Source organism: Lethenteron reissneri, chromosome 38 (genome assembly GCF_015708825.2).
Source record: "Lethenteron reissneri isolate LAM-NWPU_2019-01 chromosome 38, ASM1570882v1, whole genome shotgun sequence".
NCBI classification, from domain to species: Eukaryota; Metazoa; Chordata; class Hyperoartia; order Petromyzontiformes; family Petromyzontidae; genus Lethenteron; species Lethenteron reissneri.
Window position 1 is genome coordinate 6,879,544 of NC_083816.1, and position 60,276 is coordinate 6,939,819.

Here is a 60,276-nt window from a genome sequence, read left to right on the forward strand (position 1 = left end):
TGTCGAGAATCGGACCATCACGGCCGATCGGCGTGCGTGCCCGAGTCGATATCCGGCTCTCTCTCTCTAGCCTTGAACTCTGCGCGCTGATAACCGCTCACGCCTGCCGATAACCGCCCATCACGCCATACACGGACGACCGAACAGGCGGTGGGGAAATGGGGGTAAAGGTGCAAGCCCCTGCAATTGCTCGTACACGCCACTGCTGAAGGAAGGGCCTCTGCTCGGAGGAGCCCTAAATGTACGTTGGACTTCTTTCGCACCGTACTAATCGGAGGCGCGGGGGAAGAACAAGAAACTGAACACAAAAAAGCAGTTCGAAAGAAACGAGTTTTCAAATTAGATTTTAATGTGCATGGCTCCAGTGGCTTCCCAGTAAAGAGCCCATGTGGAGGGTATTTGGTCTCTTTTGCCCACGCTGGCAAGATGTCTTCGGAAGATGCAGACGACTTGGGGCAAGTTTGTTAAATTCCCAACCAGCCCACCTCGCCCTACCCATCGGCAGGCCGCCTGCAGTGCTGTAAGACGTGGGTTCTCCCACCGGATCTTTGCGCCGCGGTGGCAAGACGTTAACTCACTCGCCTGGTATGCAGTAGGTCGTGGGTTCGATCCCGACCCTGACGCCTTTTGTATATTTGGAGTGTGCGGTGTTTCTCTCCGCATTTAGAAACATGCATTTGAGAGTATTTGGCTGCTACATTATTCCACGCGATAAGCCACATCGTTGATCTACCATGTGTGGCCAGGTTGCTTCTGAAACATAGGCATATAACTCAGTGGGCCTTCACCTTCTTGGTTCTTTCGGTAAAGTCACGTAGAAGGGAAATAATAAAAATAAAACATAATAAAATTATTCTCACGACGTTTCGGCCACAACACAAGCAGCCGTCCTCAGGTGAAGAACAGGTCTGTCGGAAAGACAGCGTCTGAATGAACACCACCAGGCTTGGCAACCCAGCTTAAATATACGCTGCCAAGCCTGGTGGCGTTCATTCAGACGCATTCAGACGCTGTCTTTTCGACAGACCTGTTCTTCACCTGAGGACGGCTGCTTGCGTTGTGGCCGAAACGTCGTGAGAATTATTTTATTATGTTTTATTTTTATTATTTGCCTTCTACGTGACTTTACCGAAAGAACCAAGAAGATGAATCCCTGCAAGTCACGAAAACTTTCAATCGAAATTCAGTGGGCCTTACTTGGTGAAATAAAAAATTTACCCGTAAAAACAAAGTTTTTCACTATAAATCCTTTATATGCGTGGCGGCTAGAGTCCTCTCGTCCTCTGGCTTGAGATGGCTGCCACCTATGGGTCAGATGATTGCCTGCCACCATTAAGCAATTGGTAATTAAATATAAAAAAAAATCCTAAAAAGTGTAAAGTTATGGAAAAAAAATTCACGAAAATAAATTGTCACGCACAACGAGTCTGTGTGCAAAATGTCAGCTCGATTGGATCACGGGAAGTGGGTTAAAAAACGACCGAAAGATTTGCACGGTCCTAAGCAAGCGAGCAAGTGAACTTAATATAAAGGATTTAAAAATAGGGTTATTTTAGTCTGGCCAGCGTAGCAGAATAGGCCGAATGCCTTTTCGAAAGGCTCCTTCTGGTGGAGGCTCTGCTGCCAGCAGTAGCATGAGCAAACAATTGCAGGGATGAACCTTTACCTCCTTTTCACCCTTTCAGTTTCCAAAAAAAAACTAATCTAACACGTGCCATGTTATTTCATTGCAGTTGTTGGTGCCCGGGCTGAGAGACCGTCGACCTATAACGCTCCAGAACCCAATTGAATCATTATCCACTAAGAACCTGGTGATTCAATTGTGTTCTCGAACCCAGGTTCTCAGTAGTGCTGGGCCTCAGTGTCTCTAACGGGTCTAACCCCTGTGCCACTCGGCCACGTCACGTCTATTATTCGTGTTGAGCATTGGCTTAAGATCTCGGAGCCCAGAGCAACAATGCGTTCACTTGATATTAACTCATTGTTGCAAGCAGTATAATGCATTTCCACGCTATACCATAATGCAGTGGCTTTTCAATGGGGCAGAGAATAATACAGCGGATGCACATTTATAACATTAAACATGGCTCATTTGATAAAATACAATAAATTAATTACGCTCCAAATCTCCGGTGTGCGGCGGTGAACGATGCAAATTAATGTCGACGTACGCGCAAATGAACTAATTGGCTGTTGTGTGACTTTTGTCATTTGTTCCTGAATTTATTATTAATGAATACATTATAAATAAATTCCTGAGATGATAATAAATTAGTAATGATGATGATTACGGCGTCTTTGTAAGCTAAAATGTTCACAATCAATTAATGCATTTATAATTGCATAGTGTCGCGACACATTTTGAGTAATGGGTTATCGAAATGTGTTTCTAGAAATAAATAAAGAACATGGGCTTTAAAAAAAACATACATTGAACCTAGGGCAATTATTGAGTGTGACTGAGAGATAATAAATGTCTAGGCTCATTTCTGAGGATGCGTCGGCATTCAACTGCTTACATGAAATGTATTATTATAATAATGATCACGTATTTATACAGGAAAGCCACACTGATTCCAAGGACAATTTGTCAGGAGCGTCCTGGTTTTTTATTACGACGCGAATTAATAAAAAAGAACCTCTATTTTATAAAGCACTGTACGCAAAAATGAACTTACACTCACGTAATGTAGACACAATCGAAGCGAAATGGATAGCTGATAAAAACAATATCAATGACCACCAACAAAATGAAGAACTACGATGAAAGCGACTAATCATAATAATATTATTGCAGAGCAACGCAAATCAGACAACAACATTGTTTTTTGAATCTTAAGCTCCAGGGGAAGCCTGCAGTACAAAGAGGTGAGTTTTAAGACGTGATTTAGGAAGTGAAACAGACTCATAATCCTCTTGGTTCTTTCGGTAAAGTCACGTAGAAAGGAAATAATAAAATAATACAAATTTTACATAATAAAATACAATTCTCAGGTGAGAATTGTATTTTATCATGTTTTATTTTTATTAAACATAATAAATACAATTCTCAGGTGAGAATTGTATTTTATTATGTTTCATTTTTATTATTTTATTATTCCGTTCTACGTGACTTTACCGAAAGAACCAAGAAGATGAATCCCTGCAGTCACGAAAGCTTTAAATCGAAATTAAGGCTCATAATCCTTAATGAGACGTGGAGGGGGATTCCAAAATATCGGATTTGTTCATTATGCAAATGGTAGGAAACCGGAGCACCCGGGGCGAACCCACTCGCGCGAGAGGGGACAACGCTCAATCCCCGTTACGCATGGAAACGGGTGGCGATTCGTCCACGCTCGCCGTAGCGCCTTCTCCTGGCGAGCCACGGCGAAGGGGGTTTCACAACATCTGTGTGCACGGTGACCCACCAACCCCTTCGCCTCCACGGTGCTGTGGCTGACAGGCAGCCGCGTGAAAGCGTCGCCACCACGGCCGCCACGCGGTTACAGGAATGGGCGAACGAGAGTCAAGTGGAAGCACTTTCTTTGAAACTTATGAATGAAATCGGCTCAACCAACGTGCAGAGGAACGCTTTCAATCGGTGCTTCGCTATCTGCCGTGACAATAAGCTTTGGGAACTTTGGACGCTGACAAAAAAAATGGAAGAAAAGAAAAGAAATATCATAAGGGTGGAGTTTGACTTTTATATTTGTGGGGGAGTGGGGCGCGGTCGTATCTCATATTAGGAATCGCGAGTGCATATAATTAATTAATAGATGTTTATTCTTCATTGTAAACTATTGGTTCTTTCGGTAAAGTCACGTAAAAGAAAAATAATAAAATAATAAAATTAAAACATAATAAAATAATTCTCACGACGTTTCGGCCACAACGCAAGCAGCCGTCCTCAGGTGAAGAACAGGTCTGTCGGGAAGACAGCACCTGAGGACGGCTGCTTGCGTTGTGGTCGAAACGTCGTGAGAATTATTTTATTATGTTGCATTTTTATTATTTTATTACTTCCCTTCTACGTGACTTTACCGAAAGAACCAAGAAGATGAATCCCTGCAGTCACGAAAGCTATTTAAATCGAAATATTGAATATTAATTAATAAATGTGTTCAGTTTGGGCGGGGCATTGTCCCCCCCCCCGTGCCCCCCCCCCCCCCACCAAACTTCGCCATGAATAATTGTAAATTACATTTATCAAGTGCATTTGAACGAAGGTGCTCAAAGTGATGGACATCACAAAACAAATAAACACGTCTATGGCAAGGAGTTCATTGAGACCCGAAGGCACGGGGAACGTACGTGCGTGGAAAGTGCACATTATCAGAGACGCAGAGAGGAACGAACATTTAGTGATCGATGTTGCGATGAGCACTCTTGGCAGGGCACATTTAAGGAGTGCTCCAGAGTGGTCGGTTGAAGTGACTTCAGAAATCAGAGTATTTCTTTATTTATTCGCCTTTTGCCCGTCCAAGGACGGGTGTATTGCAGTAAATCTGAAATTTGCAAGCGAAAAGCAGACCGCGACGTGATATTAATTGCGTCCATTCGTGTGCAATTTTTAAGGGGGCGGTGACACAGACTTCTTTCATTTATAGGTTATAATCCCGTGTTCATCACGACGTCATTTTTACTTCAAATATGACGTCACAAAGCTCTGCCCCCCCCCCCCCCAAAAAAAAATAAAACATGCTTCAAATCGCTTTAAACTATTGTCATTGTAGTGCGTATTTAATGTGCCGCTGCACTCTGCTGTTGTAGGAGAAAACATTTATTTAAAAGTATATTTAATTAAGTAGAAGGTGTTGTCTATATTTATTTAAAGTTGCACAATTTGACGTGACGTCATATTTCTCACCCCCCCCCCCCCCCCCCATCGTCACAAATGTTTGACTCCCCCCCCCCCCAGGTCCTAGGTGCGTGACGTCATCTATGGACGGCCCCTTATCACGAGTGCTTAGGAATGTCATACTCATCAGATATGATCTATCCAGACCATGTCAGTCATTGGGATTGTTCAGCCACACTTCACCATGCTGCTCAGTAAATATGGGGGTGAGGGTGGGGGGGGCGCGGGGGAGGTTGGGATATGACGTGCCACTGATGTTAGCCGCGGTAGGGACTCAGGTGATCCAGGTTCATAGTGCCACCGCTGCATGTACATGTTGTGCGGGTCGTGGGCTTTTATTTCACAATAATTCACCACGTTGGTCTTGGTGTGAAGGTGGGGAAGGAATGGTGTGTGTACCTGGGAGCATGGTAGTGTACCGTACAACAATTTTGTATGTTTGGCTTTTACTGCCCTCTGCTGCCCACAATTAAGTATTTGCTGCGGCAGTACAAATACCATATCCAAGCGGTAGCCCCTAAGGGGGAGAGATTAAACCATAACCCGAAATAGGAATACCAGCTGTAGCTTAGTGCGAGGAATCTTATGCAGATATCTCTCTATAGCAAAGGAAATGCATATAGGCCAGGAATTATAGCGTCTCAGATGAGGATGAAGTTCCAGATGGCAAACGTACAATTACAATGGGGGCAAAAAACACGCGAATACATCGATGCATTCCCATTACGAATAACATGCCTTGCGGCGGTTGTGCTTTAAAATTAATATCTAAACAATTGTGGGTGAGGAGAGATCTCAACTGGAAGATCCTTTTCCACCCGTGGGGTCATTTCACCTGTGGACGTTTCAACAGCCAATCACGACGATGCCAGTAATGATGATGACAATAACAGGGCTGCAATTTTCATAACGCGCGGCGAAAAATTTCACGGAGACGAAAAATGACCGCGACCTCCGGGGCACGAAGCCAATCTCCGTTGAGCTCGAACGCCGGGCTAGAAAGTGCGGTGCGGCGGTCTTCATCGCAAGGCCCCACGGGTCACTGACAGCCCCTGGTGGTCTTTAGTGCGGCCCCTTGACGTGCGGCCCACCGACAATAGACAAAAATGTGAAAACACACCACCCCCCGTCCACCCCGTGGTGCTGTCAAACCCCCAAATGTGTGACGGCCCTCACGCCCTGATGTCTTATCGGCGAAAGTGGCCTCCATCCGAATATCCGTGAGGAGCACTCGCGCAGAGCCTTTAAGTGTCTCAAGTGCCCTCGAGAAGGGCCGTCTCTCCCAGCCCATGGATCGTGCACCCCATGGATGCTGGGTGGCCGGGTCTTCTCGAGTGCCACTTCCTCGGACCTGCAATGCATTGCCGCGAGCTCCTAGTCTCCGTGTGTTCGTTCAGAAGTGAGTGCGAGACCCACTGTATTGCTTTCTCCCTAAAGTGCATTTTATCGTTCCGTGTTTTACCTGATTATATCTGGGCATTTGTTTGTACAATATGTTTTGGATATCCCCCTTGAGTGCGGGTGATATTACGTTTCGAATAAAAAAAACCTTTCAAACCTGTTTTTTTTTTCCCAACCTTTAAAAGTACGCGTTGTAGATTGAATGCTGTCGCGAAAGTGGATCAGGGTGGAATTCCAAACGTCGGCGGGCTGCCACGCAAGACAAAAAAAACTACGATCGGCAGTGACAGGGCCATGTCCTTGGTAGCGAGATATAAGAAGAAGGTATAATCATGAGACCTTTAATTGAATACCTGCTGAGCATTAACCCCTGGGAAGTGGCCTGGAACGGCAGGAATTAAAGGTCCCCAGGATTAGTTGTTAAAATGTTCAGAGATGACATGGCCATGGTTGGAGAAGCATCTTGTGGTGAGATCTTCCCCTACCCGAAATAAAACTCAACGCATTCGCCAATAACACTGTGACCTTAAAAGTATGTTTTTATATAGACGTCGTTTCGGGCAATGACCCTTCATAGCACGTGAAAAGGACAATGGCCCCCAAACATGTATGTATTATGAAAGAGGTCCATTGCCTAAACCGTCGCCTAGTATATGTATTCTTCAGTTTAAGCCAGTGTTATTGACGAATGTGTTATTTTTCGATTTAAAGCTTTCGTGACTGCAGGGATTCATCTTCTTGGTTCTTTCGGTAAAGTCACGTAGAAGGGAAATAATAAAATAATAAAAATACACACTGTCTCCCCTGAGGACGGCTGCTTGCGTTGTGGCCGAAACGTCGTGAGAATTATTTTATTATGTTTTATTTTTATTATTGTATTACTTCCCTTCTACGTGACTTTACCGAAAGAGCCAAGAAGATGAATGTGTTATTGTTGTTGTTGTCATTATTCGTGCTTGTACAGCACTGCCAACGCAGCAGCAGCAGCGCCACCAGACAATGTTTCATTGCCCCTTAGCTATCGCCTTAAATTGCTTAGATATTAGTTATCGAACGTATACGGTACAACACTCGAATGTCTCGAGACTCAGAGGGCCACCTGACCTGGCTTGACTGTTCCCTGAGACTTCAAAAAAACGCACGTGGCACTTTACTCATGCGGAATCACTGTACTGGAATGGGACTGAGTGACCTTTTGATGGCAATGCTTTCTCACCCACTCGTGATTTCAACATCACTTTGCTCAGCGGCGGCCTCCCTCTTTCATATCCCAAATCTTTTACAGGAGCACGTGTGCAATTCTGGTAACGGGAAACTAGGCAAACCCGCAGAGTCAAGAAGCAGTGACGCAACTCCGTTTTCGTTCACGTAATCTCCAAAGACCTCATTGAGGAGAGGCGTTGACATTGGCGGTCGGGACGGTGCCATGCATCCGCAGTGATCTAATGATTATTTAATACTGTACTTCATATGTATAATAACCAATTTTCATGTTTTGTGTTATGATAATTTTCATATATTTAAAAGCTCATTTGTGTATTTACTTAAGGTCATTCATGAAAAAAAGATAGGTTTTAATAGGCCAATACCATTATCCGCGAAATGTTCTATTCACGAGCGTGCCCGGAACGTATCCCTCACGAATAACGAGGGAATCCTGTGTGCACGTTAAAATAATGGTTTACTTATTTATTCATGACAACCACACCCGGCCGTTTGACTCGTTTTCAGGAGGGCGTGTTACCTGCTACAATGGCTCTTTACGTGAAGATATTTGCAGCCAATTAATGAGTTGTTTATTAAGGTGGGAGTGAAACCGGATCAACGGGAGAAAACGCCCCGTACAGATGAACACAGATGCACTGCCTACTCCTGGCGAGCCAGAGTTATGGCAACCCCCTCGGGAAGGTAGTTTCGCAACGTTGATCCAACGTTTCGTGCCTCCTGCATACAGTTTGGTCATTTTTAACGAGCAACGCGAATGAATTTGCAGGAAACTATTGAAGAAGTGAATTGAGGAGGGCAAGGCTGCTTAGGTTGGGCTCAAGAAAAATATGAGCGAAACAAAAATCATAAGCAACAATTTTGTAAAGCGAATGAAGATACGAGTCAGAGGGACAACACGTCAAAATCAGTGCCGGATTAAGCTAGTGCGGGGCCTGTAGCTGTAGCATATGTTAAAAAGGGGCCGTCAATAAATAAACACATAATCATTAAAACACTATTTTTTTACTTGCATAGTAAAGTAATTGTATTTTTTATTTGCTATGCAGCCAGATAATACGACAAATCGCTAACTTTAAACACCCAGTCGTTCATAAAAGTTGAAGGCAGTATAGTACTATAGCAATAGAGCAGGTGCAGAATCACTGAACCGGAATTTTTCACTTGAAAGCATTTAGCGCGGGGCCCTTCAAAGTGCGGGGCCCGTAGCTACATGTGCAACTTTTGCTACGAGGATAATCCGGCACTGATCAGAGTGTGAATACCATGAGTCAACGTGGTACGTTGGGTCAATGTTGGTCCAACGGTACCAGCCAAATGCCAACTGTTGACCCAACGTGTGCATGCTTACTTAGGATGGTGTTAAATAGCGCCGCTAACTCCTCTTGTCCATTGTATCTCTCTGGCATCACTGTTACTGTGCTGTGAAGAAGGGCCATTGCCCGAAACGTCGTCTGTTTTATTATTATTTCATTTGAATGTCACGCACAGTGTCATTGACAAACGTGTCGAGTTTTGGTTTTGCTGTTTGTGCACCACTGCCAATGCTGCAGCAGCAGCAGCTGAATAAAAGACAAATAATCCCCATATAGCCTTAGACTGTTGGGGCAAGTGCTGTTAGCGAGTAGAAACATAGGAAGCCCGGCGCAGTGCACGAGGGGGGTGGGTGGCCAGCACCACGCCCGGCCGCCTTTGTCTCCCCAGCAGCGATGTTTTTTAGACATCGCACCAGGTACTGATTTGAGGCTGAGTCGACCTAGGGGGAGGCCAAGGACCGGTTCAGATAATCGTCACCGATGTTGGTGGCCGTGAGCGGGAATCGATCTCGGGTACGCCGGGTTGGTTAGCGCACGCGAGCTAACCGCTATCCTACCGCATCACGAACACCACCACCACCACCGCATTTGTTTACTGTTGACAAAATCACATTTTTTTTAAATGACAACAACAATAAATAAATAAATAACATTCAATACCCCCCTCCCTCCAGTAGGCGCTTCTCCTATTGGCCAATCCGCTCCAGCCTTAAGCCCCGCCCTCGCGACCACGTCGACCAATGAGAGGCGCGCCCAGGCCAGTCGGCGCTTTCAGTCGCCGGGAGAGATGGAGGCGAGAGGCCGGTGGGTTCCGTGAGTGTCCCCCCCCACCCTCCCCGCGTCTCCCTAGCAACAACATCCTACAGCGTATAAGCATTGTAATGACCCTTATTTAGTTTGTGTACTAAGCGACTAATTCCGATAGACCCCCCCCCCCCTTCGTCAATTGTCGTTAGCGGTGTCGTTTGTTGTTAGTAAGCTTCTCCCCTCCCTCTCATCGCCCATGTGTTGTGCGCTTGTTGATATCCTGTAGGGGTAGGCCCCTGGCTAAATTGTTTGTTAAGTTTCCCGTTGCAGTTGTTACGAATCGCATCATCCTCTCTCTCTGATGGCGAGAGGACGATAAGAAGCGAACGCGTTGGGAATTGCACATTCGTACGGCGAGCACGAATTAGTGATATACTTGTAAATTAGTACCTGCTTTATCGACCATGGGGTGATTAAGGGCCGAGTGGATGTCACGCCCGGATTTGAACTTGAATCCCTGTAAGTTGTCAGGCCGTCGTGAATGTACCGTACAGCCAGAGACACAATAATTGTCACTTTAAAGGTGTATTTTTCACTGGGCTATCTATATGCCACGTGTGTTCTCCCTGCCTCCATCTGACCGGCGTGGTGAAGTATGGTGAAAGTTACCAGGGGAGTGAAGTATGAGCCAAGGACCCCCACGTAATCCGCAGGGTGTGGGAAGCCACTGAATCCAACAGTGAATTGATTAAAAGGGCTGCTGTACATGTACTTTATTTATGAGAGGTGATAAGTTGAAGTGTTTGCTGAAATTATATCAAGGTATGTCTAAGCATATTTTATGTGTTAGAATACGCATGACAAATTCATTCACAGTCGAAGGTTATCGCATGAAATGCAGGGAAAACTACATCGTGTTTAGGTTCAGGATGTGTACATTAAGGCTGTAATTTTGCACAGCTGTGAGGTTTGAATTGTATTATGAGCAACTCAGTCATGTCAGGACATGGGTCCATCGCTGTTCGTTTTAAAAGTATATTACTTGATTGTTGTTTCAAAGCAGATTTTTTTTTAAAGTAGAAAACTCTTGATAACTTTCTGCGTCACGTCAACACTAAAACAACTGATGTGTGATTTGGACAGCGCAGGCTACATACAGAACGTTACATATTGTGTGTATTTTTTTTAAAATAATTCTTCAAATTTCGCAATCGAGTGGAGTGGTGGCGCAGTGGTTGGAGCACTGCTCTATGAACTCAGCGACTCATGTGAGTTTCATTCCTTGCCATGGCAATCGGCAGCGGTGAATGAGATTCCACAGTGACCATCCTGGTGAAGTATGGTTAGATCTCTCGTGACCCTTCATTCAGCAGGGGATTGACAAAGCGGCTGTGCGAATATCTGTAGTTGAATTTTAAGCGGTAATAGTATTGTTGGTACTGAATGTTTCAAATTATTTAACAAACCCTCATGGTAAGCTCTTGCCGAACTTGGTGAGCAGGTTTAGGCGGATGGTTGAGTGGTTTTGCAGCAAGCTTATATAACAAGATTGGCGTTTAAAGCGATTGTGAGTACATTGTGTTCAAGTACATTGTGTGTACATGATGTGTAGATGTTACAGTCTCTTTTGACATTCCACTGCTGGATGATTCCCCTCCCCCCAAGTCGTGGAGGTTATTATTCTGATTCTCTGCCAAAGGAACCGGTTGAATGTAAACATCTCCCTCCCAAGAATTCCAACCTTACCTATAAACTCACTCGTGTCTCGCCATTTATTTTTATCAAATCCGTCCCATCAATGATGGAATGTGAATCCCTGCAGTCACGAAAGCTTTAAGTCAAGATTTAATGCTCTGTGTGTTTGTATCAAATGTGAGCGCCTATTCTCGCATTTAATTCGTGTTTGTGAGCACTTGTTTTCGCATTTAATTCGTGTTTGCGTCGGCTTAAAAGCCTCGCCGCTTGAATGCCACTCGAATGCCACTCGAGAGGCAAACGACGACGATGTTGATGAAGTACGGAACCCGGACAAATCGCTGGGCATAAAATTACACTCGAAAACAAGTACAGTGGTACTTTGCGTAGGTTAAAAGCCACCACACATACCTAGTGGGGGTGGCTTCAGTTTCACAAGCGCCGGCATGGGACGGCAGCTATTTATAACGAGACTTCAGGAGCCCACTCACTGTGTCTGTCATCGGCACCAGTGTGTTTATTCGTGGCGAATGTTTTTCATTGGTGAAGTTGAATGTTACTAATAGAGGGGGGAGTTATTACCAGCAGCAACTATGATCTAACCACTCCTGGATGAAGGCCGCCTCAAGCCATCACCATCCATCATGGTCATGTGATGCAACCATCCACCCAGATTTATGGTCACGGCTAACGTCAGTGACAAGTGCTGTCTGAACTGATTTGTTTGTTCACCTTCATGCTCGCACTGACCAGCGTGGCGAAGTATGGACAAAACACTCCCATGGGCCCACATCCGTGGGGCTGTGATTGGGGAGAATCGTGATGAAAAGAGACATTTCCAAGTTTCGAATTAATTGTTTCTTTGCAGCGTGGAATTACGATAGTGAATGTTGTTGAACTGAAACAGTTCAACATTTGTCATCACAACACTCTTGAAATGTTTTTCTCATGACCGTCATGTTCTGTGATATTTAAAAAAAACGTTTACCCTTTGACCCAATTCTTTGCATGTACTGCCCAAGGTGAAGCAATTGTATATACTGCAGATTTCCTTATAGCCCAATGGAAAGCCTATTTCTCTTCGTTTGTACCAGACAGCCTTTCATTGTTATGCAATATATACTCTTAGATCTACATCAAACATCGTTATTTTCGGTTCGCTCGAACGACAGTGCTATTGTCCACTGTGATTTGGTGATTGACGCAAACTGGAAATTTGAGAAATGAAGGGGTTGTGACAATACATTTTTGTACACGTCACACTCGTTCAAATGGCTTTTGCCCCCATTTATCTCGGCCTCCAATTAAATTGCTTGTCACGAGTGACGCTTATTGCAAGGACCTTCCCATAAGCGTTGATTTTTTCTCAGAAGTTAATTTTAGTGTGTGGGTGCTATGCTGCTTGCATGTCCACGTAAGTGTTCAATTCTACTGCGTTCACGTTTCACTCTTTGTGTGTGAGTGTAAAGACAGCAGCTTTAGAATGTTGCCAAATAAAAACAGAAACCGCAGTTTTATTTCGTCTTGCGTTCTATTCGCAAACATGTTTTGTTGAGTGGAATTCAAGCCTGATTGTTTATGTGAAGTTAAAAAAAATGTCAGAGATTCTGCTAAAAGAAATACGATCTTTTGCTAAGTGTTCTTACATCTTCGTAAATTGTTGTGATTTTTTAAGTAATAGATTATATTTGTTTGTTGAACTTATGTTGCACCGTACGTACGTAGCCAACCGTGCTTATTGGAGGGGCGAACACAGCGTTAGTTGAGTGAAGCCTCGTTATGTTGTTTCCATTGTGCATTTATATCCCAATTATATTGCAATTAAATGCTCCCATGGGAAATACTCCTCGATAAAATGTAATATTGTGCTGGATAATTCGACATTTTAGTAAATTGTTAATTTTCGGGATTGAACAAAAAGTACATTGGAGGTAAACGTGTTGTTCTGTTGCATCTTTTCTGCATCCTAACGAACCATTTTCATGTCCCTGATATACTGTAATGCATGCAATGTTCTCCGATCCAAGCTTCACCCACACCTAACATCAAGTTTCTCCGATCCCCTTAAAATCCTTTTTGCCCAGGTTTCACTGTCCAAATAAGCCTTGTATAACCAGCAGAGTCCTATCAAACGTATGCGTTATGTTTGTCAGGGTAGACCGGATTGAACATAATCACATAAATTTATTAACTTTATTGTGAGTAGTTTTCTATTATTTGGGGAATTGCGCTATTAAAGCCAAACGTATTGATCTCATGCATGTAATCTCACAGGGTCTTAAAACATCTGCTGTGCTGAAGATGGCATGCTTAAACACACCAGAGTTGAAGCTCCGACTCTCGAATCACCACTTCAGCTTTGAAAAGAGCTTGAATTTGAATATGATTTCTGAATTTGTTCCCAAAGTGCCAGGGGGGAGGAGGGTTGTGTAACATTAGCCTATCTGGCACTTTATTAAATCACACGTGCAGAGCACAGGCCCATGGTCAGCAGAGACAAAAAATACTACTAAAGTCATCATAGATAACAAGTTGATAGATTTCTTAAATTGAGCAAGGTTATGACGGTGACCTGGGAACAGAGACGATGGGAGGGGATTCAAACGTTAAAGGGTGCCAGGGAAGAATTAGTGTGGTGGTTGTGACAAATGACCAGAAACATTCCAGCTGGTAGACCGAGTCCTCAAAATAGCTATAGTAATCAATGAGTAAAGTTCATGGAAATGGCAACCATGGTAGAAGCGATTAAGGAGTGATAACCATTCGCAGCACTCGGCAATAATTACTTTACAGGTTCCCCTCGCTTTATGCGGGTTCGGTTTGTGCGATTTGGTGTATATGTGGCTAACCTATTTCGACCAAAAATACGCTATATGCGGTTTCAATTCACTCATGTGTAGAGCCCCTCCAAAAGGTATTTGGCCTACTCTTCTTTTGTTGGCCAGACGTCTTGGAAAACGTGGGAGTACCCACACTCGATCACAACACACGTGACCTTCCGATCAACTCGCTGTGGGGAATTAAAGAGCTTGGCCATTGCTTCAACTGCCAAGCTGGGATATCCGATCAAACCGGGCCACCTCTGGATTTCAAATCGTGTGCCAACTATTACACCGTGGTGTCGTTCTCTGGGAAATTGGCAAAAAAAATGTTTGAAATGTGTGTGTGCGCGCATGTTGCTGACTATGCGTGTGTAGGGGAGCAGAGGACTTGAGGCCCCAGTGCCAAATGGATGCCGCGCAAGTGAACGGAGTGCGGAGGAGATTGCCGCCATCGGCTGGGACCGATGGCCTGCAGGGAGACGCGTCGACCCAGGTGTCGGAGAGGAGGAGGTTGGAACATGACTTGCCAACTTCATCGTCCGCAGCCTCTCCAGACCCTGTAAATATCACGCGTCGTAAATGGTGGCGGGTTTTAACTTCTCACAAAAAAGCTGTTTTGAAACGTTTCATTTTTAACTGTACGCTTCACGTGGTTTAATGAATTGATTTAAAAAAAAAATTGCGTTTATTGCCCTTGGCAATTACAAAGAAATGAAGATGTACGTGTGTGTGTGTTTTTTCAAAGCTGTTGCGTAGCGGTTTGCACATTACGCTACGAATCTGGCAACCTGAGGTCCATTCTCGGCCACAGCAAACGGTCGTGGTGATTTTCTGAACTGGTCCTGTGCCTCCCCTAGGTCGACTCAGCCTTCAAATGAGTACCTGGTGCAGTGTGTAAACATCAGCACTTGGGAGACAAATTCGGCCAGGTGTGGTCCCACCCATGAAGGCCTGCCATGCCATGCAGGCCTTCATGGGTGCTCGCAAATAACACCTGCCCCAACAGCCTGTGTAAGACTACCCGGGGGATCTTTGTCTTTTTTCGAAGCAACAGTAATGTTTTACAGTGCTGCGGTCCCCCGTTTTGGCAGCCAAATTGCACCATGAACGATCATCTTAACAGGACACAGTCTAACAACTCATCGTCAGCCGCACGTTATTTTCACAGTAAAATAAGCATTTCAACACAAACAATCACGTGAATAACATGGTTCATCACCGTGGACTGCTGACACTGACGAAAGCTTTTTTTACTGCCTAATTTTTTTATTGTCTTTCATTTTGTCTTTTTTTATCCATCTGATAACACGCACGCTTTCAAAGGGGTTATTTAAAGTTGACTGCTCTCTTATCATTTTACTGCTTTGTTATGTAAATTGTGTTGGTTTCAAAGGGCACTGGAGCCTACCACGAATCTCTCAAGATGAGGTGACGTTTATGCTGGAAATGTTCTTTTACAACCACGTTTTATGTTTAGAGAAGGGTGCGTTTTAGGAATATTCATGCCTGTGCACAAGGTAAACATGCAGCCCTGCAGTTGCTTGCTCTCATTACTGCTGATTGAAGGGCCACCACTAGATGGAGCTCTAGATAGCCTCTGGCAGGTAGTTTCAGACATACGCTTGTCAGACATCGGTACAATTTGCGCCATCGCACGCGACCTGCCAAACCGCTAACTTTGGTGTACCCGTTCATATTTCGGGGTGCAAGAGTGTAAATGTCCACCCCAACTGAAAAACCTTGGGGGTGGGGGGGGGGGTGGCGGGGAAACCCAAGAAATTGAGGCAGCCATTCAAGAAACCGAGAAACCTAAAAAGCTTGATGTACAGAACCATTTAACCCTGTCCTGTTTCGAGACGTCTGCAAGTTTGCAGGTTTGGTACCATTCACCGCTGAATTTCGGAATGTGCAAGCGGTTAGAGTTAATTTTATTTAGAGAAGCATAGCGCCGTTGTTTTCAAAGACGTTGTACTCAAGGCAGGTAGCGACACGACCACACTCTGATAGCTGGCGCCAAACTGTGCCACGCTGCCCCGCATGGCCTTGTGGGAGCCTCGGTAACGTCTTCCGACCTGAGGCCGTACCGATAAAGTAATTTTATTTTACTTTTCTTCCAATTCCATACGTCATCAGAATGGGAAACGGTCAATTGTCACGTACGCATTGGGCGAGTCTACTTTAGGAGAAAATATGGGCGGGGGTCAGTTATGAAATGAGTTTTCATAGCAGCAATGGACTTAATGTCCACCACTTAGTGAACCACCCCCATAGGAAATTAAATAATACAAACACCTGCCAGGCATTCGCAGCTGTCGGTGCACTAAATAGAGCTGAATATTTTTTTTTTTGGTCAAACCAGAAATGTGGGAAATCATTTGCACAGCTGTGAGAGTCTCAAAATTCGGTTTAAAAAGACAACTCATGGGTCCCAAGGGGTAATCCTTGAGGCTTGATCTGCGCGAGTCAAGGGTGGATGGATTTAAGACACGTGCCCCCCATTATTTTAACTTTCGCACTGGGAGACCGAACCCAGCAACCTCTGTATTGCAATTCCAAAATGCTAGCCATCACACCACGGCAGCATCCCCATGCGTGCATGTATATTTAATTCATCTTAGTTGTTCTGACCGGTTAATTTGTGTTTGTTAAAGATAATTACTTCCTTGGTAAGGTAGCACCTTAAAAAAGCTGGCTATAATTCAGTTGGCTACGTACGGTGCGATGAAGTTCAACAGACATGCATGCAAACGTCTCAACAAATGGGTAACTTGGGAACAAAATGCTATCCAAAATTAGAATGTTGCTCAGCAACTGGAACTGCGTTGTCTCATGCGATGGGACGACTTTGGAAACGCACATAAAAATTAATGTGACGGCAGCCATGCTGTTGAAGAGTAAATTGGCGTTTAAAAATAAGAAATAAAAAACACATTTGTAATGTTTGCGTCGAACACAGATTTTAAAGGAGACCACGGTATAACAGTACACTGGACTTGCAATCCAGAGGTCACCGGTTTGATTTGATCTCTCGGCGTGGCAGCTGAAACTATTGGCGATAGCCCAGCAATAGATATATGGCTACACTGCCACAGTGCGTCATTTGGCAGGTTGCATGTGGTGGGGGTAGTGTGGGTTACTCTCCCACCTCTTCCAAAATTCCTGGTCAGTGTGGCAGAGTAGGCCACACTATCCTACAGATGGGGCTATGCAGAGCTACTGCCAAGGGGGGGGAGACCCTTTCAACCAGAAGTGGCCTGAACAAGAAGCTACAGGGCTTCACCTTTCCCTACCAAGTGACAGAAACCTGAATTGGTAACTGTTATTCACCATTGCGACGAATTGTTCTAACCATTCATAATTAAAAATTGTGGGGGCTGGTGTGTGTTTTTTATAATCCTGCGAGGTTAAGAGCTCCAATTTGCATCGATAATCTTGACAGATGCTCCGTTTCCTTGCCACGTGAAGTTTAGATGCCTTTTGTTGGATCTGCCCTCCTCCATAGCCACCCCCTTCCACCATCAACATGGCCAGCTTGACATTTGAGATTACCCATTCGGTGCATTTGTGTTACATTTCACAAAGTCACACAGGGATGCTGCATTGTCTGGTGTCTTGGTTAGCGCACTGGACTTGCAATCCAGAGGTAGATATGAAAATGTTAGCTCCTGGCGTGGCAGCTTAAACAATGCGCAAGTTTCTTAAATCCCCCCCTACCGCCCCTTGCCTCTGTCCAGCTAGCATTATATAAACGGCTACGTTGAAGTTGGTTGATCAGCAGGTCGCTCGTGGCAGGGTAAAGTGTGGGTGACTCCCCACCTCTGATAAGACGTCTAGCCAGCGTAGAAGAGTAGGCCAAACATACTCCCCAAGAGACACATTGGAGAGCTCCCTCTAGTGGTGATCCTGCCGCCAGCAGTGGATGAAGTTTACCCAACAAAGCCATGCAGTGGAGTGTTATACCTGCAGTGGTTATTGATATTCGTAGGCTGTGATCTCATCTGTGCCAGACTCGGATTGTGTTGTAACTGTATGTTAGTATGGTTGTGTGGCCATGTGCTTTGAGTCGTGTCTCGCACGATGATAGTTACGATACACCTTAAGTAGATTGCCAGTTGTCACAGACAGGTTATTGTCTGCCCCTGGGCGACCTTCACGGGCAACATCAAGCCAGCTGTCCCGTCTTCTCGCGAGTGTGAAATATGTCGTAGGCACTATCCCTCGCAAACACAGGGTTACTGGGTGACCGTAAAAGATAAAGGAACAGCCCTGAAGTTACTAGTTAATGCCACTGCGTGTAGAAAAGGCCTCCACTCTCTATAGAAGAGAGCCCCTGCTATAGGAGGGTCTTTGGCCTACTCTTCCAGCCTGGTCAAATGCCCTGGAAGAGGTAGGAGTGCCCACACTTTAATCAACCACATGCACCCCCGCCAATTGACTATCTGTGGTGCACCCATTTATTTCCCGCTGAGTGGACACATGCGGGATGGATTTAAGAACCTTGCCCATTGATTCAACTGCCGCGCCTGGAAACTGAATAGAACTGGTGTCCTCTAGATTCCAGTGTGCTAACCATTCCACCATGGTAGCTTCGCTTGAACAATCGTACATACCAAAGTGAAACTTACCCTATCTGCAGCGCTTATGTTATTTGTAAAATGTGAAAGTATATACTCGGTCATGGTGGTATTGAGCAATCGTAAAAAAAGAATAAATATGCAATATCGCAGAGCTTGTGCGTAACGTCCTACACTGCAGCTGACCGTAGCATGGCCTTGGCTAAACCAGCTGCCATTTGTGCTATCTAAAAATATATAACCAGAACAATTCATTTTCCTCGCTACACAGCGAATCCTGAACATAAACTACTTCTTATATTTTCAGCCCGTTTTCTCACAGTTAATGATTAAATACATCGAACTGGTGTGCCGAAGAAAGAAAGTCTTGATTCGGTATATTGAATGTGTCTTGTATAAACTACTATAACAAGGGGCGGAAATATAAACACCTGGCAAGGAAAATAATAGGAGCTGAAAAGTGTGCAAAGAAGCAGGTCGAGGTGTATTTGGGTAACCAAAGAGGCACGTGTGGGTCACACAAGTTACAGACATGTTGACTTTTCAGTAAAGTAAGTGGGCTTGGAAAGGACACGTCACTGGACGGGATTGACAGCAGGTGATAGAGTGGCTGGAGCGGCTGCCAAAGGAGGAGACGCGATCCGGGAATACTTCTATATGGAAATTCACGGAAGCTACGTGGATAGTTGCATGGCGTGAAAACCGTGACGGATGGCGTACGACTTTGGGAGGCAATGGTTGATTGTAATTTGGCGGTCACATTTCCACGCTCAAGTAGACGGAGTTGAACGGTGCAATTTAATTTTCGCGTAACTTTGTTGCATTCTTCAAATGTTATGCAACATCCGCTCCGTTACAGACCGCAGCAACTTTTGTCGGCTATGTTGTTCAACTCGGTTTGCCCACCTCTGAGCCCATTAAACTCGATCACACCGGCCATGTCTATGTAATAAATCAAAAGTTAGGAGTCCAGAGTCTCTCATCCTCCCTAGTTGCCTGTGGATTTGTAAATGGAGGGGAAAGAGGCGTTTGGAGTGAGGGTGTGACCCAGGACTTATTTAGTTGTCACTCGCCAACGACGTTAGCCTTGGCCGGGAATCATATTTGGGTCCGCGGGTTCATACCACGTTGCACTTAACGCCGCGCCGTGGCTCCGCATGCAATATAAGTATAGCTTGCCACTTTCTTGTTTTGTGCTTGCGAAGATTAAAATGAAATAAAAATGCTTGTGTGTGTGCTCATAGGCTATTGCACCCAAGGGTAGACTGGTTTAACTGGATGATACATTGCACACTACAGTATTGTTGCGTGGCATGATATACAATTCAAGCATTTCATCCTTAACAGCGTTGCGTATTGCGAAGCAGAATGCAGTTTTGAGTATTAAAAGTACAAACCGTTTATTTTTATAACACACGGTTAATATTTTCGAGTTACCGAATGCTTTTAAGATTGAGGCAAAGGGATGCTTTATTTAAATCTCTTTTTTTAAACCATTATTTTAGTGTTGTGATGGAGCTCCGTTTAATGTCCTAAGTAATGGAACAGTTGGGCTTCTCTTCAAATGAATAGTGAAAATGGAAAATGCCGCTGTTAAATTTTTTATGAAGGGACGGTGTGTTGTCTTGGTGTGATTCGGGACTGTTTTTGCTGTTGTTTTACTGCCTTTCCGAAGCTTGGGAATTGATGATGCAATTTGAACTTGTATGCTTTTCTTAAGGGGCACCGCGGTGGTGTGATGTTCTTTTCCTTCGCCTGGTATGCAGGAGGTCGGGGGTTCCATCCCGACCCTGATGCCAGTTTATTTGAAGTATCAAGTGATACAGTACACAGCTAGATTTACTGTATCAAGTGATACAGTAAATGTAGCTGTGACGGTCCCACCTGATGACGGAGACTTGTGTTGCCTCCGAAACGTCGTGATTTATTATTTTATTTTCATTATTACTTTTATCAATTTTAATTTTATTATTTTTTTACCTACGTGACTTTATCGAAAAAACATAAGAGTATGAATCCTTGCAGTCACGAAAGCTTCAAATCTAGAATTTCCATGTTCTCCCCGTGATCGCGTGGATTTTTTTCTCCGGGTCCTCCGGTTTTCCTCTCCAAATTTTAGAAACATTCATTGAGACTTCATGGTACCTCCTTTGCCAGTACCAAAATATGAGAATAGGTTTTCCCCTTTTTTCTGGCAACAAAACAGGTGTTGAGATGTTAAAACACCAAACTGAAACCTTTTCTGACCAATCAGTACGCCTTTGGCGTCCTCTGGTCTAACACCGTTTGAGACTAGGCTCGAAAGAAAGCTGTCTCTGGTGTGGACCAATCAGTTTCAAAGACAATGCATATATTATCAGAGTGTTTTTTTGTTTGCATTCTGACCACAAGTGTTGTGGCTAATGCAGACATGATTCCTTGTAAAAGGTTCCAGTTTGGTGTTTTAACAGCTTAACACCCGTTTTGTTGCCAGAAAAACGGGGATAACCTATTCTCATGCGTTGAGACTATTTAGATGATTTTGCTGCTCTCAATGTCAAAATGATGAGTCACTTTGTTGAGTTTTAATTTGTGGCCAGGTCGTTTTTGAAAAATAAGTTAATACCTCGGTGGACTTTGTCTGGTAGGATGGGGATGGTTTCGTTTCATTTGTATGTGTTTGGGTCATTTGTTTACCTTTCTTGTACTTTAGACTCCTATCTTATTTCTGTATTGTTTGTTGTTTGTTTAACATTATTTCCAGCTCCTCTCAGACGTTTCTGACAAATAGCTTTGTAGCTCATCGGATTTTCCAGTATAAATACATTTTCTTAATCTGCTCGTAGCCTGCGGCATGAGAAAAAGGCAACTCAAGAAGGAGGACCGCCCTTCTCTCGTTCACTGTACTCAGCCTGAAAGGGTTTAAATCGCTGCCTTTTTAATAGGCTTACATAACAAGGGCACTAATTACCATTTCACTTAAAAAACCTACATGCTTGTATTGTGAACATTGCATCTGGATGAAGGCGGATATATAAGGAGGTTGTTGTTGGTTTTTTTGTGTCTAGGTTATTCATTTATTTTCAGTGTCACGTGGTTTTTTTTTGTCGTGCACTGGAGACTGCACACTGGGGACAGTTTCACGCGAGCGCCCAAATTGCCGCTGGTGTGACATCGCAGGGTCGGCGGCGTGATCATCATCTTGTCTCCTTGCGAATTTCGCCCTTGTAGCACTCGTAGCACTCGCGTGCGGTGGATTTAACAGCACGGGAAGGCGCGCGCCGGTTCCCAAACGGCAGAGAGGTGCCGGCTCCTGTGATGCCTTGTGTGCACGTCATGTGATCGCCCACATTGCACGTGCAACGCTGTCAGTCTTGTGTCGGCACACCAGCTCGATAGAGCTGAACGTGTGGCCGTGTTATTGTTTGGGGCCACCAACTCAAGCACGCTTTTGTGTGTTGTGTGTGTTTTTTATATGTTTTTTTATTGAACAAGACCCCGGGAGGGAAGGGCAATTTTGCTGCGGTATTTTTCAGGGGGGGAGAGGGAGGGGGACAGAATATACTCAAACATAACTGTAAAAAAAATAACATACATGCACGGAGTGCACTTGTCATTATTATGGGAACACTTTTTGTGTGTTGTTAAATCACCTTGATTCCATCCTGCAAGCATATTCCCGTCGTGATGGGTTTTCTCATCATTTTTGGAAAGTGTTGGATTTTAACTCCTTGTTTTTACTAGTTGAAAAAAGAAAAAAGCGACAACATCCACTTGCTTACCAAGGAAATCCTCGCTGAGTCTCAAGAGTAAAATTTTTTTCATTAATCCTGCGACAGATCTCCGACATTTTTTGCGTGTTGTACCGCATCTTTCTTGGCATGGCCGACATTTCGCTCCACGTTCTGGGAGCTGCTTCCGAGATCTATTCCAACGCAACCGCGAAAACGGGCGCAGTACCAGGGTCCTGCTACATTGGGATGGTTTGTCCATTTCCATTATCAAGAGGTTTGGCTTCACTTGGGAGGAAACTGGAGAACCAGGATTAAGCTCACCATTCACACGCGAGGGGGGGAGGCTGAGACCTCGTTCTTTAATTTCCACTCCACATCTCGCGGCCCCAAACCTCCAGCACCTGGAAAGTGCTGCACAATCCCAAGCGCTCCACAATCCCAAGTGCTGAACCAAGCTCAAACTTTGCTTGGCCTTCAAGATGTGATCACACTGGGTGCATTCCGGGTTGTCTGTGGTAACAGCCATGCCAGGTTACCGCTCAATTACAAGTTTGGTTTCTAGGCTCTCAGGATTGCAAACGTATATATCTAGTGAAAGCAAGACACCCGAAATACCAGGTAATAATTCTGCCTTCCCCTTGCAATTCTATGAAATGTCACGATTCGGAATTCCAATTGCATCTGCAATTTATTTTTTGTTTGCCATTGCAGTGCAGGCAGATTCTGCGGGTTTTATTTGAACCTGTTCTGTCACATGCAAAAGTATACAGACAGAAAATATCGATTCTTGCATTTTAGTGTTTGATGAGCGCGTTTTGAGCATAAGAGAATTGTCTTTTTTCTTCTTGGTTCTTTCGGTAAAGTCACGTAGAAGGGAAGTAATAAAAATAAAACATAATAAAATAATTCTCATGACGTTTCGGCCACAACGCAAGCAGCCATCCTCAGGTGAAAACCAGGTCTGTTGAGGCGACAGCGTCTGAATGAAACAGCACACATGCCTCGACAGACCTGTTCTTCACCTGAGGACGGCTGCTTGCATTGTGGCCGAAACGTCGTGAGAATTTTTTTATTATGTTTTATTTTTATTATTTTATTAATTCCCTTCTACGTGATGACTTTACCGAAAGAACCAAGAAGATGAATCCCTGCAGTCACGAAAGCTTTAAATCGAAATAGAATCGTCTTTATTTTGATGTGTCGCTCTGCTTTGCTCTCGTATTGTAGATGCACGCCCAGGCTGTGTGTCCCCAGGCTGTCCGCCTGACTTGAGTCTGAAAGCGTCATTAACGGGCGAGGAAACACTTCCAAGTCTCATCGAGGACTGCTGTCAAAAGCACGCTCCAGTACAGTGCCTTGAGATGCGGTGGCAATTAGGAACTTTAAATACATTCACTTACAGCTCTCTTGTCAACCCACTGCGGGATGATAGCCTCCCCACGCCATATGCTTTATGAGGGATGTTTGACCATACTTACCATGCTGGTCAGTGCGGTTTGGTAAACGCGGGGAGCATAGACTTGGGAGCATAGAAGCCCAGTACTACAATGGACTTTATTGCAATGCTCTCTGATGCCCGCTACATAGCCCCACAGACGATAATACCTGTTATCCCACGGAATTCACCATTTTTTTAATAGATTTTTATTTCTTTACTCAGCATTTATCGGGGATGGCCGCTTGAATACGCAATCCGTAGGAAATTAGAAGAAGCTTAGGGAAAGATGTGTTTGACGATATCTCGCAATGTAAACTGGGAATGCTAGGATCGGATTGGGCCGGTTCATTTGGACAACACATTTCAAGCCGCGCGGGGGCCCGGGTGCATTGTCTGCGAGCGCCCGAGTCCGTGCTTGCGACCGGGTCGCGCGGGACGCTGTCGATCGCCGAGACAATGCTACCGGAATCTCCCCGTAGTCCTGACGGGAACTCTCTCTGTGCACGTGGTGTGATATTTTTTTCAGCTGGATACCGTCATTTAAAAATAAAGTACGAGTAAAGGTCAGGCAAGATAAAATCCTGGCAGCGTGCCAGATAAACTGGCTCAGGCTGCGTGGTTGCAATGGCTGCATTGCATTACAGTTCAGCGACCCGGCTCTATCCAAAATAAACTTGCATGGCCAAACCAAAACCTGCCAACGACATTCTTCAGCTTTTGATAGGTGAAACGAGAGTGCCGTTCTCCGCCTACAGCAGTTGCGTTGGTTTAAAAACGCAGCTAGCGTTTTGAAGGTGCGCAGCTTTCTCTGTGTGTGTGTGTGTGCATTGCAAAGTAATCCACATTCAAGGTTTGAGATGAACAGAGCAAACAACGGAAATGAATAAAAATAGTCCATTGCTCACAAAATCGATGGCTTTGTGAAGTAAATACGCCCCACTGTTGTACAGCGCATTATATAAATACGCATTGCAATTCTAATTCACTTGCCAAATGTATTCACTTGCCAAATTTACATCGTTTCTCGTTGAACCTTTCCTCGGGGGTTAATTCTCATGTGCTGAGCTAGCGAGAGAGAGAGCCCGTTGGGTCGTAACTGATGCCATTAAAGCCCCTCGCAAGTAGAATATGATAATGTGTTTGTGTCTATGCGATCCTCTTGTTCTCTAGTTATATCTAGTTACCATCAGGATAGGGAAATGAAAACCCATTAACGGTTGCAAGTACCACACCCAGCAGCTGCAGTGGTTGGTATTGGTTCATTGTACTCGGGCAATGTAATGGCAATTAACTGTATAATAGTAAGCTAATGTATTTGTATGTCCGGAGAACTCATCCGAGACCACTCGTTGAATATGGAGTCATTTAAAAGCTTATGTGCGATTTGTAGTTCATACAAGCAAGGTCAAAGATACAAAGGTGTGGTATGTATGTGGTATGTATGTTCAACATATGTATGTTCAACATACATACCGTTTCTCCGATTGGCACAGTTGGCTACATATAATGCGAAAGATGTTCAACATACATACAAAAACATTTAAACTTCCACTCGATGATTTGGTAATCAGCCCCGGTGCGCTCTGCTCCACTGTTTACAATAGCCCAAGCACGTGATACAGCTCTTGCTTCAAAATCATACAATGCATGGGTATAAACCTGGCACGATTAAATGTCAACGTGCTTCCCACGAGTTTAAGTTGTCATTGGCCGATTGCTCTGAGCATGTTACTCAACTCATCCCTCAAAGTCTCAACAGTCTCTAAGGGCTGAATGAAACATGTTCTTTGATTGTCTTTTGTATTTGTGTGCACATATGTGTGGTGGTGTCGTGGTAGTGTGGGGAGCGGTGGTGTATGGGTTAGCCTGCTGTGCTATGAACCTGGCGACCTGAGTTCTATTCCCGCTCACGGCCAACACCAGTGACGATTATCTAAGCTGGTCCAGGACCTTCCCTAGGTCGACTAAGCCACAAATGAGTACCTGGTGCAGAGTGTAAACAATGCCACTATGGAAACAAAGGTGGTTGGGCGTGATGCTGGCCCCTCACCCCCTCGTGTGTTGTACCGTCCTTCATAGGTGCTTGCTTACAGCACTTGCCCCGATAGTCTGGTAAAGCCACCCGGGGGATCTTTGTCTTTGGAGCGGTTACCGAACGCACTGCGTTACGAACCCAACCACCCAAGTTCTATTCCTGTCAACAGCTAATGTCATTAGCGAGTGATATCAGAACTGATCCTAGGCCTCACCTATGTCGACTCAGCCTTAAATGAGCACCTAATGCAGTATCAAAGCACCAGCACTGGAGATACCAATGCAGCTAGACGTGGCACTGGTCACACCATCGTCTGAAGTGCCGTTCAGGCCTTAATAGGTGCTCGCTAACAGCACTCTTCCTGAGAGTCTGTAACGCTAGACAATAGATGTATGGTTTTGTTTGTATTTTCTGTATGTGTGCCTGCTTTCTCGGGACACGGCACGGTGTTTTTTTTTTTTTTACTCTGGTGACCTTCATTTTGCAGGCCGCCACCATCTCCTCGAAAGAGAGCGAGGAGGAGGAAGAGGTGGTGGAGGAGGTGGAGGACAAACGAGACAACATCCTTCGTCTGATCCACATCCCTCAGCAGGCGCACCAGGCGATGGAGAGGGTGGAGGAGTTTGTGTGCAAGGTAGATTGCGTGCCGCGCTGCGCGAAGTCGAACGCGTTGCGATTACCTGTCCGTCACTCGGCCTCCGCTCAATGGCCAATCGTTGATTTTCTGCTGCTGCTGCTGCTGCCCATGTGGTCTGGTATTCCCTTCCCCCCCCCCCCCCCCCCCCCCCCTTTTCGTTTGCCCCACGAACTCAAATTCACGCTTCTGCACTTTGTTATCACTGCCTATGCCTGTATCGGCTGTGAAATGAATTTTTATCTTTAATATTCTGTTGTCTAGTTTGTGTCTCTCTGCCCCGGAGCCCCCTAACCATTCCTCCATCCTCTCTAAAAACAAGAAGGCAAGAAAGAACCCTACCTTTTTCGACAATTATTTTCGATGTGCTGTGGATGTACTCAATATGCACTGCATTTACACCTACCGTCACACTGCTGTCTACTTTTACCTCTATGCCCTGTCACCTCCAAAATAACCTTGACTCCCATCTGTTCCAAATTCACTTTGAAAGCAAAAGCCTTCCCTTTCACCAAGTTACTTTCAAGATGCGCCGTGTGCATCTTTCAGCTTGCTTGTACGGCAGCTTGAGACACGGTGGTATTTTAGTTAAGGCCCTTTATACATCCACAGTGTGTTGTTTTTGCTTCTTGCCCACAAAATGGCATCGGAGGCCCAATCATTAATTAAATTGCCCAAGCATGAATGTCGTTTGCTGATATCGGCACATAGGCGCGCTGTAGGGTGCCGCGGTGGTGAGATGTTAACTACCTCACCTGGTATACATGAGGTCATGGATTCAATCCCGGTATACTTGGAGTTGCATGTTTTCCCTGTGGTGGCATAGATTTTTCTCCGGGTCCTCCAGTTTTCTCCCTCCGCATTTAGAATCAGCATGCATTCAAAGTATTTGGCTGCTATAAATGTCCACGCAATAAGCCGCTTCGTTGCTATCATTTGTGATGGCCAGGTCGATTATGAAAAAGAGCGAAATGGCTCAGTGGGCCTTACCTGGTAAAACATAATATAGTTTTATAGTTTGTACAGCTGTGCTTCAGACAAAGCGAATTTGCGGTGCCTGTGTTATTGCGTAGCTAATCGGAAAATATTTTCCTGTCATTTTTCGGTTGAGCCCTTTCTCTGCGTTCCCGACGGATCCGCGCTTCTGCCGGGCAAACGCTTTTTTTTCCTCCCCCCCCCCCCCCCCCCCCACGAGGGTAATAGCGCTGACGCGGAGAAAAATATAATTTAGCATTCGCCCGCTGTACATTCGCCCGCTGTACATTCGCCGGTGTAGCGGCGGAGCAGTTGAGCGAGGAAGCGTGATAAGCGGAAAGGAGATAATTCGTGGAAAAGTAATTGCAGAGCCGCCTGCTTTTGATGGTCCCTCGGCTAGCGGAGTTAACCCATTCCTCATCCGACAGTATGGGTTTTTTTTTTTTTACGAAATAAATTACCGTTTTATCTGTCATGAAAGCAAAAAGAGTATTGTCGGTTGTAATGTAATTTTGTTCCTGTTTTATTCCTGAAAGGGGATGATTTATTATTAGGCATGTGTAAAAGATGCACTCCTTTCAACCGGCAAGAGATTTGATGAATTGCCACAATTCTGGATTGCGATTCAATCCAACGATTTATTATTTTGGTCAAATTTTTACCGCATCGATTATATTGTTTCTAATTTGTTTGCTTTATTTGTACAATTTGGTCGCTTACGATAGCCCTAGACGCTGCACAGAAAAGGGTGGGCATTATTATTATTATTGTGTTGAAAGAAGAAGTCCGTCATAGGGAGAGGGAAAAATAAACGTCTCGAGCTTAGACTCAGGCGGGCAGTTCAGAGCATGGGAAGGGAGTTCCGGATCATGATGGCAGCGCAGGAACATACGTAAGCGATGTCCCCACTGAGTGAAGGTTGGCTGGCGGCTCGGACAGGATGCCTTGCTTTCTGGAGCAGGGAGAGTGTTGGAGGGGCATCGAGATTAATTTCTCACGTTCATAAAATGATGGGTGTTTCAAGATCGTTCGGGATTCGTAATTGATTTTAATTGATGAAATGATGCGTCAATTCGTGCTTGTTTATTGGTAGCGGTTTCTTTCCTCCTCTCACAATGATTGTTTTTCCGACATTCGCATCATGCTAAATGTGTAGCCCTGCAAATTACTTTTTTACAACTCTACTGGCGGAAGGAGTCTCTCCACTTGGGGGGATTTCTAGAGTGCTCATCTCAAGGCGATTTGGCCTTCTCTTCCGTGCAACGCAGACCTCTAGGAAGTGGTAATAGTACCCACATTCTATCACACCACATTCCACCTGCCACCTGCCAATCGACTAACTGGTGTACCTGGTTACAATGTTGGGTGGATAGAAGCGCCTGGATTTAAGAAACCTACTCGATGTTTCAACTCCCACCTGGGGAAATAGAACCGGCGAACTTTGGATTATGAGCACAGTGAATAAGTAACATGTTTTTTCTTCTTGGTTCTTTCGGTAAAGTCACGTAGAAGGGAAGTAATAAAATAATAAAAATAAAACATAATAAAACAATTTATTATTTTATTACTTCCCTTCTACGTGACTTTACCGAAAGAACCAAGAAGATGAATCCCTGCAGTCACGAAAGCTTTAAATCGAAACATGTTTTTTATTGTTAATGTTTATTACATGCACTCGTGGCACATTGTCTCTTTCATTCATGATGAATGTGGGAAGGCAGGGTTTCATCGCTTGACAGGCCGTCTCCGGTTAGCATTGAGAAGAGCGGTGGTGAAAACCAACGCCGACATCACAACATATATCCTCACCATAGCATCCTGTGAAAAAGATGAGCCAAGTCAGCGTGGCGTATAACAAGCCTGTCGTGAAGTCATATGTCCTAAACCCATTGGATTGAAAACGTCCGTCAATCACCTTTTGAAAGCGTTTGGGGGTAAAAGATTACATGGGGTTTTAAGTCGGCTCGTGTTTTTTTTTACGTGGCTCGGCTAAGGTTATATCAGGGTGCCAATGTGGTGCCGGAGAGCGTTAAATCGGCGCTCCTGAGATCCTGGATTAAAATCCTGGTTTCAGCCGCCTGTGAATATAAACTGGTTTCTCAAGTGAGCGAGTTGATGGGTTGCGCTCGGTTACCAATAATTGCACAATTTTAGTTTCTATTTAAAACATAATTCTGTACACTGCAGCTCTGAGGATTCTAAATTGAGAATTGAAGTGCACTTCTATTGGGCATAAGAGGCGTCTTGAAGGGACTTGAGAAGTAGTTCAGCACTGTTCTCGGACAGCAGTTCAATACTGTGCATGTTGCTAGAATTCTGGATGAAGTGGAAGTTTCTTCGTCGTGACACTTGGAGAGGACATTTGTGGTGTGTAAAAAAAAAAAGTCGAGTTGAAATTTACTCAAAAAATGTTTCTTTGTACACAGTGTTTTGTTTTTTAAATCCTTTATATTAAGTTCACTTGCTTGCTTGCTTGCGCGCTTACGACCGTGCAAATCTTTCGGTCGTTTTTTAACCCACTTCCCGTGATCCAACGAGCTGACATTTTGCACACAGACTCGTTGTGCGTGGCAATTTATTTTCGTGAAAATTTTTTTCCAATATTTTCAACATTTTAGGAATTTTTTTTTTATATTTACCAATTGCTTAATGGTGGCAGGCAATCATCTGACCCATAGGTGGCAACCATCTCAAGCCAGAGGACGAGAGGACTCTAGCCGCCACGCATATAAAGGATTTATAGTGAAAAACTTTGTTTTTACGGCTTAATTTTTCCACCGGTGTACTGGATTTACCGTTGTGCTGTGCGATTCTGCCTTCCCATAGTCTTGCGAGCGCACACGTTTTGGGATGGCGTTTCATGTGTTGCTGAAATGTTAATGCTCATGTCAGGCCACGAGGGAACTGATAGCGTTGCCATCATTACAGGTGGCAGCTGCACTCTCAAGGGCTTTGACACCCTGTGTGGTCATTACAAGATTTATATACGGTTATATAGAAACGTCTGACGTATACGTTGTCCAGGAACATAATTGCTCTTAACAAATGAGAATACAGTTTGCTCTCTTGTGGTTTTTAAATCTGCCGAGTTAATTCTTTGGTTGGAGCAGTGGTGAAGTGGTTAGCACACTGCGTTGCTATCCTGGTTGAAGAAGTATGGCAGTGGATTGATGTAATAATTATAATTATTCGTTCATTCTTATACTTTGATACAAATGTGAGCTAGGTTTGCATAAATATCATGTTAAGCTTTGAAGGTAAATGGCAGTAATATTTTAGAAAAACGTTTCGCAGTAAACGGAGAGACAAAAAAAAGTCATATGCCCTTAAAATCGAGATGTACGAAAATATGAAGACCATCGGCCCATTTTCAACTAGGGGTGGACAGACGGAAACCCGTCTAAAATAAAAAAATCGCCAAATTGTTGAGCACACTTATTATGCCACCCTCATTTGCATTTTAATTCCGTCGTCGCTAATGGAAGGGGAACGCTTAGGGGCACACGCGGGAATTGACGTGTCCCTCCCCGTAGGTGTGGGAGGGGAGGTGGCCCGTCCTTTCGCACGACCTTCTCCCCGATTGGCTCAAGGACAACGACTACTTGCTGCACGGCCACCGCCCGCCGATGCCGTCGTTCCGCGCGTGCTTCAGGAGCATCTTCCGCATCCACACGGAGACCGGCAACATCTGGACGCACCTCATCGGTCAGCTGACGGTGGCGCGATGCCCTGCCCCCCTGCCCTTCCCCCGATTTACCTCTGCCTAAAGGGGGACTTGTGACGCTACGATTGAAATTGTTTCAACTATGTTTACTGTGCGCTATGTTTATCTTAGCTGACCGAGATAAGTTATTGGCTTTCGAAATGTGTTGCTAGAGAGGATTCTGCCATATAAGCTGGACCCAAAGAAGGACCAACGTTAAAGTTAGAAAAGGTTGCGCGTAGAAGACGACCTGATGCAGGCAGTGATGAGAAGGACACTGACACTATTTGTGGACACATGTCGGACTGACAACCGAAACATTAAAGTGTTATTCGTGAAAATGGAAAGAACTGGAACGAGAGGGAGACCTATCGGAGAATGGCTTGACCGACGGCGTAACAGATTGGTGCCAGAAAGATGTGGCCACTACTTGAGCACATTGGCACAAGACAGAGGAAAGTGGAGACAAATGACGAAAATGTGCAGTGAACACCTCTACAGGCTTATCTGCCCATGGATCGTGATGATGATATTTTTTATGGATGCAATGATTGATTCGCTCACTTGTTGTGTATTCTCTTATGTAGGTGATTCACAACCTATTTTGGCCCCTCGGGAGCCGATGTCAGCTCTCCAATAATTATCGTGGACTGCCGTGCAGTCAGAAAAGGAAAAATATCTGGTGTTTTGTGAAAATAATTGGTAACTGCAACAGTTTCGCAGGCCACTTCCCGCAGACAGAGATCCCCCCCACAGTGGTCCATGGACCACAGGTTGTGAAACGCTTCTACTGTGTTTCATTTTAACCTTGCATTTGCTCTGAAATTATTTCCTTACTGAGTAATTACCTCAAATACTCGTATCCTCTGGCGCCTCGATGTACTGGCTGAGAAACATTATAAATATTAGATGCTGATGATGATGAATGTGTGGTTAGCGTACTGCACTATGTCCCGGCCACCTGAATTTAATTCGTGGCCATGGTTAACATCAGTGGCCAATGAATTAATGTGACCTCTTGGCTTCAAGTGGCTGCTACATTCACTGCAGTTCATCAACTTTCCGGGATGCAGGGGAGATGGTGGTGGGGTGGGTATATCGTTACAACCCTCTATACATGTACACGAGGAGGAGGAGGAGGAGCAGTGGCACAACAAACCCAGTGACCAGAGTTTTATTCCCGGTTCTCGCTGATGTCAGTGGCAAGTGATGTCTGTGCCATTCCTGGGCTTCCCTCTCCCTTCACCAACTGGCAGTGACCAACTTGATGAAGTATGCGATGTGCAAAACATGACACTCCTGAAAATTATCTTGAGACTCGGTGAGGCTTTCCAAAATAAATAACTACATTTATTGTGTAGGTTTTATTACTCTACATTTTGAAGATTCCTGCAACTATAGGTTTTTTAAATTCATACCACTATGCACCACAAGGGAAAATATATAATTGATTTGTGATTTTGAATCGTGAGTCAAAATCATGACAACGATGTGAATTACGGAGGGCAGCAATCATTGTGCACAGCCCTTTGTCAATCTACCCCAGGCCATGCCATCATTGGCATCATTGTTTTGAGAGGTGTAACCGGGAGAAACCCCGCATCGCAACTCAACCGGTTTGGAACTTCCACGAATAAATGCGGCCCAGCAAACTCTTGCTTCCAAAGTGTTGAACTACGGTCAAAACAGATAGAGTCTTACATTCGCAGTACAATTTATGTATTGTTGAGCGTAAATAGAGCTTCATCAGTGAATGGTCTACGTCCGTGATATTTTTCGAATGGTGTGGCGACGCATGCCAGCAAGACGGCTACTTGGAGGCGATGTTTGTAGCGTGCACGTCGGCCCCTTAGGGTCCCATAGTGAGACCCCTCTAACTGAAAAACCTTGTGGGGAAAACCCAAGAAACTAAGAGGAACTGAGGCACAGAAACATTAAATTTTCACGCAGGCAGGGGAGAGTCTACTGTTACGTAACACGGGCGGGATGTTTGCGAAATGAGTTTGCGTAACAGCAGTAGGAGGCGAATATAAACCAAACTATTTTTATTTTCCCAGCTAAATTCCAATAAGCTACATACCTCATTTTCAGAAGCGACCTCGCCAAAAGTGATAGCTCAACTATGTGGTTTATCGTGTAAAAAAATTTGCAGCCAAATATTCACAACACCTGTTACCTGGCGAAAAATCCACATGAGCACGGGGAGAAAATTCAAACTCCAAATATGCAGGCATCAGGGTCAGGATCGAACCCACGACCCGTATACCAAGCGAGCTCGTTAACATCTCACCACCGTGGCACCCCTTAGTAAATTAAATGACCACCCCCTATAGTACGTTAAATAATAATGGCCTGGGATAGTTGTATTGGTTCCCACTTATTTCTCATAGAAGGACTGTGAGTAAAGACAACACTTTTCCAGCTGACCCATACATGAAACCGGACCCATCGGCAGCTGCCGGTAAGATACTGCAATGAACGGTACTGATTGTATTATTTTCAGGTAAACAGCAAAAAACGTGAAAATCCATTGCACGACTGTAAGACACTCTCAAAATCGTGAAAACCGTGAGTGTTAAGGGGAATCCTTGAGACTTGACATGTACGTTGTAGGCGGACACCTGCAATACAAGCTGCCTGCGTGATGCAGTACAGCAAGTAGGTTGTTTATGCACTTGTCCGCTGAATATGTAGCCACGCAACAGCCTACACTGTCGGTTTTATTAACAGTCACGGGTCGGCAACCAGAATAACAGGATGAGCCAATTTTTTGCGAATTCGGTCAACAAATCTACAATTCAAGAGCCGCGATGCATGTGAATAACGTCATGAAGCAGACCGTAAAGAATCGCGTGTGGCTCCGGTGCCGCTTGTTGCCGAACCCTGTGCATTGTGGTCACTCGTTTATGCTGGTTGCTGATATTGCCAAGACATTCCAAATGCTGACAAATTACCCAGAAAGTTACTCAATGGGGATTACACAAAGCAAAGTCGCCCTCCTCCTGGGAACTTGGCAGAACCCTGCTGAAAACAAGCCTTGAGACTTGGTGAGGCTTTCTTGGTTCAACAAGCGAATTTATAAACCATTCATTATCCAGGCCCAATTGGTCTAGCTTCCGAGATGGGCACATTTTGGCTAATTTAACCATGGACATCAATTGTTAACTGTACTGTAATTTAAAGATAATTCGGGTTGTATAGCAGAATCAATATACATGTTCAGGATTTGTTTGCATACGCAGAGACTTTATTAAGTCTTTGCTTAACAAAACATTGCTTTACACAAGACAGAAAAATGGCTTTTCTCTTACAGCCAGAGGCAATAAGATAACTACGAAGCACACTCCGTATGTGCAAACATGTAAACGATGGCATCGTGGCACTGTCAGCTGATAGTTTAATGTGCATGACCTCTGAGGCAGTTGAAGGTTCTAGGGTGAGTTGGGTAGCTGGTCGACACACATGCCACTGGGCCAGAGTGGACAACGGCTTGATAACTCCCAGCTGCTAAATCTCTGTGCACAATTACCAATGCCCACCCCTCCGCTTTAGGCAGAACAGCGTGTGACTGTGTCATAGTTGAGATAAACACATTTGAAAACTGGCATCGGCTCAAGTTTCATGGCGTGTTAACGAAAACAATCATGCTGCCGAAGCTAATCGTTAGCACGCTGAACTTACAACCCAGAGGTCACCGGTTCGATTCAATCTTACTGCACAGCAATTGAGAATTTGGACAAGTTTCTTAAATTCCCGTGCCCCCCCCCCCCTTTTCCTCTGTCCACCCAGCAGTATGAATGGGGTACACAGACGATCGACAAGTTGCGTGCGGTGGTGCAAAGCGTGGAAGAGTAGGCCAAATAACCTCTAATGTAGGCCCTTCTGCCAGCAGTGGCGTGAGCAAGAAGTCACTGCAGTTTTGCACCTTTACCACCTTTGTAAAGGCCAGCTGGGCCTAACTTTCCGCAATTACTAAAGTTGTACCTCCCGCCGCAAGCGTAATGAATCGCAATTGCGTGGGCAAACAAGTGATACATATTTGTGTTCCTGATGATTGAGCGTACATGTTGGGGGTGGCTCAAGAGAGGACGGTGGTGATATTGCTGATGGGCTCGGGCGTCCAATTCGCTCGTGTTTGTCGTAAAAGGTGGCTCAAGTTGTGTTGTTGTAAAAGTTGGTTGGATCATTGTTGTTTGATAATTTAGTAACGCTCCGGCAATCCATTACAGTTACTGCTGGGAGGTGGTGCTTAGGTGTGAAAAATCCTCTCGGAGGTGGCGCTGCGAATGCTTAAAATGAAAAATGGCCAAATAACCGAAACTGGCCCTACATTCTATTTCAAACGGCATGGGAATGGAGCACACTAGGTACCAGATGCTTAATCTAGTTGTATCCCCGAACCAACGAGTATTATGCTCCTTGTATCTTCAGCACTTAATATTTGTGCTACACTTTCCCGTGCAATAAATATTGAGGCGCCCTGTGGCAACCTATGCAAGGGGGGATACCAGTGGCAATGTACCCCTGTGTGGCACAAGGTGAAAGCAACACCAGCCTGCAATTGTCAGTACGGTGGGAGGGGGCGGGGCAATGTTGCTACACACCATTTTCCAATTAAGTAATTTGCGAGTAACTTGTGAAATTTTGTAAATTTGGAGCATGACGCCGGCACGCTTGGCCGAGTCTTTGTAGAATTGCGTCGGAGATCTCACAATGCTCACCACGATGCAGACGGCGTGTATTTTATGGTTAATTATTCTGGCCATGTTAACCAGGGCAGCCGCTGGGCTCGAACTGAGAACTTGTACAGACGGCTGCAATGACGTCACCGCTGGGCCACGTAGCAGGCTGCCCCGCTAGTTATGAAATCTGTAAATCACAACAAAAAAATATCGGCAATTCTTCAGGAGTTGCTGATAATTTTCTGTGCACGTCCCCCCCCCCTCGCTATTGTTTGTCATTATCGCAGGCTTCCTGCTGTTCCTCATCCTGGGCACCATCTACCTGCTGAGGCCCAACATCGCGTTCATCGCACCGCTCCAGGAGAAGGTGGTCTTTGGCACGTTCTTCCTGGGCGCCATCCTGTGCCTCTGCTTCTCCTGGCTCTTCCACACGGTCTACTGCCACTCGGAAAGCGTCTCCAAGATCTTCTCCAAGTCAGTAGCCTCCACTCAGCCCTTCTAGCATTGACCCTATTTCACCCTTTCCCATTCCGGTGGCGTACGTGTACGATGGTGTACGTACACATCGGGTTTTTCTTCAGATTCCGTTCTGTACATGTATGTCATCGGAACTGAATCGGAAGAAAAACTAACATGAAATAACTTTATCAGTACGCCTTCAGGTTGGAAGATGTTTGTACCAAAGCTCCAGCTATCATGGCCGTGTTGCTGCAGTTCTCTGCGTTGAGTACAATGTCTTTAAAAACGCTTCTCTCAATGAAGTTTACGTGAACTGCTTGTGCCTTCCGAGATTCAGAGGTGAACCCACCCTGCAACTTGCAGACATCTCGGGACGGGAAAGGGGTGTGGGGTGCTTAATTCAACATCATCATCATCTCCCAATACCATCACCACTCTGCAGTCAACAAAATCTGTGCTACTTAGTGGATAGCCAACAGTGGTTGCTTGTTCTGTGGATTTAAACTACCGCCCTCGGCCTGCCGTAGCCGGGCAGTGGTGGTGGTGCACGCGACTGCCTGTCGTCCAGCACTGCGGACGGAGGCAGCGCGGCTTGGTGGATCACCGCACGTAATGTCATGAACTCTTTTCGTGGGCGTGGAGGAGGTGCCACACCCTGGCACCCCAGGAGAAGGCATTACAGCAAGTGGACTAATCGACATCTCGTTCCGTCTGTATGGGGATAGATCGTTACCATCGCCCGCCCCCCCCCCCCCCCCCCGCGTGCGTCGATTTTCTGCAGGTGCTTCGATTTCCTCCCACTTGTATAATGAATACAACTCATCATAAATTGGCTGAAACATCTTGGAAATAAAAACCCAATGTAGCAGCAGGACCCTCCTGAATAGTAGTCCTCCGACTCTGTGTGACCTTCCTCTATAAATAAGTAAATTATTATAATTTTACGACCCTGTAGCGCGACCTTGTTAAAGGGTTGGTGGGGAGTTGTAGCAGAAATAAAATCTCTGGGTTGGCACTACACAGTCACTGTTTATACAAGCGTTGAGCATTTGTTTAAAGCTGCGTGTTTTGTCTGCAGCATTATGCCCTGGCTCTCACCTTTACCCCCCTTCGCCGTGTGTGTATATATGTGTACCATTCATTGTATTGCCGAGGAAGAGGGGGATGGTGAATCGTCATTGTGTGGTCATGATTTGATTCAGCTGACCTTCCCTCTAGCACGTTTCAGGGTCACGGTCCAAATCAAGAGATGGTCTCGTTTCTACCGCGTTGTTTGCGCTGTCTTTCTCTCGTCCACCGTGCTCTTTGCCTCATTTGTATAATCTGCCTCGTTGATAGTTTTTCATTTGCCTGGTCTGTTTCTAATTTGTAGTGTGTATCGTTCATATAGGCTCAGTTGTCCTATCTATCGTAACCTTCCGTGTCATCTGTACTGCCCGGCTTCTGTCTCATCCCTGCTCGGTGTCTTATTCGTTCCCCCGTCTCCGTTCTACTAAATCGGTTCGAAGATTCCACCACGTCCATTCCTGTCGGTATACTAACTTTGCGCGAAAACCAAAATAGTACATTTCCTTACACTCACTCGCAATTCGATGCGTGCGTCGTCGTGAGCGCAGCCAGAGTCGATTTTAACCGATGAAAGCAGTGGATCATTAACTTGCCTGGCGGGTCTCGGCTTGTGGGAGGGCAGGTATGTGAAATAATCTTTCGCTCGCCTCTGGCAGGTTAAAACATTACAGAGCGCAGGTCACAGCCCACGCCATTTAGCTGTGTGCCGTGTGCTTGTTCATATTGGCTCAGACGGACCCATGGTCACGGGACGTAGCACCTCCCGCTCATTGTTTTTCTGGCTTCACAAAAGCCTACCTGCCCTCGACTGTAGAAGGAAAATAATAAAATAATAAAAATAAAACATAATTAAATAATTCTCACGACGTTTCGGCCACAACGCAAGTAGCGTTGTGGCCGAGAAGGCAGAGTCTGAATTCAGACTCTGCCTTCTCGACAGATCTGTTCTCCACCTGAAGACGGCTGCTTGCGTTGTGGCCGAAACGTTGTGAGAATTATTTTATAATGTTTAATTTGTATTATTTTATTACTTCCATTCTACGTGACTTTACCGAAAGAACCAAGAAGATGAATCCCTGCAGTCACGAAAGCTTTTAAATCGAAATGTTTTTTTTTTTTCGGCTGCCTACGGTGTTGGGTGGTTGAGAAATTTTGGTTCCAAGGTGAAGCAGGCTTTCTCCGCCCCCATGGTGCATTTCTTCATCACTTGCTTGCTGGTGGCGGTATTTTTTTGCCTGCCGCGTGAGGTAATTGAACAACTGCTGTCTTTTTATGGGAGCGTTAAAACACAATGCGTTCAGTTAATATTCATCTTCGCATACCCCAGCTGATAAACAAAGCTCGTGTTCTCCAATACAATTCTTAGCTGTCATTTTCTCTCCATAATGTTTACGCTCATGTTTTTATATATATATGACAAAGACAAAGATCTCCCATGTAGCCTCAACATACTGGTTGGGGCAAGTGCTGTTGGCGAGCACCTATAAAGGCCGGCACGGCTGCCTTTGTCCCCCTCATAGCGCACCAGGTACTCATTTGAGGCTGAGTCGACCTAGGGGAGCGGACATTAAACTGGTCGCTGGGTTCATAGCGCAATGTGCTAACCACTATGCTACCGCTCTGCAATATATATACACACACACACACACATGTATAGCAAAAAGCCTTGCAACATTTACATGGCAGAGGTATGATAACAAAAAGTGTGGGGGGGGGGGGTGGAATGTCACCGGGTTAAAATATTAATTGACCCTTTCACTGGAGGTCACGTGGTTCAAGGGAACGCACGTTGTCGCCCGACAGATGTTGATTTTTAATTTGGTAATGCTCCCACAGTGATGTCCCCCTGATGAATGAATGGTGTCAGAGGACAGAGGACGCTTGATGGAAATTGACCTCACCGTTCGCTCTTGCTGGTGCTCTCTGATGAAACCAAACACGTCTTTGGTTTGCCCCCACCAAAATATTTTCGCGCAAAACGCAAAGTCTCACTGCGGCGTGTACAGTCCAATTTGGCCATGAGTATGCTGGCGAACGAGGTACGTGATTTGATGGTCTGGCCGTTTTTTTTTACACCTGGATTATTGTTATAATTACCCATACGTTTACACTTGGGTACGGTTAAAGGTGCAGCCCTGCAATTGCATGCTTGCTCCATTGCTGACAGAAGGGCGTTCCCCCTTTCATGGGTATTTTTCATCTCACTCTTCCACACTAGCCAGACTGTCTTGGAAGAGGTGAGGGTTACCCACACTTTATCCCACCACACACGACCTGCCGATCGACTAACCATCGTGTGCCCGTTCGTACTGCCGAGTGGACAGACGCCGGGGAGGTTTTAAGAAATGTGCCCATTTATTTGAGCTGTCGCGATGGGTACATCGAACCAGCGATCTCTGGGTGTGAAGTCCAGTGTGCTAACTATTTAAATAATGGCAGCACGCATCCGAACCTTATTTTCTGGACAGTGCTCTTCTATTACATGGCTACATATCTTATGTAAGGATAGTGCTTCCAATTTTGCCCACCATGAGGATACCTGTTGGAAGCCTTAGACACGCTCCTCAAGAATGTAAACACTTTCAACATTAGGAGTGTGTTGTTCACAAAACACACTAACCTCCGAGCGTCGCTCATTCCATTAGCAATATAGCCACTGGACATGTGCGCTGGTATGTTCCAGGTCATTCAAGTGACTGTCGAACAACACATTTTACGCTGTCATGGTGGTTTGTGTGTGATGAAATAATAAAGAAGCAAAGGGTAATGTATAATACGTAACACTGAATTCAAGTAGCATTGTGGTCCGTCAGCCTATTATGGGCCTTCTAAAAAAAAAAGTAGATTATAAAACACGATGACGATAATGATGATGACGATGGTCATATGAACAAATGCGACCTTGGAACAAAGACAGCCTTTATAAAAGACAAAGCCAGCGTATGAAAAGTTAAGGGACTGTTGGAAAGTGGTGTACAAATGTAAATGTATTTATTTTTAAACAAGCATGCCTTATGACACAAACATACAGACAATCCCACTTTTAGACACAATGCGTTCCTGGAAACCCCGTCATAAGTCTGATCATCTTAAATTGGACCCTATTTCTCCATCGACGGTAGAAACGGTAGAAACATAACTTGCCCGATGTGTTTTTTTTCCTTTTATCAGCCATATTTCACATGGTTTAATGGGTGAGCATTCACACAAACGCTTCAGAATATCAAAATCTCCACGCCAAGTCACGTCAGAAACCAGACCAGCTCTGTTCAAATGTCACGTCGGAAGATGTCGTAAATCAAGTTTCTGCATCATAAATCGATCCATGGTGGCATTGTATGCACGCCTACTGTTGGGGCAGCGGTCCTCCTTCAGCGAAGATGTGAAGCGTAACGTTCTAAGTTTGAGATGATGTTTCATGGAGCTCGTGGCTTGAAACCGCTGTGGAAATTCAAGCTGATGTGTAGTTTGGCAACGACGTGAACAACCATTTTGAGTCGATATTACAAAAGTTTGAAATATGACGCGCACAGTTTTCACATTTTTGGGAGTATTAACAGTTTACAATTTGACGTTCTATCATTTGATGAGTGTCCTCTAGGAAAACTCATAACCCATAAATTTCCACTGTACAGAAGATTGCGGTCTTTTGTTGAGAGGAGGCAGATTAAATCGACGTTTCTTTTTTAATGCAGTTTATCGTGCGGCCATCTCTCCAGAGATCATACAATACAATCTATCAAAAGTGAACTGCATTAGTTATTCTATAAGCGCATGCATGGGTTGTTGTGTTTTTCCTGGACACACTTCAATTTCGGCTTTACATTCACAGTTTTGACATGTCACCTGCTGTCAATGCAACAACGTTCATGGCCGACTAGTAACGTTGAATCGACGTTCGAACACATTTCAACGTAAGCGTCGGCGGTTTCAAATCGGACGCACGAACGCTCGCAGCGATTTGATATTATTATCAATATCATTATTAACAGCGTCGTATGCTTTTGCTTGACCGTTGCACTCACCACAGCAGCTGAGCGCGAATTCGCCCGCCGTTCGTGAAGCTTAGCAGTGCTCACACACTCCCCCCTCCGCTCTCTCTGCTCTCTCCGCGTGGCGCAGGCTCGACTACTCGGGCATCGCGCTGCTCATCATGGGCAGCTTCGTGCCGTGGCTCTACTACTCGTTCTACTGCTCGCCCCAGCCGCGCATCATCTACATGGTGACGACGAGCGTGCTGGGTGTCGCGGCCATCGTCGTGTCGCAGTGGGATCGCTTCGCCACGCCCGAGTACCGGGCCGTGCGTGCCGGTACGTGGCTCGGTTTTCCTCCGCACCGATCCTACGAACTCCCGAACCCGTGAACCGCTGAACTGCCAAACTCCTGAACCCCTGGACTGCCAAATTCCAAAAAAGTGCTGAACTACTGAACTGAACCCCATCTTGTGCTCGTCCCTCCGTTAGTTTGTTGGTGCTCCTCAACTGCTGTTGAGAGCTTTCGTGCTTTGTTAGCTTTGTCCATCTGTGACGGCCGGTGAGGGGGCAGGATAACTGTCGCAAAGATGATCCAAAAGGAACAAACTTAAGTGGAAATTTGTGTTCCTACTGGGAACTCGCTCTAGAAATTTGGGCAAAGACATCAAACGTGTTAGCTTAGTTGACTACCTACGGTGTGAAAGAATTTCTACGTACATGCATACAAAGGGTTGCCCGAAACTTAGAAAGGGTGGAAAAGAAAACAGCGTTAAAAAGGACCATGTTCGGCGTTGGTGAAGTATGGTCATATAACCGCCATGGCTGACTTGGCATAGGGGGAGGCCTTCATCCAGCAGTGTATTGACAATGGGCTGTACATTTGTTTTCTATTATTTCTCCAATGCACGACACGACCCCGATAGCACAAAATTGGTCTATAATTAGGATAAAATGTTCAGTTTTAGCCGAGCCCATCCGTTGGTTTTTGGCATCAATCGCGGTGCCACGTGGCAGGCGATATTGTCTTGCGGTGCAGTCCCATTTGCCGCCCCTCGTCACACTTGCGCCAGCCACGCCACCAATAGCGGCATTGGAAAGTGGTCTAGCGCCACCTAGCTGCAATCCCTGGGTGTCACCACCACCGGGGTGGGGGGGGATTGCCAACCTGACCGCGTGAAATGAAACGAATTGTGCATAATAGAGGGGGGGGTTTTTTGTTAAGATTGAGTAAATATAAATGGGTAATTAAACCCGGCACCACCCGACACAGCCAATTAGTAAGGTTTGTCACGTAAACAGAACATGTAAATTCGTTATTAGTTCAGCACACAGCTGTGTTGGAGGGTAAACCCACAACATTTTACAATTCGAGTACGATGTTTTGGCTGTGTCGGGTCGCTGTGGGTTTAACGACATGTATTTACGCGATCTAACCCACGTAAAACCTCTTGTGGATAATATCGGTCGCGAAAGCCCTACAGCGTGATAAACTGAAACGAATGGTTTCGCGATGCAGCGTTGGCAATGGTACAAGGACACGTTGCAAATAAACTCCACCAACAAGTTCGTCAATAACACCGTGGCCTTAAAAGGGGACAAATGTATAACGGGCGACGTTTCGGGCAATGGCCCTTATTTTGTGCTCTTGCGTGCCATGAAAAAACGCCAATTCCTCCCAAGGTCGCCCGTTCTATACATTTCCTCTTAAGGCAGCATTGTTGATGAATGTGAATATTTAGCTAGTTCAGTGTCGTAATTGGCACAAATTGCTGAACTCCAGTCCTCGCGATTCCCCACAGTCTGTCATTTTGCGATTACCAGACTTTTATGTCCATCTGCAAATTAACTCGCCGCACACGGACTCGATGCACCTGATGGCTGGCAATCGCGGAGAGCTGCCCTGTGGGCAGTCACGAACGATGACTGGAGTTGAGCGCAACACTGGAGTTGAGCACAACACTGGTGTAGCAAGTGTGGGCAGTCGGGCTTGAACGTGGCATTGTTTGGCCACACACTGTCCTCTTGTTGTGTTTGATGCATCATCCTATGCACTCTACGTAGGACTATGATGTAATTCATTACGATGTCATCCCCACGCGTATTTATACATTAATGCGGTGACATCATTAGAGCGTTTAATGCCTGGCCGCCACCCATGTGAAGAATTTTTTCTGATCTTTTTTTCTCATCAAAGTAGCTTCAAGTACCTGGCCAATTCACCTACGCCTATAGCATAGGTGTGTACCTACAAGATAAGAGCCGCTGTTTGTCTTATTGGTTGCATAATTCATTTAACAGCCCAGCCTGCGAATACATTTTCTACATCCTGCAAAACAGACTTTATTTTAACTGATAAGTTGAGTTAAGCAGCTCTATTGAAAGGTTGACTGCAAGCCCAACACCTTCAGAAGTGACAGCAGGTGCGGGTTGGGAATGTGGAAACTAACTAGAGCAAAAAAAAATACATTATTTACACGAATAATGCCAAAACAGGTGCACGCTTTAGAAACAATCCACGTGGGCGCTGCAAGCAGCACAACCAAAGCCTTTGGCACACAGGATTGCGTGCGTGTGGGTGTAAAATTTGCGGTACTTTGTAAGGCCTCTAAAAAGTGTACACTTCAGATATTTCACATTGAAAGCGTGCACATACCATGAAATGAAATGCACATCATTATCAAGATGAGCTGCGATTCAAAGATATCCTGAAACGTATGTATGCGTGTTGAACTTATTTCGCACTGTATGTAGCCAACCGTGCTTAGTCGGAGGTGCGGGAAACGCGTTTCTCTAGTGCACCCTATTGTTCTGCCGTGCTCTACTGCAGCTGGTTGTGCAACATTCCAATTTCACTTCCTCGATGTATATCGATAACTCAACAGAGAGTAGCATCAGTTCTGAATAATCACTGCAAACAGTGCAGCGAGCTAAAACGTCGATGCTGAATTTCAAGACACATGGGATATTTACTGAAGCTACTCTGCTAAGCAAACAACGGTCACAACAGTCCGCCACTCGCGCATTCTGCTCGAGTACCGGGTAGGTGGTCGACGTTTTAAAGGGACAACCCCTGACCTGGCTGCATCAGATGCCCCTTGTCCACTGGTACATTTGAGCCAAACCGGCACGTCACCCTCACATTAGAGGGGTGGTTTTCCACTGGGATATTTGCAGAGCTGAGCCAGAACCCAACCGTGTTACATTGCCTTAACCAGAAGACATCTGAATCTGGGTCAGGGGTCAAGCAGGGCCAGGGGCGATACTACTGACTCGTTCATTGCTCGTGACGTCAGTCAGTACAACTCAAGCACAGCAGCACCGCGTAGTCTACAAACGTCTCAACTCGATGGTTGTGTAGCGCCATGAACAGTGGTAACTTACCTGCAGTATCTTCTTGGTTCTTTCGGTAAAGTCACGTAGAATGGAAATAATAAAATAATAAAAATTTTACATAATAAAATAATTCTCCCGACGTTTCGGCCACAACGCAAGCAGCCGTCCTCAGGTGGAGAGCAGGTCTGTCTACTCGACAGACTGTCTCCTCGACAGACCTGTTCTTCACCTGAGGATGGCTGCTTGCGTTGTGACCATAACGTCGTGAGAATTATTTTATGATGTTTTATTTGTATTATTTTATTATTTCCATTCTACGTGACTTTACCGAAAGAACCAAGAAAATGAATCCCTGCAGTCACGAAAGCTTTAAATCGAAATTTTTTACCTGCAGTAGCAGACATACGTCAGCATGGGGTGGTATGTGGGCCGCTAGGGTTCCCCAGACCCCAGGAGGGGGGCTGGGGGAATATTCCAGGATCCCCGAGAACATTCTGGAAGGGAGGCGTGGCCAGGGGCAGAGAGACCCTGGAGGGTGTATAAAAGCCGGAGCCTTGAACGGGTTCGGCACTCGTCCTCAAGCCGAAGACAGAGTAGAACCCTGGGACCCCCAGACCCGCTGTCCTTGTAAAGGCCGGGACTGAGTGAGCCAGTAGCCGGGACCCGAGGACCTTGGCTGGGTCTGGTCAGGATAGCCTCCCCTCTAGGGCCCCTAGCCGGAGGGCTGAGTGTAGAGTGGGCCCCAGTGTTTGGAGGCACGATAGCCCGGAGGCCATACCCCTTTGTGTTAGGGACCTTGTATAGAGTTATTAGTTAAATAAAAGTGTTGCCTCAAGTACCGGCTCTCCCTCATCTTTGGGCTCACTACAGTTGTGTGATATCTCGGCTCAGATTTGGCAGTGGAAACACAACCTGACGCGTCTTGGCCTGGCTCTGTTTTATAGTGGACAACTGGCAAGATTTGACGGCTCCTGTCCTGAGTTAGGAATGGGAAGGGGACGTCCGCTGGGAATGTTGTGCCACGAGAGAGCGGGGCTGGGATCTTCCGCTGCAGCTACACGCTCACATCCAGACGTGAGCGGCGTGCGCGCTCCCAAACTTGACCCGTTTTCCTCGTCTTCCTCCTCTTCCTCCCGCCAGGTGTGTTCCTGGGCCTCGGCTTGAGCGGCATCGTGCCGACGATACACTTTATGATCGCCGAGGGCTTCATCAAGGCGGCCACGGTGGGCCAGATCGGCTGGCTCTTCCTCATGGCGGTGCTGTACATCACGGGCGCGGCACTCTACGCCGCGCGCATACCCGAGCGGTTCTTCCCGGGAAAGTGTGACATATGGGTCCGTACGCACACACACGCACGCACACATGCGCACGATGCACTATCACCGCCCGCTATCATCGCCGACCCTTCGGTAGCGACCTCTTTGACGGTCGTGATGGCGTGCGCGGCTGGGAGTCCGTGATGCTGCCAGCAGCGGGCAGTGCGGCGAAATCGAATCGTCGTACTGCGGGCTGTGCCCCACCCCCCCCCCCTTCCCTTCCTTCACCAGCTCTCGCTGAACAGCGTGGCGAAGTATGGTGAACTAAGCCCCAAGATTGACACGGTGGTGGGGAGGCAGTGTTCCAGTAGCGGATTGACAAAGGGCTGTACGTGTACATGCACAACGCTGATTTTTATTGAACATACTGAAAGCTATGAATGCTGCAAAGATCTTGTCGCTAGTATCGCTTTGTCCGTGCCATTCTACCCGCACCTCTGATTAGCATGGTTGGCTATGTACGGTGCGAAAGAAGTTCAGCATACATACAACTGTGAGTCAAAAGCACTCCGTAACAGCCAAGGCATTACTAGTCATCAATAACAGTTGTGCTGAAGATTATCACAAGTCATTGCTTCAAACATTGATAAAAAACAATTGTGTTTAAGATGATAATCATTATCAGATAACATTGATAACAGTGATGACGATGATGACGACGATTGCTGTTATTTATTAAACGTGTGCGCCACTTTCCCTCTTTAATTCCATTCCGCCCCCCACAGTTTCACTCGCACCAAATATTCCACGTCCTGGTGGTGGCGGCGGCCTTCGTGCACTTCCACGGCGTGTCCAACCTGCAGGAGTTCCGCTACACACTGGGCGGGGGCTGTTCTGATGACTCGCTGCTGTAACGCCGTGGGGACACCCCGCGGAGAAACCCCCCGCGGAAAAATCCCGTGGAGAAACTCCACAGAGAATCCCGGCGGAGAAATTCTGGCGGAGAAACTTCCGCGGAGAAACTTCCGCGGAGAAACTTCCGCGGAGAAACTTCCGCGGAGAAACTTCCGCGGAGAATCCCCTCGCGGAGAGACCCCTGCAGACGCGATCGCTGCTTGGACGAGCGTGGAGAACAACGCTCTCTAATTAATTTTTGTTGACGAACTGTGTAGGCGTCGTAGAATCACATTGGGCACCGCTGGTGTAAAATTAATGCTGCTCTGTGTGCGTGTGTGTGTGAGTGCTTGTGAGCGTGTGTGCGTGTGTGTGCGCGAGTGTGTGTGCGCGTGTACCCTTGCATTTACAATCGGAGGAAGCACTTTTTGTTTTTGGAGGTAATTCACGTTGCTTGACGAGGATGAGAATTGTAGGCGCCGGTCTGGCCCCGTGTGCTGGGGTTCTGTCTGCTGGAGAAACCTTTGAAAATGAGCGGCGCGCATTGGAATATTTCGCCCAAAGTGAACGTAGGTTTAACACTCTTTAGCTGCGCGTGGGTTCGGCATTCTTAAGGCCGTTGTTTAAGAAGAAGAAATAAGAGAATATATTTGTATCTATGGCTGTCGATCGACGTCTTTTTTTAAACGATAGAAATTCTATTTTTTTGTTTAACCGGAGACGTTACTGAAGTTTGGACTTGAAATGGGGGCAGCGGGTAGGGGCGGGCCTGGGTGGTGGTGGAGGGGGGGGGGTGTTTTTGGATATCTGCTCAAGGTGCATTTACAGCTGCCGCAGGGCTCCGTCACCAGCCACCGAAGGTGTTCTGGAGGCATTTTTAGCTCTTTTGTTTTTGTCTTGAAGCCGCGGCACACTTGGCCAGTAATTTAACAAATATAAATGTTTGGCGTAAATTTTTAGATGCTTTTAAGGGATTGGTGTTTTTCTTTTTTTATTCTCGTCACAGCCATGAGCCACAGTTTGACGACCTACCTAAAAAAAAGCCACCAGTCGTTTCTACAAACAGCGTAATTTGTGAACGTCTTACAATTTATACTCTCATATCTTTGAATGACTACATTAAAGAGCTTTTCTGTATTATACCTACAATTAAATAGTAATTATACTAATAAAACAAATATATACACGCGCCAACAAAATGAACTCGGCGGAAGTCTGACCGTTGCCGTTGACTGAAACCGTGTTTGTGAGACCATTGTTCACCCCCCCCCCCTCCTGTTGTACTGTGAGCGCGTCACCATTCTGACTCCAGAGCAGCCGCGTTGACTGTCCATACCGGTTCACGCCCGCCGCGGCAAATTTTCCTCGCCGTCAAGTCATGCCGAGGACAACGGCCAGTTTTATCACGGCAGAGAAAACCCGCGTCATCCCACTCTCAATTTTCCGCCGCCCCGTGGCGGGTGCGAAGACGATGTCGCTTCGTCGAGCAATTTTTCACAACTGACTCTTTTTTTTTTTATTGCCTTTTTACGTTCATAATAATTGCGGTTTGCCTTTTTGTGGCACCGCGTGGTCGGTCATCTCGGGGCGCCGGTGCAATCGGGTGATGTGATTTGTTGGCTGTTGGTGTGCCGTCTGTTAGGTACACGGGGTGAAAGCTCAATAAAGCTCAACTACTACAATGTTTTAACAGCCTGGCATGCGCGAGCCACGGCTCTCAAAATGGCACGTGTTTATCTTTGAACGTTGTCTGCCCAATTCCTTTGTTTTTTGGACCATTAACTATCATGAAAAGTACCTACTTGCAGACCCAATGTGTCTCTACCAATGCAGGCATCAGTACCCCTACCTTACCTGCTGTAGTGGCGGTGCAAGGCTCCAGTTTATAAAGGTCCTTGGTTTTTTCAAATATACAAGACGTACAAATATGGTGCTCGGTTTCAGGCATATCGTTTGCCTTTTTTCTTCACTTTACACTTTGGCCTTTGGGTGCTGTGTCTGTCGTCGGCGTGCATGTCATCACATCCACTGCGAGATTCGAGCCGTTGGTGACGTAGCCTTATCGTAAAAGAGTAGCGTAAGATTAAAGTACTTTTGAAACAAACACTTCTTATGCATTGGCTAACAGATTATTATATACCAATATGGGAGAAATACCGGAGAGGTTTTTAATGTTTCGATACATCTGCAATTGACGGGACTGCTGCAAATTTTTCTCCCAATTAGCACGGTTGGCTATGTACGGTGTGAAAGAAGTTCAACGTGCATACATGTTGCAGCGAAACGTCTGTGATATTGCTGTGTTTACCAGTCGAATTTTAACACGGCTGTTGCCAAGAGGGGTGGGGGAGTAAGAGCCACACTCTTCACCCGAGTCAGGGTGTTGCTATTCCCAGATGCCCCTCGCCCCTTAAAAGGGACAGCAAAAGAGTCTGTGACGATGTCACTCACAAGAGCAAACCGTTGTGCCATTTTTTTTTCACGGTCCAAAATTAATGTTATACAATATGCCCGCGGTACCTATGGATACTGAGGTTTTCCTTGCAAAAAGTGACGGTGAATCTTCTCGAAATAAAGACTTTTTAAGTTGGAAAAAAAACTCAGCTCTGGCTGTGATTTTAGTAAATGCCTGTGTCGTTACCCGTTTGGTTTAAGGGTCGGAGATGTTTATCCGCCAACTGCCGAGAATTTCCTGCACTTGATTCCAGGTTTCGATCGCTCGTGATGAAGCCGCCGTCAAGATTGGCGAGTTGATGGCCTCAGCCTGGTCTTCGAATGGCAGCACCAAAACAACGTAACTCCGAATTTGTTTTGAGTTGATTCTGATGAATTAAAAAATTTTTGTTTTAATGTTAATTGACATTTGTAAGGCGCATTTCATCAAAGCATCACCCCAACGGTTGGCGTGGTGAATAATCTTGGCAGCGCATTTAGAGGGATGTGCCCTCCGTGTGACTAACGAGGAGTGACTTCAGAGGTAGGGTCGGTGATGTTATTTTCAAAGGGTGTTTAAATTAGCAATGCAGTTCCTCTGTCATTTCGTGGCGTGGCTCCAGAAGCACAATCACAAACATAATTGGAGGAGAAACATTTATACAACGCCCGTACATTGATCTAAGGTGTTTCATGTTTTTCCTCTAGCGTATCATTGATGGACAATTGCTGCCCCTAAGGCCTCGATCCCAGCTCGTGTACAAATTCGTCCGGTGGGGGGGGGGGTGGCATTAGTCGGGCGCATACGCGATTGCATACGCTGCGTATGGAGGACGTCTTCAGACGTACGTGCGTGTGTATACATACAACGGAGTTCGGACAAATAAGCACACGGTCTGATTGACTGAAGATGTCACACGTTCTTGAAATGGATACTACACGACAATGGAATCCAGTGAAATGCTTTATTTTGATATACGCCGGAGGAGGTTGGAATGATTTGAGAATTGCAAAGTCGCATCGGCTAACGTTCAGCTTATTTTGAAGCTTAACTTTATACCGTGTGTTCAACGGAGTGGTGTGTCGGTGATGAATGTGACGGACTAATGAACGTTGTAAAGACTTTCTTTTATCGTTCTCAAAAGAATTTGGGTCGTCCTCTTGTGTTCATGTAGTCGCCAGTAAATATATATATATATAACTCGAGTGTTGTTCGTATATATGATGATGCTGTATATGTACACAACACACTATTCCAGATGGGATCTTTTGGGACGTTGGTATTACGTTTATTTTTTTAAATGCTGTAAAGTTGTCAACGTTCGCATAAAAACAACAAAAAATCAACAACAAAAACAACAAAACTCGTAGCCTGAATGCTGTGTTTCAAAATGTGTGCGTTTCTTTTTTAATCACCGCATCGTCAATTGCTCTTTTGTTACCGCGTTCATTCAAATCCGTTTTATTGCATCGTGGTACGGCGCGCGTCATTGCGCGTTGCCTCTCGCCTCGGAGATTTTCCACGGAATCTTTTGAAGACGCCTGCATTCGAACCGCGCGCAACCAATGCCACGGGGCTCCCCCACACAGCGCCTCGTTGGATGGCCACCGATCCAACGACCGACCGCAAGACCTCTGAACAAGCGCTTTGATATTATAATATAATAATAGTTCAATTTGTAACACGCGCAAATTTGCAGACGTAGTGGCCGCAACTCAGAGGCGCGGAGCCAAGCTCAGAGTCGCTCAAAAGCATGATTGTAGAGGTGAGTTTTTAAGTGTCTTGATGGAGGTGATGCAGCTTCGATCACCGTTGCAAAATGCACTGCGATCCATTTACAGATCGATCGCCGTCGCAAAATGCACTGCGATCCATTAACAGATACGCCCCCCCCCCTCCCCACAGTCTACGCGATCTAACCCAAAAAAAAACTACATTATGGACCGCACTGCCTTGTAATGATCTTCTGTTGAAGCGGCTCCACACCCCCCGGCGATTGGTTGCGTGCAACCGAGTCGTTTTATACACCGTTGCAACCGGTTGCTTGTGGAAGGGACGGACTCCACTCGAGCCGCGACCATTCGTGAGCGACGCATTTTTGCAAAAGCTCCGGCTCGCTGCGTTCTTGATGCGGTTGGAGGCGGAGGCGGCGGCGGCGGTGGGGGTGGATAATTATAATTGTCCAGAATATTTGGCCGGTGACGGCTATGCTGTGTAAGCGCAAGCCCAAACTCGCTCGTGCCACTACGCCTCGGTAAGGTAATTTACCCTTTTTACCGGGTGTAAATGCCAAGGGGTAAGGTAAAGGGTAGGGTAAAGGTAGCGCCAAGTATTACCCGGTAAATACGGTACCTTTACCGCTAAAAGCTCAGTGGCGCAGTCCGTGACCTCCATTTAATAAGTACTGTAATATGAAAAAACTTTTTTTTTAACACGCTTTTATGAAACGTACTAGTAATAGCAGAACTCCACGATTCCAGGAAGTGGCCCCAATGCTTGCCATAACGTCAGGGGCCGTGGCCAATTACAGCCAACGTCAGTTGACCGTGGACAATTAGACCCAAGCCGAAACATAACATATAAAAAATAATGTTTTAAAACATTTTTTATGATAGAATATAGTGTTGTCATCAGTAGGAGATAAGTATACCAAGTTTGCAGTCGATACCACATTGGGAAGTGGGTTAAAATTGAGTTACAAGATTTGAGGATACAACAACAACGACAACAACAACAGACAGTGACTTCAAAGAAAGCGTGTAAAATTTGAATAATCGAGAGTATTCTATATGTATAAAGCGCTCTACCTAGCATTTACCGTTATAAAAGGTAAGGTAGAGTAATTGTATTGTGGTAGGGTAAAGGTAGGCTCGTTTTTACCTTTTACCTTACCTGCTAAAGGGTAAAGGGTAGGGTAGAGTGATTGTATTGTAAGGTAAAAGGTAGGGTAAAGGTAGGCTCGTTGTTTTGACCTTACCTTACCGAAGCCTACGTGCTACGATGTGGCGCAACCACTCGATCAGGTGGTGGACAAAGCCGTTGCAGGCGATGATCAAATCGCGCGATGTCAATAGCGCTTTGCTGGGGGGGGGGGGGTGACTCGTTGAGGTGTTGGGGCCTCGGCGTGTCCACTACCGTTACTACGTCCTTCTCAACAGGCTGTTGAATATTCGTATTCTTGACTTAAAGCTTTCGTGACTGCAGGAATTCATATTATTTGGGTCTTTCGGTAAAGCCACGTAGATAGAACAAAAAATAGCAAAAAATCGAAATCACGACGTTTCCATCGCAACACAAGCCATTCGCCTGTTGCATGTCGCTAAATGAACGGCTCCTTATCTTACGGAGCGAACTGGCGAGGAAGGTGGTGGGGGGCACTCAGACCTGTAGTAAACACACAACGTCTATTTACAATGTTGCTTGAAACTGCATCTCATTTCTGCCGCTTGTACAGCGTTCACAGTCCAGTTCCGGCTGCAAAACCTTTTAAACTCTGCGAATTTGACGTCATCGGCCATATAACGCCAATGGCTCGACCGATGGTGCTGTTGACATAACCAAAAGCGTTGCGATTCAAATATTCACCACCGACTACATTGTACGTGCACAGCGGCGGTGTCCCTTGCCATCCACTGCCGGATGAGAGCCTCCCCGCGCTGTGCGAGTTTGTTGAGAATTCGTTTGACCATAGTTCACCATGGTGGTCAGTATGGGTCGGTACATCGGGCGTACAATTTTAGCAATTCCTTTGGTGGCATTGGCCCTGTGTGATGGCCACCCAACCAACCGGTTTTCCAGGCTCTGTTCTCTCCCTGCTGAGCTGCCTTGCTCTCCCTTGACCTTGCACATCTCCAGGTCGCTTGGTTCATCGGATGCAACTATAGGGACTTCAAATCGTCCCATGGTTACTGCATATTGCAAATGACTAAACAGATATGCGAACAACGTCTCCTCCTCATCAGCAGTCAGGCTTCCTTTAATCAGTCCTGGTGGAACTGCCAGATGTTACAGGTGTAGTAAGTTGATGAGGAGACGATGAGGAAGTTGAGACACACTGTTTATTAACTCCGGGACAGATACAATAGTTGAAGGGGTATCGGCCCCTTCACCCGTACTATGGGAAACCCACCCTAGTACTAAGCCCTCTGTCCTGTCCCCCAGTCCTCCTCTACTGGGCTACGGGAGGCTGACTGATCTGGCCCTGGCAAGCACAGATCTCGGCACCAGCTAACCAGCCTTGCCCTGATAAGGGCAGCGGTCTGGAAGCTCTTGGGCCGCGCCACTGGCTTACCCGGCTCGGCCCTTATAAGGACGGCGAGACCGGGGAGTCCCAGGGCCTAATCTCCGAGTCTTGGATCTTCACTGGTCAGCTTCGTGTCGAACTGCCTCGAGCTCTTTGGGTTCCACCTTTTATAGGGATCGCCTCCGAGGGCTGGGGGCGTGGGCAATAACTGATGCGGACGTCGGTGTGACCCCCCGTGTATGTGAGTGCCGACAGCCCTGTGTTTGTTGTCCGCCGTTTCTCCCGTAATAACCCCTACATCACCCCCCCCCTGTACAGCTCGCAGCCGTCCCGGCTGCAACAATCCCTCAACCCCCAAGAATAAAGATTAACACCGTCAATACACGTGTGCCTCGTAACAGTAACAATAACAAGAACAAGCGTAACATCAACCGATGGTTCCCTAAAAAAAAAAAAAAAAACCCCCCACCCGGAACCGCAACACATATACAGAACGGTATAACAGCACATGCAATCAGCATATCGCGATCACACGCGTACATTGAAGCACAATAGCAAGCAAATCTGCAGGCGACCAACACACCATCAATCCCGTCGTAACTTTTCAACCACAACACAGTTATTCCCTCTCATGCAACGACCGCATCGCACACAGCACCTCGCAGCATAATACAGCCCAAAAAAAAAACATTTTTTTTTTCAATTAAGCCCATCGCGCACGGTGACCCACGAGATGGTACAGCACAGGATACCCGACGCTCCCACGTTAATAATTAACTTTACCATCAAGATAACAACTCCACGCAGCAGCGCACACACTCCCTTTGAAACTCAGCAACCACAGCAGACTCTCCGTCCATTCCCAACACACGCACACACTTACATGGACAGCAAGCAACAAGCAAATAGCGTGGTCATCGTTATTACACACACATACAACCATTAAAAAAACATATATACAATGAGCGGGTTCCGCAGCAACGGAACACGCGCGGAAAGCTAATCATAACAACCGGCGCGTTTTGGCGCGAGTCCGTGCAGCGGGCCCGTCACAAGGGGCCGGCTTGGTAGAGTCAGTGGCAGGTGTCGCATCAGCAGGTGCCTGGTCGTCCGGTTTCCCGGACGTGCCAGCGCCGCCCCCCACGGGGGAGGCTGGCAGCCCAGAGGGCTTCAGTCCTGGGGCTCCTGAAGACGGGACAGTCATTAGTGGATCAGAGGCTGGCATCGATCCCGCCCCCCCGGAGTCAGAGGACTCCCCACATGTTCGGCCATTTACGTGGGAGGAAGCGTGCGGAGCAAAAAATGGCTTTAACCGTGAAGGGTGCACAAACCACCGACGCTTCCCCCACTTAATGCGCACACATTGAGGCCGCACAACCTGCACAATTTCAACGGGGCCCCTCCATGGTCGCAACAACTTAGCCGAGGTGGCCAATGGCACCTGAGGGCAGTGCAACCATGCTCGGTCGCCCGGGTGCCATTCGTGCGTGTGAGTCCGGCGCGACCGCAATCTCTCGTTTTGTTTCTGGCGAGAGTCAGAGTTTTGCATGGCCGCCTGCCGTGCCTCCGCCAAGCGAAGGATGTTAAATTTAACATGGTCGGCGATTTTCGACTTAGCATGAGGCGCGGCAATCGTCAGCTGAGTCGCGACAGGCGGGTCAACCTCGCGACCATACATAAAAAAAAATGGCGAGAACCCGGTCGCCGCGTGAGGAGCCATCCTGTATGCCGCCAGGACTCCCCCGATCCGTAGATCCCAATCGTTTTGGGACTCAGATACCTGGTGGGATAGCATGGACGTAAGAGTCCTATGCAAGCGTTCCACCATCCCATCCGTTTGTGGATGGTAAGGCGAGGTACGAACTTTCTTTGTACCCAGAAGGCCACATACCTCGTGTAAAAGGGTACTAGTGAAATTCTTTCCCTGATCGGTCAACAACCGTTCCGGAGCGCCTTTGTCGAGGACGTAGCCCTGAACAAAAGCCTCCGCAACGGCCGCTGCGGACTGGTTGGCGAGGGGCCAAGCCATAGGCCATCGCGTGAAATATTCCACGCCAACCAGCAGGTACTTATTACCCCTCGGCGTGGAAGGAAACGGTCCCAAAATATCAAGGGCGACCAGCTCGTTAACCCGGGTGACCGAAATGGACTGGAGCGGTGGACTGGCTCCCTTCGCCGGCGGCTTCCGTTGTGCACACTGGGTACAGGACCGCAGCAGATCGTCCACGTCTCTTGCCATGCCCGGCCAAAAGTAATTAAGCTGGAGCATGGCAAGTGTTTTGAGGGTACCCAGGTGCAGGAGCCGTTCATGAGCAGCCCATACAGCCCTACCCCTCAACGTGGAAGGCACCACCAGCCTGTGACGGCGGATCGTCCCGTCCCAATGCATGAGTAAGCCCTGGCACCACCCCCATGAGTCAACGCCCGACTTCCCTTGACCTGATCCTTCCGCGCGACGTCGTAGCGCCAGGAGGGTCGCATCCTCCTCTACTGGGCTACGGGAGGCTGACTGATCTGGCCCTGGCAAGCACAGATCTCGGCACCAGCTAACCAGCCTTGCCCTGATAAGGGCAGCGGTCTGGAAGCTCTTGGGCCGCGCCACTGGCTTACCCGGCTCGGCCCTTATAAGGACGGCGAGACCGGGGAGTCCCAGGGCCTAATCTCCGAGTCTTGGATCTTCACTGGTCAGCTTCGTGTCGAACTGCCTCGAGCTCTTTGGGTTCCACCTTTTATAGGGATCGCCTCCGAGGGCTGGGGGCGTGGGCAATAACTGATGCGGACGTCGGTGTGACCCCCCGTGTATGTGAGTGCCGACAGCCCTGTGTTTGTTGTCCGCCGTTTCTCCCGTAATAACCCCTACACAGGCAAGGGACCCCCCCCCCCCCCCCACTTTGACTTGTGGGTACGAGTTCGTCGCAAATGTATATAATACGTGATTATATTTGTAAAATAAATGTAGGATGCGTAACTCGCCACGCGAGTGTTGCAAACGAGGGCAATTCATTGGACTCGCACTCCGGAGGTTCGCGTTGGGCCCACGTTGGTCTCATTTTTCCAAGCTTCTGCAGCGTGCCACTCATTGACATGCTAATTTCTCTAACCCCTCCCTCTCTCTCCGCCCCCGCCCCTCTCTCTATTTAAGGCCTCGACACAGAGGCGTGGTTTCTCTGTGTGCTTATGTATCTCTGTGATATCTGTCTCTACTTATATGTCTGTCTATATGTCTCTGGTTCTGTGTTTTATCTCTCTCAAATTTAGCATTCTCAGGAAGAACGTAATCAACCAGGTAGGGTGTTGACTGTTATGTTATCCGACTCTCTGTTGTCTTACATTACATTTCTAAGTATACTAGATTTGTGTTTCTATTTCATGTATACCTGATGACGATTGCTTGTGTTGCAATCGAAACGTCGTATGCTAGTATTTAATTTATTATTTTCTCTTTATACGTGACTTTACCGAAAGAACTAAAGAGTAATTCCTGCAGTCACGAAAGCTCCAAATTAAGTTTACTCATTGATGCCTATTGCGCTTTCACATCTTCGATGTGGCCGACCCGTGTTCAAAAACCAATGGCAACGTTCCACCGACGACCCCGAGACGGCACTGCACGAATACCAATCCGTACGTTTTTTAGTTTGCACGAAATTCATTTTTTTTTTGCTATTATTGCGTGGACCGGCTCCGATTGGCTTAAATCAACAGATCGCACGGCTCGTCACTGTGTGTGCACTCGCTGTGTAAAGTTTGCAGCAGATGTGACCTTTGTTCTGGTCTCAAATCATCGGGAACCTCCGGGGTGATAAGTTCTCGCGGAATAATGTCCGGGTCGCTGGTCGACTTCACTCGGAGGTGCGTGACGGGACAGCCGTGACGAGATGCACGTTGGATGTGGTTTGCCGGGTGCGTAATGATGTTTCGGGTTGCAGGTAACAACTGGCTTCGATGACGCGTCACTACGCGTGGCCATTAGCGAGGGGGTAAAACTTGTCGTGATATGCCGGGTGCGTCACATTGCTTCGGGTCGCTGGTAGACTGCAGTAGGTGGTGGTACGTGACTAGCAGCCACAGCCATAGCGAAAGGTATACTTAGTGGCTGTCTTGTGCAGCGATGCAGAACTGCTTTGCGGGTCACCGCCCTTGAATGGCCCGTCTCAAAAGGGGGGCACTGGTGGGTTGGACCTCGCGCGTCAATCTGGCCTCTGCGCTCGTCAGCGGTAATGTCCTGTCCGTGGATCTCGTCGCATTGTTGAGGCTTTGCAATGTTTTGTCTGACGGTGTTTGCAATCGTCCATCTCATGGCGTCAAGGGTGGCACAATTGCGTTTTTTTTACAATCGGGTTTAATTGTCTTTTTATATGAAACCCGATCATCTGAGATTGGGAGAAATCCGGTTTAATTGGTTCTAATTGCAGAACCGCACTTCGCCAACTTCTCAACGATGGGCTTCATCCATTCCAAGCGAAGGAACTCACTGGCGGCGCCCACGATTGTGGAGGAGAAGCTCGTGTTCATCAAGACCAACCTGCCCGCCGCATTCTACGACTACCCCGCGCCCGACGGCCCCCCGAGTACGATAGCAGCACCGACGAGGAAGCAGCCTAAGCCTTGGATCAGAGTTTCGTATTCATTAAACCAGGTTTTAATTCCCCGAAATCGGGTATAATTGTATTAAAGAAAAAACCCGATGCCTGCCGCTGGAAAAATCGGGTTTTTTCCACCCATGCATGTCGTCATAGTGCACTTGGGGGGAGGGGGGAGGGGGGGGGGGAATCACCAAACTGAACTTTGTTGTGTTGTGCGCCATTCGACGCGTGAAGGAAGCTGATCCATGAATTGATGCGAGGGCTGAATGTGAATAAATAATGTCACGATCGTACCTTCGTGTTTCATGGAAATTGTGTCGCCTCGTTTCGCTTCCTGGACATTTGTGGCATAGAGCTTCATAGCTCATCGGATTCCTCCAGTTATAAATGCACCTTTTGATTCTGACTTTGTGCCTCATAGGGACAGCTGCCACTGACGGTCTCCTGCCTGAGTGTGTCTCGATGTACCTCCGATTAGCACGGTTGGCTACGCACGGTGCGAAAGAAGTTCACCGTTCATGTATGTACTGCATGACAGGCGCCGTATAGATAATTAAGCGATGATGATGATGAGCGCATGGGTTAAATACATGACCACGGTACAATCAGCCCCATCATCATCATCTTTCTAGGGTCAATAAAACGAGTACCATCTTGTGAAGTTGCACTCATTCATTGGACGTGACTTTACTATGTTTGGAAAACGATTTGGTGATGCTGCGTTGGCAGTGGTGCACATTTAACAACCATAAATATTTGATTTAAAGCTTTCGTGACTGCAGGGATTATTTTTCTTGGTTCTTTCACAGCATGTGGATTTCACACCTGATGATGATTGCTTGTGTTGCAGTCGAAACGTGAGAATTTTTCTTGTTTTATATTTGTATTTTATTATTTCCCTTCTACGTGACTTTACCGAAAGAACCAAGAATATGAACCATAAATACATAACAAAACATTTTTTTTCGGCAGTCTTGTTGAGTTTTTTTAATTTTCTCAGCAAAGCCCAGAGGGGGGGGGGGGGGGTAATTAACACGCATTTCGCACATGCTGCATAATGCGTGCAGCTTTTGTGTGAACTGATTTCATTGTACAGGTCTCCCTCTCATTGGTTCGGTTTGTGCGATTTCGCTCATGTGTGGCTGACCTATTTCTACTCAAGATTCGCTTGAATTCACTCGTGCGGTTTTACAGTCGCACTTGCGGCAACATCGTGTGTGTGTGTACTGTATACGCTACTTGGCAGGTAGCTGTCTCGTGCAGTTTCGCTTTGTACCCTCTGTTGGTTTTTTTAGAACGCATCTGCTACCGCATAACGCGGGAGTATCCTGGATATATATTTGTTGCATGGAGTGAGTGGTGGCAAACGTTGGTTCACCTCTCCCCGAGCAATCAGCCGGGCGATCTGAATTTAATTCCTAACAAGCGATATCGGAACCGGTCCTGGGCTAACCCTTCCCTCCTCTGCCCCACACTCTGCAGTGTGGTGAAGTATGGTTAAACCCCCCTCCCCTCCCCATGAGTGTTACACCGTGGACGGGTGGCGGGAGAGACGTTTAATCCACCAGTGGATGGAGAAAATGCACACAGAACAGCGATGATAATCTAGGGCCCCCTTGAGCATCTGGCGGGGTCTTAACACTGTTGTCTTTTGATTTGAAGCTTTCGTGACTGCAGAAATCCATACTCTTTGGTTCTTTCGGTAAAGTCACGTAGGTAGAAAAATAAAATAAAACAAAACATAATATTTCGATTTAAAGCTTTCGTGACTGCAGGGATTCATCTTCTTGGTTCTTTCGGTAAAGTCACGCAGAAGGGAAATGAAAAAATAATAAAAATACAATAAAAAATAATTAAGTAAATATAATAATATAATTACTTTTTTATGCTTTATTTTTATTCTTTTATTATTTCCATTCGACGTGAGCTTTACCGAAAGAACCAAGAAAAAAATAATATATCACGACGTTTCGATCGCAACACGAGCAGGTCATCCTCAGGCGGAAAAATAATCCAGTGGAACTGCTGAATCATTTGACGTGACTTTACCGAAAGACCAAAAGAGTACTGTTGTGTTTACTTGGGAGGGGGGGGGGAGGTGCTTGCCTAACACCACCCCTCATGGGGTAAGTAGAGGACGCTACCAAGGCCACGATAACTAACGAGGATAACCGCGGACGATCCGAAAGAAGACCCATGAATATTTATCGGTTCCAATAACCTCCCGGGT

General features: G+C 46.3%; 1 protein-coding gene across 4 annotated transcripts; it reads left to right on the forward strand.

Annotated features, from left to right (window-relative positions):
* The first annotated feature begins 9,461 nt into the window (after positions 1-9,461).
* LOC133351788 (adiponectin receptor protein 1-like) lies at positions 9,462-49,399 on the forward strand. Of its 4 annotated transcripts, none has more exons than XM_061567316.1 (9): positions 9,462-9,585; positions 14,421-14,604; positions 26,293-26,439; positions 30,948-31,119; positions 36,087-36,273; positions 41,449-41,636; positions 45,774-45,967; positions 46,181-46,277; positions 46,675-49,399. In XM_061567316.1, the coding sequence occupies exons 1-9, from the start codon at positions 9,569-9,571 to the stop codon at positions 46,785-46,787; spliced, it is 1,299 nt and encodes a 432-aa protein (XP_061423300.1). In that variant the 5' UTR covers positions 9,462-9,568; the 3' UTR covers positions 46,788-49,399. The 4 variants fall into 4 exon arrangements, with proteins under 4 accessions (XP_061423300.1, XP_061423299.1, XP_061423301.1 ...); XM_061567315.1 differs by having other exon boundaries at positions 9,471-9,594; XM_061567317.1 differs by lacking the exon at positions 9,462-9,585 and adding an exon at positions 9,904-10,047.
* Positions 49,400-60,276: the final 10,877 nt, after the last annotated feature.

Excerpts from the sequence above, each read along its gene's own strand:
- LOC133351788 (XM_061567315.1), top strand. The coding sequence starts at position 9,569 with ATGGAGGCGAGAGGCCGGTGGGTTCC. Across the intron at positions 26,440-30,947 it reads TGGAGGAGTTTGTGTGCAAG|GTGTGGGAGGGGAGGTGGCC; the intron begins GTAGATTGCGTG and ends CCCTCCCCGTAG. Across the intron at positions 46,278-46,674 it reads TAGCGGATTGACAAAGGGCT|TTTCACTCGCACCAAATATT; the intron begins GTACGTGTACAT and ends CGCCCCCCACAG.